This window comes from Dromiciops gliroides, chromosome X (genome assembly GCF_019393635.1).
Source record: "Dromiciops gliroides isolate mDroGli1 chromosome X, mDroGli1.pri, whole genome shotgun sequence".
NCBI lineage: Eukaryota > Metazoa > Chordata > Mammalia > Microbiotheria > Microbiotheriidae > Dromiciops > Dromiciops gliroides.
Genome location: NC_057867.1, coordinates 16,848,006 through 16,920,094, shown reverse-complemented (window position 1 = coordinate 16,920,094; position 72,089 = coordinate 16,848,006). Strand labels below are relative to the sequence as shown.

The 72,089-nt window shown below is 38.3% G+C and overlaps 1 protein-coding gene and 1 long non-coding RNA gene across 4 annotated transcripts; both read left to right on the top strand.

Annotated features, from left to right (window-relative positions):
* The first annotated feature begins 22,139 nt into the window (after positions 1 to 22,139).
* Positions 22,140 to 53,231, top strand: LOC122733765 (E3 ubiquitin-protein ligase DTX3L-like). 3 transcript variants are annotated; one of them, XM_043974463.1, is made up of 4 exons: positions 22,140 to 22,271; positions 23,222 to 23,270; positions 45,479 to 45,571; positions 48,938 to 53,231. In XM_043974463.1, the coding sequence occupies exon 4, from the start codon at positions 49,012 to 49,014 to the stop codon at positions 51,271 to 51,273; it is 2,262 nt and encodes a 753-aa protein (XP_043830398.1). In that variant the 5' UTR covers positions 22,140 to 22,271; positions 23,222 to 23,270; positions 45,479 to 45,571; positions 48,938 to 49,011; the 3' UTR covers positions 51,274 to 53,231. The 3 variants fall into 3 exon arrangements, with proteins under 3 accessions (XP_043830398.1, XP_043830396.1, XP_043830399.1); XM_043974461.1 differs by lacking the exon at positions 45,479 to 45,571; XM_043974464.1 differs by lacking the exons at positions 23,222 to 23,270; positions 45,479 to 45,571 and having other exon boundaries at positions 22,142 to 22,271.
* A 5,676-nt stretch (positions 53,232 to 58,907) lies between these two features.
* LOC122734042 lies at positions 58,908 to 67,080 on the top strand. The gene is made up of 6 exons (XR_006353983.1): positions 58,908 to 59,957; positions 60,528 to 60,606; positions 61,012 to 61,091; positions 64,171 to 64,225; positions 64,788 to 64,870; positions 66,871 to 67,080. It is a non-coding gene; the product is annotated as an uncharacterized LOC122734042 (long non-coding RNA).
* Positions 67,081 to 72,089: the final 5,009 nt, after the last annotated feature.

Sequence of the window (72,089 nt, the reverse complement as noted above, 5' to 3'; positions counted from 1 at the left end):
CCCAAGTCTCACTGACACTTACTATATGAGCCCAAATTGGCTTCCTTGCCTCAGGTTATTCTATTATCCCCATTTTGTGTATTTCTGAGTGGCCATATGTGCACTGGGTTGGATTGCTACCTTTCTATCTTTTTATTTATCAGTCTTCTGTGAATTACTACTACTCTGTTGAATTTAATCTTGTGATTTGAGACTGAATGTTGGGAGAAAATTTAGGCCAAGATATATAGATTTGAGAATCATCTGCATAGAGAGGATTATTGAACCCATGGGAGCTAAAAAATTCATGAAGAGAAAAAGGTCAAGTCTAGACCCTTGTGAAGACATCCAGGCTTATTGGGTATGACCTAAAAGAAAATCCAGCAAAGGAAACTCTCCTTTAAAAGATCAAAGTTGATTATCTTAACAATATTGCTCTTGCTTTGTAGATTCTTCTAATGGTTCTGCACACTTCACTTCGCATCAGTTAGTTCATACGTCTTCCCAGATTTCTCTGAAACCATCCCCTTCATCTTTTCTTATTCCATCACATACATTTACAACAATTTGTTCATCCATTCTCCAATTGATGGGCTTATTTTCCCACATCCCCCTTGCCATTTGTTATGTTCCATTTTTGTCAACTTATCCAGGCTGACAGGGGCAAGGTGTTTTAGGGTGGCTTTATAGTTGTTTTAATTTGCATTTCTCTAATTCTTAGTGTTTTAGAGCATGTTTTCATATAACTCCTGATAGCTTTATTTTTTTCCTCTGAAAACTGTCTATTCAGACCCTTTCACACCCATTACATCCCTTTCATACCCATCACACCCACAAATCAGAATTCTTCTTCTAAATTTAACTCAGTGCACCCTTGAGGATTTCAGAAAGAATTTCAGCTGAAGTCAAGTTGGAAGAACAGGAGCTCACAGTAAATGGCATCATTTTATTTCAAAAAGTATGAGGTGAAGTCCTCAGTTGAGAGATGGAAGAGACATGCTGTGGCAGAAATGGAGAGACTTTGGGGAGAAATGAGAAAAGAAAAAGGCCAAGAGTTAGAACACACACTTGGGAAAATGGGATGGATAATGAATCAAGGAAGAAAAATTGTTTTGCCATGAAACAGTGCAGACACAATGATGACTAAATAAGAATAATTTGTCACAGTCCCTGGAAGTGTGATTTCTTCTTGTATATATTTTGTATGAACTTGACAATCATGGCAACACCATCATCAGCTTTCTGCAGTTCCTTTCCTTCAGTGGCTATCAGGACTGTGGTGAGGAATCTCTATAGGTGAAACACTCCTTTTACCAATCTGTTCCATTTTGTCTTAGGGTGCTGAGAAACTTACACAGCCAGTATGGATCAGACATGGGACTTGAAACCAGGTCCTCCTACCTCTAAAACTAGCTTTCTATCCACTCTGCCATCTCATGATCTCATCTTCATTCCCCATGAAGACCATCTCCTATGTCATAGGAGAGTTGGAGGAAGCAGTCTACCCACAAAGTTTCAGTCAACTTTACGCTTTCTGGTCTGTAGACCTTTAACTGTTTAACCCATGTTTCCATGTATACTCACCACCTGTGGAGTTTTCTCTCATCCTTCATATGCTGAATCTAAGAAGGATTTACTGTCCTCATGTCTTGGTAGGATGTTAAAAAGGGATTGAGTGTCTGAGGCTTTGTGCTGTTGAAATATTTTTTGATGATCGGACTTGATTTGGGGACTGAAGCTGACTGGAGGACTAAACTGGGACTTATGACTATTTGGCTGACTTCGTTAATTTAATGTGGGCCGTTTATAAAGTTCCACCATACTGCTCCATTCCCAAGTTAATAAGCAAAACATTAAGAAGCCTCTTAACTAAATAATCAGAGTTTATTTATGAGATACTATTTAAAATTAAGAATACAGGGAAATAAGATGTACAACCTGACTGCTTTCCTGCGGTCTCTTTCCCACCTGCTGCGCTTTGAACTTCTTGAATACAATAAGGGCCTTAGCTGCCTCCGGCCTCAGGACACCTTACACTTTCCCTGGTTTGTATTAAGGCCTCTAACCTTCTGTCTGTCTGCTCTGTCAGTTTGCCCTTAGGCCTCTCTTTTGCCTGCTCCTAGTCCTTCTCGTCTTCTCCTTCGTCCTTGTAGCCCTGTCTCTAGTCTCCACTCTTTGCCGTCTCCTCAGCCGCCTCTTGACCTCTTCTTGTCCGTCCGAACCCCTGAGTCTTGTCTATCTAGTCCGTCTCCCCCCTCCTGTCTCACTCCCAGGTCTATATATACCTTTTCTTCTCTCCACTCAAATCTCGGGGCTTCCTTCGCCCCCACAGACCAAGCTAATCCGCCAGCCAGAGCTGCAGCTGGTGGGGGGAGGGGGGTGTGCGTTCTCGAGCCTCATGCCTCAGCACAGGCTATCCTTCAGATAGCTCCGCTCAGGTCAGAGGGAGCTGGGGGCTTTTATTCCCCCCAGCTGTCTGACCTGGTGTCTTGTATAGCCCACGGGGCTTTTTCGCTCAGCTGAAGCTGAGGAGGAGGGGGAGAGACCCTGAGGGCCTAAGGCTTTCTAATCTCAGCCTAAAGGTAGGGTCCCCAAATCAAAATAAATTTCCACAGTGCCTGAGGTTTTAGTTAGTATAGGGAAAGCAGGGGATTAAGGGAAAGGCAGCTGTTAATAGTGAGCCTGCAGAGGCACCTCTAGCTCATGTCTCACTTGTCTCCCAATTATAATGCAGAACTTGCAACACCACAACATGCATGGATCTCATTTGCCCAACTCACAGTGGCATTGGCAGTTTAGATGCCCAGGGTGGTTGCTAACATTTTCAGGAGTATATAAACAACTAACACTATCTCATTGACTCCAATCACTATGCTTCCCTTTAACAATCAATCAGTAGGGTTCTCGGGTTAAAGAGCAAGCAGCTCTGTGGTTACTTACAGACTAGAGCACAGGCCAGGAGAGTATAGAAATGGCCTCTCCTTAAATCGTACCACCTGGAACCCCCTGAATCTTGGGACAGTGAACCCTGGAAACAGTGCCCCCACTTTAAGAAGGAGTTAAAAGTCAAGAAATAGGGTGGCAAAATGAGCAGACAGAAAAAATGTGGACACTAGAAAGTTTCTTTGGTGACAAGGAAGATCAAAATACACCCTCAGAAGAAAATACATACAAAGCATCCAAGAAAAATAGGAATTGGTCTCAGGCCATGGAAGCATTCAAAAAGGACTTTGAAGATAAGGTAAGAGAGGTAGAGGAAAAAATGGAAAGAAAAATTAGAGTGATGCAAGAAGGTCATAAAAAAAGTCAACAGCTTGAAAAGCCAAATGGAAAAGGAGATACGAAAGCTCTCTGAAGAAAATAATTGCTTAAGAATTAGAATTGAGGGGCACCTAGGTGGCACAGTGGATAGAGCACCAGCCCTGGATTCAGAAGGACCTGAGTTCAAATCTGACCTCAGACCCTTGACACTTACTAGCTGTGTGACCCTGGGCAAGTCACTTAACCCTCATTGCCCCGCAAAAAAAAAAAAATTAGAATTGAGCAAATAGAAGCTAATGACTATGAGAAATCAAGACACAATAAAGCAAAACCAAAAGAACAAAAAAAAAAAGAAGGCAATTTGAAATATCTTCTTGGAAAAACAGCTGACCTGGAAAATAGATGAGGAGAGATAATTTGAAAATTATTGGACTACCTGAAAGCCATGATCAAAAAAGAGCTTAGACCTCATCTTCCAAGAAATTGTCAGGGAAAATTGCCCTGATATTCTAGAATCAGAAGGTAAAATAGAAATTGAAAGAATCCACTGATCGCTTCCTGAAAGATATCCCAAAATGAAAACCCCCAGGGATATTATAGCCAAATTTGAGAAACTCCCAGGTCCCTTGACCTTGGACATATTGCAAGCAGCCAGAAAGGGACAATTCAAGCATAGAGGAGTGCTAGTCAGGATAACACTAGATCTACAGCTTCTACATTAAAGGATAAGAAGGCTTGGAATATAATATTACAGAGGGCAAAAGAATTGGGATTACAACCAAGAATCACCTACCCAGCAAAACTGATTATAATCCTTCAGGGGAAAAATTGGAATTCAGTGAAAAAGAGGACATTTTAAAATTCTTGATTAAAAGACCTGAGCTGAATAGAAAATTTGACTTTCAAATACAAGACCCTAGAGAAGCATAAAAAGGTAAATAGGCAATTGGCTTATCAGAAATGGCTCAAGGAGGGAATAACATATACACTCAATTGGGTAATCTATCTAATTCTGCAGGAAAGTAGGAGGGGAAGAGGATAAGGGGGGGAGGGGCAAAATAAAGGAGGGCAGATTGGGGGAGGGGCATTCAGAAGCAAAACACTTGTGAGGATGGATAGGGTGAAAGAAGATAGAAAATACAGTAAATATCATGAGAAGGGAATAGGACGGAGGGAAACACAGCAATAGTAACCGAAAACTTTTGAAGTAGAGGCAAGAGCAATGTAAGATGATGATGATGATGGATGGATAGGTGGATTGATGATGCTTGGATGAAAATGAGGATTGATTGATAAGGACTGATTGATGATGAAGGTATAGTATTTACTTTGCTGGGCTATTGTGAAGAAAATTGTCAGGTATAAGGTGGTATAAGGTACTATATAAATGTTATCTATTACTTTTGCAATAATCAGCCTCATGGATTTATTGTAAGGAAATCTCTCTTTAAAGTACTATACTATAAAAAAATGATGAGCAGAATGCTATCAGAAAAACCTGGAACAACCTACATGAGCTGATGTAGAGTGAAATGTACTGTATAGAAATAACAGTAATATTGTAAAATGATCTGCTGTGAAGGACTTGTTTATTTTCAGCAGTGCAATGATCCAAGTCAACTCTGAAGGACTTATGAAAAATTCAATCCATCTACAAAGAAAGAACTAATTGTTTCTGAATGCAGATTAAAGCATGATTTTTTTGTTAGTTCCTTTATCTGAAGTTTTGTTTTTGACTGTTTTCTTTCACAACTTGACTAACATGGAAATGTTTTGCATGATTACTCATGTACAATTTATGTTGAATTGCTTGACTTCTTGGCGTGGGGAGTGAGGAAGAGAATTTGGAACACAAAATTTAAAAAACTGATGTCAAAATTTATTTTTACATGTAATTTGAGGAAAAAATTCTAAATTAAAAAAAGAAATCAGACTCATTGAAAAGAAATAAGAAAGCCTTCTGTTTATGGTAAAATGTCTTGAATATTTTTCTTCATTAAAAGACAAAAGTGTTAACCCTAAATACAAAACAAAACAAAATAAATCAGTAGACACAATTCTACAGCAAAGAAAGGCATAACAAGAACATTAATTTCAAAGCATTTTCCCTAACACCATGGAGAAAATATTTCACAGATACACACAGAATTTGGGAAGAGAAAATGTGACCACAAATACAAGTATATTGGTACTGAAGCATATATGTAAGGAAAACATGATAATGGCAACTCAATTCCAGAATTGCAGAGCCTCAATGTCCTTAATTTTCTTTCTCTAGAGGGTCCTGATAGCTAGCCATGTTGGGATATGGTATCTATGAAGAATAGATTATGTTGGTCTGACCATTAGGTGGTCACAGTGTTCTCTGGAATTTTTGTTAGTCATTGCATTATTTTGGTTTTCTTAAAATCCCAAGTTATTTTCCTTCAAATGTTTTCACTATATATTTTTTGTTCTCCTAGTCCTGCTTACTTTTCTCTAAATAAGTTCATATGAGTCTTTCATTTCTTACAGCACCATAACATTACATTACATTTACATCCCATAATATATTTAGGCATTCCCCAAATGATGGGTACCCACTTTGTTTCCAGGAACTTGCTATAACAAAAAGGTCTTTTTCTTTGGGCTTTGCTTTCTTTGGAGAATTTACTTAGTGTTCGTATTGTTGGGTCAAAGAATATGCAATTATGATTGGTGGCTATAGTTTCAAATGCTTTCCAGAAATGTTGGATCAATTCTCATTTCCACCAAGTGTTCCTGTCCTTCCCATAGTCACTTATACAATTGTTATTTTGTCTTTCTTTGTCCTCTTTACCAGTCTTTTGGTTATGAAGTCAGTCCTCAGAGATGTTTTAAATTACAATTCTTAGGGGCAGCTAGGTGGCACAGTGGATAGAACACCAGCTCTGGATCCAGGAGGACATGAGTTCAAATTCAGCCTCAGACACTTGACACTTACTAGCTGTGTGACCCTGGGCAAGCCACTTAACCCCACTTGCCTCACAAAAAAAAATTTTTTTAATTAAATAAAAAATAAATTACAATTCTTTCATTATTAGTGATTTGGAGCATGTTTTCATATAGTTATTGATTGTTTGCATTTTTTTCTCTTGAGAACTACCTATTCATTTCCTTTGACCATTTATCTATTGGGGAAGGGTTCTTGTTCTTATATATTTGTGTCAATTGCCTAAATATGTTGTTTACTTGACTTTTATCAGAAATTTACTACAGAGATTCTCTACTACATTTTATTTTTAATTCTAACCTCTTTAATCTTGTTTGTACAAATGTTTTGGGTTTTGTAAGCCTATTGCCTGTTTCTTAAAAAAAAAATCCTTCCCCAGCCATATTGGGAAAATATTTCTTTTGCTCCTGTAATTTCTTAATGATCTGACCTTTCAATGTGGGACACAACCATTTAAAGCTTATTGTTTTATATGGTGTGGGCTATTAGTCCAAGCTTAATTTCTTCCCTTTTTCCCAATTTTTCAAGCACCACTATATGTTGTTACATATCTAAACCTCATCTAAGTACTTCTGGTTCTTGGCTTTCTCAAATATAATGCTATTACATTATACTTCGCATGTTGCACCAATCACCTTTTCTATTCATATAAATTGCTACCAAATTATTTTTTCTTTTTTTTTTGCAGGGTAATGAGGGTAATGAGGTGCTACCTAGCTGCCCCCAAATTCTCTTGATAATTCTTACTTCAAAGTATAATATGACATCTGTTATTGCTACCCCACTTCCTTTCTAATTTTTTTTCATGTTTTCCCTTTGATAGTTTGATCATATGGTGCTAAATCTGCAACTTATTTAATGTAGTGACAAACACAATTTTTTGAGAACTTTTAGTGTCCTTTCTGTAGACCCATGAATTGCCTGGGGCTGACTTTTCTTTGTCAAATTCCAGCCTTTAATAATTTAGTAGATCTCTCAAAGATAATCTCATTACTTTTATTGTTAGAAATGCAGCTAACAGGGGGCAGCTAGGTGGCACAGTGGATAAAGCACTGGCCCTGGATTCAGGAGGGCCTGAGTTCAAATCCGGACTCGGATCCTTGACAATTACTAGCTGTGTGACCTTAGGCAAGTCACTTAACCCTCATTGCCCCCCCCCGAAGAAATGCAGCTAACAGCTCAAATAGTATTGCATAGCTCAAGTGTTACTAGCAGCTTGAAGCTCAAAGAATCCAAGCAGGCAGCAGAGTGCAGTTGAATGCTTCTTTATTCATATTTGCAAAGATGGGCAGTCTTCTGAATGCATTGAAGTGAGGTCCTGCACTGTGATTTATACCCACCATGGGTCCCTGTCAACCAATCACAATCCCATACAGCACTACAGAAACAACCAATCACAGCATATTTTACCAACCTTCCATACATGGTAACTGTAATGACCAATCAGATTGCCCCATTAATCAACCAATCAGATTGTGACATTAGGCCTTAACCATATTCTGGGCAAGAATGTCCACTCCTCATTAGAACAGTGCTGTGTGAATGTACATAAACATACATAACTTGTCAAGAAACAAAATTTAAATCAGGGTTTGAACATTGGGGTCATGTGGGAATAACCTCAGGCCCTTCAAGGTTAACTCCCCATTTAGCTCAGCTCCCATAAAATACAGGCCCTGTTCCAGGCCCTGCTGGGGCCTTGGCTCCTCAGAGCTTTGTGTGCCAGGCTATAAATATTTTTGTACATGTAGGTCCTTTTCCCTTTTTAATGATCTCTTTGGGATATAGACCTAGTATTGGTATTGCTGGGTCAAAGGTTATGCACAGTTTTATAGCCCTTTGGATATAGTTCCAAATTGCTTTCCATTATGGTTGGATCTACTACAATGCATTAGTGTTTCAATTCTCCCATGTCTTCTCCAAAATTTATCATTTTCCCTTTTGGTAATATTAGCCAATTGGATAGGTGTGAGGTGATACTTCAGAGTTGTTTTAAATTGAATTTCTCTAATCAGTAGTGATTGAGAACATTTTTTCGTATGACTGTAGATAGCTTTAATTTTGTCATCTGAAAACGGCCTGTTCATATCCTTTGACCATTTCTCAATTGAGGAATAGCTTGTATTCTTATAAATTTGATTCAGTTCTCTATATATTTGAGAAATGAGGTCTTTATCAGAAACACTTGCTATAAAAATGGTCTTCCAGCTTTCTGCTTTCCTTCTAATCTTAGTTGCATTGGTTTTGTTTGTACAAAAATGTTTTTAATTTAATGTAATCAAAATGATCCATTTCACATTTCATAATGTTCTTTATCCCATTTTTGGTCATAAATTCTTCCTCCCTCCATAGATCTGACAAACTATTCCTTCCTTTTCTAATTTTCCTCTGGTATTTCCCTTTATGTCTATATCATGTACCCATTTTGACTTTATTTTGGTATATGATGAAAGATATTGGTCTAAGCCTACTTTCTGCCATAGTATTTTCCAGTTTTCTCAACAGTTTTTGTCAAATAATGAGTACTTTTCCCAGAAGCTGGAGTCTCTGGGTTTATCAAATAAAAGATTGCTATATTCATTTACTACTGTATTTTGTGTACCTCATCTATTCCACTGATCGGCCTCTTTATTTCTTAGCCGATACCAAATAGTTTTGATTATTGCTGCTTTATAATATAGTTTTAGATCTGGTATGGTTAGGCCACCCTCCTTTGCATTTATTTTCATTAATTCCCTTGATATTTATGACCTTTTGTTCTTCCAAATGAATAATGTTATTATTTTTTCTAGCTCTATGAAATATGTTTTGTAGTTTTGTCATGGGGAAAATAGGGTAGGGGGTTTGGGTAGGTGTTAGGGGTTTGGGATAGGGGTAGGGGTTTGGGGTTCTTAGGAATTTCTCTTTAAAGAATTATACCCTCTTGCACACAAAAGTAGTTAGAGAATATGACAGTAGTTTATTTCAGGGCTGAGGAATGGAAGGGAAACCATGAAAGAAATCCTTGGACTTCTCATGGGGAGAAAGGCATGGCAGAGTGTGGCTCTGAGATACCAATCTCCTTGAGCAGGAGACAAGCAGGTACTTTTATAGAGGACTGATGGGGGTGACCATCTGACTGTGGAAAGTTCCCTTAGTGAGGGAGGATCATCCCCCACTAGTGGTGGCTGGGGGAATTGAGTGAGAGATGGCTGCAGATCTCTCTAGCCATCTCTCTCCTTCGGACACAAAGGCAGCAGCCACACCCAAATTTATCTCCCCAAGGTTGAGGGAGACTAGAATGAAGGGTGGAGGCTGGGAAGCTAGCTCAGTCTGATCTGGTTCCACTTATTTCTTAAGGTGTGTCTGTCCTTTGGATTAGTTTCTCAAGGAGAAGGTTCTTTGATGTTCCCCAGAGAACTTCTGGGGTGCTATGGGCCCATAACAGTTTGATTGGTATGGTGCTAAATAAGTAAATTAATTTAGGTAGAATTATCATTTTTATTATATTATCTCAGCCTGCCCATGAGTAATTGATGTTTTTCCATTTGTTTAGATCTGATTTTATTTGTGTGAAAAGTGTTTTGTAATTGTGTTCATATAATTCCTGGGTGTGACTTGGCAGATAGATTTCCAAATATTTTATATTGTCAACAGTTATTTTATTTTATTTTATTTTTTGGTGAGGCAATTGGGGTTAAGTGATTTGCCCAGGGTCACACAGCTAGTAAGTAACAAGTGTCTGAGGCCAGATTTGAACTCAGGTCCTCCTGAATCCAGGGCTGGTGCTCTATCCACTGAGCCACCTAGCTGCCCCGTCAACAGTTATTTTAAATGGAATTTCTCTTTCTATTTCTTGATGCTGGGCTTTGTTGGTCATATACAGAAATGCTGCTGATTTACATGGGTGCTAAAGTTGTTAATTGTTTCAAGTAGTTTTTAGTTGACTCTAGGATTTCCTCAGTACACCATCATAACATCTGCAAAGAGTTAAAGTTTTGTTTCCTCATTGCCTATTCTAATTCCTTCAATTTCTTTTCCTTCTCTTATTGCTAAGGCTAACATTTCTACTACTTTATTGAATAATAGTGGTGATAATCCACACCCTTGTTTCTGTATCTGTAATGAGGATAAGCTAGAAGCCTTCCCAATACAATCAAGGGTGAAGCACAGATGCCCATTCTCACCTCTATTATTTAATAATGTGTGTTTTAAAATTTATTATGGCTACTAGTGTATTTTAAAAAGTAATTGCTATTGCAACAGTTTTGGCAGCAAGCATTTTATTATTAATTAATATTATATGTACCAGTAAAGAATTGACTTCATGTCTCATGGTCTCAGGCCTTCAGACCTACCTTCCTAAGAGGAAGAGCAAGCACCCAGAGAGTGAAAAGCCAAGAGAGCAACCCTGGCATGGCCAAGGGTTTTATCCCCTTTTGATGAGGTAGTCATTATACATTTGTTATGGGGGAAAATGGGGTATGGGTTTGGGGTTCTTAGGAATTCCTCTTTAAAGAATTATACCCTCTTGCACACAAAAGCAGCTAGAATAAGATGGTAGTTTATTTAGGGGAAGGGGAAGGGAGAGGAATGGAAACCATGAAAGAAATCCTTGGACTTTTCATGGGGAGAGAGTTATGGAACAAAGCACCATGGCTCTGAGGTACCAATCTCCTTGAGCAGGAGACTGGCAGGTACTTTTATAGAGGACTGATGGGGGGGGTGACCATTTGACTGTGGAAAGTTCCTTTAGTGAGGGAGGACCATCCCCCACTGGTGGTGACTGTAGGAATTGGGTGAGGGGTGGCTACAGATCTCTCAAGCCATCTCTCTCTTCAGTACACAAAGGCCACACCCAAATTTATCTTGCTAGGGGTAAGGGAGACCAGAATGAAGGGTGGAGGTCCCAAAGCTATCTCAGTCCAATCTGGTTCTGCTTATCTCTCTAGGGGCATCTGTCCTCTGGTTTAGTTTCTCAAGGAGAAGATTCTTTGATGTTCCCCAGAGAACTTCTGGGGTACTCTGGACCCCATGACACATCGATCAAAGCTAATTGGTTAGCATCATTCAGTTCCTTTGATTGACATGACTTGAGGATGGTCTAAATTAAAATGAACTCTACAGATGGGATCAGGGAAGAGTATGCAAAAGACCCTCACTGAAGGGCAAAGGTGAAGTTCAGTTTTTAGGTGTGGTTCTTCACTAAGCTAGACAAAAGAGTCTATCTCAATTTCTTTTGCTCCCTTGGGCTTGTCCTAGACAAGAGCTGAATTTTCTGGAGTGGAGTGGGGGGTGGGGGGTGGAGAAAGGACTGAAATAGATCTCTGGCCCTCCCCCCAAGAAATCCATTATTAATAATTGTTTTCTCACATAGGCAACAAGGAAAGAAAACTATCACTCTTTGCAGATGATATGATGGCATACTTAGAGCATCCTAGAGAACCAACTAACAAACTACTTTAAATAATTAATAACTTTATCAGAGTTGCAGGATACAAAATAAACCTATGTAAATCATCAGTGTGGGCAAATGTTGACTCCTCTCAATGGGAGTAAAGTTGATTAGAACTGTCTGGGAAAACACCTACAGATGATTTAGCGCCTGGGAAGTGGATTCAGATTCAGTTTGAGATACTCAAATGCAAATATCCACAAATGAGGGTTATAAGAACTTCCCACAAGGAGTTCCCAAGAGAAAAATCAATGCAGAAGGGTGGGGATGCTGTGTTTAATTGATTAGCCAGTTCCTGCACAAAGATTGTAACCCTAGAGGGAGGGCCATTCTCAGTTAGGGATGGAAAGAGATGAAACAGGCCTGCAAGCCTTGCTCACTCTGCTAGGGGTTGGTCAGTTCTCCTGAGAATGACAATAAATGAGCCTTTGACACATCACCAATGCTGAGTTCGAGAAGTTATTGGAATTCTATTTCTCACAATCAATATTTCTTTTTTTTTAATTTTATTTTTTTTCCTTTTTTCTTTTTTTTTGCAATAAACATTCATTTTATTTTTTCCAGTTACATATAAGGGTAGTTTTCAACATTCATTTTCATAAGATTTAGAGCTCCACATTTTTCTCCCTCCCTCCCTTTGCTCCCCCCTCCAAAAGACAGCAACCGATCTGATATAGGGTTTTTTTTTTTTTACAATCCACAAGTGCTCTTTTTATCAGTTCTTTCTATGGGAGTGGATAGTATGCTTCATCATTAGTCCCTTGAATCATTGTATTGCTGAGAGTGGTTAAGTCATTCACAATTACTCATCAAATAATACCGCTATCGCTATGCACAATGCTCTTGCAGTTCTGCTCACTTCACTATACATCAGTTCATATGAGTCTTTCCAGGTTTTTCTGGGATCATCCTGTTTGTCCTTTCCCATAGCACAATACCATTCCACCACAATCTTCACAGCTTCTTCAGTCATTCCTCAATTGATGGACATTCCCTTGATTCTCAATTCTTGGCCACCACAAAGAGTTGCTATAAATATTTTTTGCACAATTTTCCTCCTTTTCTCTTTTTCATGATTACTATTGTTAACTGTTTCCCTCCATTCTATTCCCTTCCCCATGATATTTACTCTATTATCTATCTTCTTTCATCTTATCCCTCTTCAAAAGGGATTTGCTACTGTCTATCTCCTCCCCCAATCTTCCCTCCCTTCTTTTGACCCTCTGTCTTTATCCCCTTCCCCTCCTATTTTCCTGCAGGGTTAGACAGATTACTCCACCCAATTGAGTGTGTATGTCATTCCCTCCTTGATGAGATTGAGGTCTTTGAGCCAATTCTGATGAATGTTAGGTTTAATTACTTCCCAGATTAAATAAATTACTCCAATAAATTGTGTGTGTGTGTTAATCCCTCCTTGAGGCCACTCTGATGAGATTAAGGTCTTTGACCCTATTCTGATGTGTCAAATTCATTTACTGCCCTATTCCTCCCCCATCTCTTCCCTCATTCCATATGCCCTTTCCTGTTTCTTTCTTGTGGGATTTCTCCCCATGCTACCTGTGCCCTTCCCTCTCCTCCAGTGCATTCCTCTCACCCCTCAATTTTACCCTAAAGATGTCATCATGGGGCAGTTAGATGACACAGTGGACAAAGCATCCACCCTAGACCAGGGGGATCCCAGCCAAAAAACCTGGCCTCAGACACAAGACAGTCACCTACTGCATGACCCCAAGTATGTCTCCTAACTCCATTTTTTATGGTTCTCTAGAGTCTTGTATTTGAAAGTCAAATTTGCCATTCAGTTCAGGTCTTTTCATCATGAATATCTGAAAGTCCTCTTTTTCATTAAAGTCTCATTTTTTTCCTCTGAAAGATTATACTCAGTTTTGATGGGTAGTTGATTCTTGGTTGTAATCCCAATTACTTTGCCCTCTGGAATATCATATTCCATGCCCCCCGATCCTTTAATGTAGAAGCTGCTAGATCTTGTGCTATCCTGACTGGGGCTCCACAGTACTTGAATTCTTTCTTTTTGGCAGCTTGCAATATTTTCTCCTTGACCTGAGAGCTATGGAATTTGGCTATAATATTCCTGGGAGTTTTCCTTTTGCGATCTCTTTCAGTAGGTGGATTCTTTCCATTTCTATTTTACCTTCTGCTTCTAGAATATCAGGGCAATTTTCCCTGACAATTTCTTGGAAGATGATGTCTAAGCTATTTCCTTGATCATGGTTTTCAGGTAGACCAAAAATTTTCAAATTATCTCTCCAAGAAGATATTTCACATTGCCCTCTATTGTTTCATTCATTTGGATTTGTTTATTGTGTCTTGGTTTCTCATAAAATCACTAGCTTCCATTTATTTAATCCTAATTCTTAGGCAATTATTTTCTTCAGAGAGCTTTTGTACCTCCTTTTCCATTTTTCCAATTTGGCTTTTCAAGCTATTGACTTTTTTCTCATGTCTTTCTTGCATCACCCTCATTTCTCTTTCCATTTTTTCCTCTACCTTTCTAACTTTATCTTCAAAGTCCTCTATGGCCTGAGACCAATTCCTATTTTTCTTGGAAGCTTTAGATATAGGTGCCCTGATGTTGACATCTTCCTCTGAGGGTGCACCTTGATCTTTGTTGTCACTAAAGAAACTTTCCATGGTCCTCACCTTTCTCTGTCTGCTCATATTGCCTTTCTTTTACTTGACTTTTAGCTCCTTAAAGTAGGGCAATCTTTCCAGGCTGCACTATCCCAAGCTTCAGAAGGTCCCAGGTGGTATGATTTAAGGAGGATCAGGTTCTTCACTCACCTGGCCTGTACCCCAGACCAACTTGTTAATCAACCAGCTTTGTGTATTGTGGTTGTCAGCTCTGATGAGCCTGTGCCCCTCCCCCACCTGGGCCACTGCTACTCAAGCCTACCTCCTGGTTCCCAGCAGGGGTGAAAAACCCAAGTTCTGCCTCAGCACCAGCAGAGACCCCTATAATGTCCCCCATGCCAAGGGCTCAGCCCTCTCACCAGACTGTGAGCTTAGTTCCAGATGACACTGGCGCTGCAGCTGATTCAGAGGCTCTGGGGGCATCTCTTTCTCTGGAGAGGCCTTCCTGGGCCTGTATCTGTGTCAGGGAGACTGTTGGGTTGGGCTCTGCTCATGTCTCAGCACAGCAGCTCCTTCTTCTGACTTTTCAAGCCATGCTTGGTTGGAAGATGATTTCAGCACATTCTTCTGTGGGTTTTGCTGCTCCAGGAATTGTCCTATGGCATTATTTGGATCCACAATCAATATTTCTATATATGAACAACAAATTCCACCAGCAACTGTTAGAAAGAGAAATTCCGTTTAAAATAACTATAGACAATATAAAATAATTAAGTCTCTGCCTGCTCTGGCAAAGGAGGAACTATATGAACACAATTACAAAACATTCTTTACACAATTAAAGTCATATGTAAAAAAAATGGAGAAATATTAATTGCTCAAACATAGGCCAAGCCAATATGATAATAATCACTAGCCTATCTGAATTAATATACCTATTCAATGCTATACCAATCAAACTATGAAGAAATTATTTTATAGAGCTTAAAAATATAATAACAAAATTCATCTAGAAGATCAAAAGTTCAAGAATATCATGAAATTAATGAAAAAAATCCAAAGAAGGTGGTCTAGACATTTTAGATCTAAAACTATATTATAAAGTGGTGATGATCAAAACTATCGACAACTGGCTAAGAGAGTGGCGGATCAATGAAATAGATTAGGCACATATGACACAGTAGTAAATGAACATAGTATCTAGTACCCAGAGATCAAAGCTTCTCAGCTAATATTTCAGTATTTGATTAAATCTAATGGGCAATCTGCAAAACAATATTGCAGAAACTAGTTATAGACCAACATCTGACATCATATACTAAGATAAAGTTAAAATGGGTACATTATTTAGACATAAAACGTGATACCAAAAAAAATTAATAGGACAATGAATTGTTTACCTGTCAGATTTATGGAGAAGGGAAGAAATTCTGATTAAGCCAGAGATAGAGATGTAAAATGGATAATTTTGATTACATTAAATTTAAAAGTTTTGGTAGAAACAAAAACAATATAACCTACATTAGTAGGAAAGCAGAAAGCTGGGAAATAATTTTTCCAAAAAATATCTCAGATGAAGGCCTCATTCATGAAATATAGAGAGAACTGCATTAAATTTATAAGAATACAAGTCATTCCTCAATTGTTAAATAGTCAAAGGATATGAACAGGCTGTTTTCTTTTTTATGTTTAGAATTTTATTTTCCAAATTACATGTAAAAACAAATTTTGACATCAATTTTTTTTTTGCAGGGCAATGGGGGTTAAATGACTTGCCCAGGGTCACACAGCTAGTAAGTGTCAAGTGTCTGAGGCTGGATTTGAACTCAGGTACTCCTGAATCCAGGGCCAGTGCTTTATCCACTGTGCCACCTAGCTGCCCCTGACATCAATTTTTAAAACTTTGTGTTCCAACTTCTCTTCCTGCCTCTCTTGCCATCCCACACTCCAAGAACTCAAGCAATTCAAAATAAGTTATACATGAGTAGTCATGGAAAACATCTCCACATTAGCTAGATTGTGAGAGAAAAAAGATAAAAATAAAACTTCATATTAAGGAATTGTCAAAAAAAAGTGTTTCAATCTGTTTTCAGATACTATCAGTTCTTTCTCTGTAGATGGACTGCAATATTCATAAGTCTCTCAGAGTTACACTGGATCATTGCTTTGCTGAAAATAACCAAGTGCTTCCCAGAAGATCATCTTACACTATTGCTGATATTTTGTGTACAGTGTATTTCTCTCTACTTCAGTTCATGTGGGTATTTCCAGGTTTTTCTGATAGCATCCTGTTCATCATAACTTTTATATAGTACCTTAAAAGAACGTGACAAAGAATTTTCTTCACAATAGCCCAGAAGAGGGGCAGCTAGATGGCGCAGTGGATAGAGCACCGGCCCTGGAGTCAGGAGTACCTGAGTTCAAATCCGGCCTCAGACACTTAACACTTACTAGCTGTGTGACCCTGGGCAAGTCACTTAACCCCACTTGCCTCACTAAAAAACCCAAAAAAACAATAGCCCAGAAGAGTAGGTACCATATGTTTTGCCATTGTAGTCAATCATCATAACTATTTCCCTCCATCCTATTCCCTTCCCTTCATATTTACTTTATTTTCTATCTCATTTTACCCTATTCCTCCTCAAAAATGTTTTGCTCTGACTGCCCCCACCCCTACTTTACCCTCCCTTCATTCACCCTTCCCTCCTTATCCTCTTCCCCTCCCACTTTCCTGTAGGGTTAAATAGATTTCTCCTCCTAATTGTGTGTGAATGTTATTCCCTCCTTGAGCCCACTCTGATGAGAATAAGTTCTTTGAGCTAAATTTTTCTTCCTCTCTCCCTCCCTCCTCAACCATCCCTATGAAATCAAGCAATTCAATATATGTAATACTTGTGCAGGTATGCAGAACGTCTTTACCTTCCTCAAAAGTGTTTTGCTTTTTACTGCTCCCTCCCCCAAACTTCCCTTCCCTCCCTTCCATCTTCTGCCCTCCACCCTTATCTCTTTCCCCTCCCACTTTTTCTCAAAGCAAAAATATATTACTATACCCACTTGAGTATGTATGTTATTCCCTCTGAGCCAATTCTGATGATAGTAAGGTTCTGTAATGATTGGAATGACGCCAGCTACTGGAGACTTACTATAGGAAAGCTCCACCATGAGGAGAATGCCTCAGAGGGCAAGGCCATGTGGCTTTTCCTTGGTGTCAGGAAGTGACGTTTGCTCATGGGTGCTATCAAGGCTACCAGCTAATCAACTTGAGGAGCCTCCTATTTTCTGGGAAGAGACAGGAAGGACGAAAGAGGGCCTACGCGGAGAGCTCTTTCTCTTTTGGGTTCCTGACTTGATGGTGGTGGTGGCGGCAGGGGACTTCACAGGAAATTTGAGGAAAGATAGGAATGCCAGGCTGTTCTCAATTTTTCTCTTTCTATTTTTCAATAAACCCTTAAGAACCTAAATTCGTTTTATCAGTGATTTTAGTCAGTTTCCCCCAAAACTGGGGAAACAGATTAGAATCCACATTTAGAATCTTAAATTACACAGTTCGCTCACTCCTTCACTCCTTTCCTTTCTTCCCCTCTCTCCAATAAGCTTTTTTCTTGTTTCTTTCATGTGAGTTACCCTCCCCAGTCCACCTCTCCCCTTACCCCTGCCCCAGTGCATTCCTCCTACCCCTCAACCCTATTTTAAAGATGTCATCATTGGTTAGATAGGTGGCATAGTGGACAAAGCATCAGCCCTGGACCCAGGACATCCTGAGCCCAAATCTGGTCCCAGACATAAGACACCCCACCCTGCTTGCCCCACAAAGAACAAGGATAAACAAAAAATAAATGCTTTACAGATATCATCCCTTCATATTCAGTTCAGACCTGTGCCTTCTATCTAAGTTTACTATTCCTTTCAGCTACCTTAATATTGAAAGTTCTTATGAGTTTGAAGTATTATCTTCCCATGTAGGAATGTAAACAGTTTAATCTCTTAACATCCCGCATGAATTCTTTCTCCTGTTTACCTTTTTATGCTTCTGTAGTGTCTTATATTTGAAAGTCAAATTTTCTATTCAGTTCAGGTCTTTTCATCACAAATGCCTGAAAGTTCTATTTTTCATTGAAGTCCCATTTTTTCTTCTGAAAGATTATACTCAGTTTTGCTGGGTAAGTGATTCTTGGCTGTAGTCCCAGTTCCTTTGCCCTCTGGAATATCATATTCCATGCTCTCTGGTTCTTTAATGTAGATGCTTCTAGATCTTGTTTTATCCTTATTGGAGCTCCACAGTATTTTAATTCCTTTTTTTCCCTTTTTTTTTATTGAGGCAATTGGGGTTAAATGACTTGCCCAGGGTCACACAGCTAGTAAGTGTTAAGTGTCTGAGGCCGGATTTGAACTCAGATACTCCTGACTCCAGGGCCAGTGCTCTTTCCACTGCGCCATCTAGCTGCCCCGAATTCCTTTTTTCTAGGTGCTTGCAATATTCTCTCCTTGACCTGGGATCTTTGGAATTTGGCTATGATATTCCTGGAGGTTTTCCTTTTGGGATCTCCTTCACAAGGTGATTGGTGATTCTTTAAATTTCTATTTTACCTTCTGCATATAGAATATCAGGGCAATTTTCCCTTAGAATCTCTTGGAAGATACTTCCTAACCTTTTATTTTGGTCATTGTTTTCAGGTACTCCAATGATTTTCGAATGATCTCTCCTGGATTTATTTTCCAGGTCATCTGTTTTTCCAAGGAGATATTTCACATTGCCCTCTATTTTAAAATTTATTTGTATTTGCTTTACTCTGTCTTGGTTTCTCATAAAGTCACTAGCTTCCATTTGTTCAATCCTAATTCTTAGGCAATAATTTTCTTCAGACAGCTTTTTTATCTCCTGTTCCATTTGGCTTTTCAAGCTGTTGATTTTTTTCTCATGACTGCTGCTTTGCTCTTCATTTCTCTGTCCATTTTTTCTTCTACCTCTCTAAATCTTCCTTCTATTTTTCCTACTCTCTCTTCAAAGTCCCTTTTTTTGTTGGTGAGGCAATTGGGGTTAAGTGACTTGCTCAGGGTCACACAGCTAGTAAATGTTAAGTGTCTGAGGCCAGATTTGAACTCAGGTCCTCCTGACTCCAGGGTAGTGCTCTATCTACTGTGCCACTTAGCTGCCGCCTCAAAGTCCCTTTTGAGCACTCCCATGGCCTGAGACCAATTCATATTTTCTAGGAAGCTTTGGATGAAGGGGCCCTGAGGTTATTGTCTTCTTTTGAGGATGCACCACAATCTTCCTTGCCACCAAAGAAACTTTTGATAGTTCTCTACTTTCTTTGCTTGCTCATCTTGCTGTCTTTTACTTGACTTTTAACTCCCTCTTACAGTGGGGCCCTACTTCCAAGCTACACTGTCCCAAGCTTCAGAGGGTCCCTGGTGTTTTGGTTTGAGGGAGGGCAGGTTTTTCTCTCGCCTGGCCTGTTCTCTGGTTTCAAAGATAACCTCAAGCCAACTTGCTAATTAACCAGCCAGCAGAACTTTGTGTGCTGTGGTTCTTAGCTTCTTAAGCCTGAGTCCCTCCCCCACCTGGGCTTCCCGCTGCTCAGGATTTCATCCTGGTTCCCTGCTGGGGTGGGACAGCCAAATTCTTCCCTAGGTCCTGCTGATACCCCACCAGCTGTTCAGCCCCTCACCCAGTTCCAGAAGACGCTGGTGCTGTAGCTGATTTGGGGGCTCAGGGGTAAGTTCCTCTTGAGCAGTGTGCCTTGGGTCTTTGTCGGAGGTGTGATTGCGGGGTTGGATTTTGCTTGTAGTCCAGCACATCCCCCTTTATTTTGTCTATGGCTGGAAAATAATCTCAGCCTGTCTTTTTGTGGGTTTTTTCTGTTCCACGAGTTCTTTTATTGCTGTTTTTGGGTTAATCGTATCAGGAGCTCTGTGCATTTAATGTCTTTCTTCCGCCATCTTGGCTCTGCCCCCTGAACAGGCTGTTTTCAAGGTGATGAAATCAAAGCTATCTCTAATCATTTAAAAAGTTTTTCTAAATCACTATTGTTTTAGAGAAACACAATTTAAAACAACTCTGAGGTACTTCACAACTATCAAATTGGCTGATATGACAGAAAGGGAAAAGGACATATATGTTTGAAGAGATTCAGGAAAATTGGGACATTAATGAATTGTTGGAGTGAGGTACAGATGCAAACATTCCGGAGAGCAATTCGGAACTATGCCCAAAGGGCAATCACACTGTGCATACCCTTTGCTCTGACAGTACATCTGGGGCCATCGCCAGTACTCCTGATATATATCTTGCCACTGGACCTAGGTGGCTCCAAAGGAGAGAGTGAGGTTGGAGATTTTGCACAGCCCTTCTTCACTTAAGTCCAGGTCCTCTTCAAGATGGAAGGACAAGCAACATCAATATCTAGCCCTATCACTACTAGGTCTGTTTCCCTAAGAGATCATTAAAAAGGGGGAAAGGACCCCACATGTACAAAAATATTTATAGCAGCTCTTTTTATGATGGCATTGTGGGGATGCTGAACATGTTATGGAATATGAATGCAATGGTATACTATTGTGGTATAAGAAATTAAGAACAGGCAGAGTTCAGAAGAAGCTGGAAAGTCATGAATCAATACAAAGTGAAGTGAGCAGAACCAATAGAATGTTGTACACAGTAACAGCCACATTTTGTGATGAACAATTATGATTGACTTAACTCTTTTCAGCAGTATTCTGGTATTCAAGACAATTCCAACAGACTCATGATGAAAATTTTTCTTTACCTCCAGAGAAAGAAGTGATGGAGTCTGAATGCAGATTGAAGCATAGTAATTTCACTTTTTAAAAATGCTTTTTTTTCCTTCTGGTCTGTCTATTTTCCACAACATGCCTAATATGGGAATGTTTTACATGATTGCACATATATAACCTATTTCAAATTGCTTAATGTTTTAGAGACGGGGGTCCAGAGGGATGGAGAGAGGAAGAAAATTTGGAACTTATAATTTTATAAAAATGACTGAAAAATTTTCTTTACATGTAAAGGCAATTGGGGTTAAGTAAATTTCCCATAGTCACACAGACAGTAGAAGACTAAAAGACAAACAACAAAATCCTGTCTTCTGAATTCTATTGCATTCTCTCTGTTCATTATTTTCTATTTATGAAGTAAGTAGCTTTTTTGTACATATTTGTTTGCTGATTATCACCCCCATTAGATTATGAGCTCCTTGAGGGCAGGGACCTCTCTTTTTCTATCTTAGTGCTTAGCACACTTCGACACATAGTATGCACTTAGTAAATGTTAACTGATTAACTGATCTTCATACTCTTTTATCATTAAAAATAAATCCTGGCAATTTGGTTGTCCTTTAAAAAGCAATCAATTATTACTAGCTGTGTGACACTGGGCAAGTCACTTAACCCTAATTGCCTTGCCCCCCCCCAAAAAAAAACAAAACCGCAATCAATGAGCTTTGTTTTTTCCCCAAATTTTATTCTTTCATTTTCAGAAATTTACTTCATGTGCAGTTTTTTCCCCTATTTGTTTCTTTTCCAGGTTTCTCCTTTTGTTCTTTCCATTTTCTCTTTTATTCACGAATGTATTTGGAAAGATAAATTGTATCTAAGTTTTGCTTTGCCTGAATCCTGAAAATGTCATTTTATCTGTTTACTCTAAGAGATCTTCTCCTCTTTTTCGGATTTGTCCTATGTCCTTTCTGCTTTCCAGCTCTTGCCCAGGGCCTGACACGTAGTAGGAGTTCAGAAAATATTGATTGACTGCCTGATTGATTTGTTCTGTGGAGGCTGCACCCCTGATAGTGACACGGCCTGTGTTCTATTGGCTGAATCAACCCCCGCCTCTAAAGGTGACGTCACAGTTCTCCTCCTTTTTGCGGTTTTCACCTGGGCTGGGGTGTCCAGCATTCTGTGAAAAGCAGCTGCCAGCAGCTCAAGCGCCATCCACCTTCCGCCCCGCCCCACCCTCCGTCCCCCACCCTAGCGCCCGGGCCTGCTTGATCCCCGCTGGGAGTCTGCTGTGTGTGGGAGGTAAGTAATGACCCGCGAGGCGACCCTTGTACTCCCTCCCTCCCCTCTCCAGACCCCCTAGGGGAGGGTGGGTGTCCGCGCCCCCCGCCCCACCCCCACCCCCAGACTTCACCCATGGTTGGATCCACTGCTGGATGTGCCCAGGCCTCGGGCTGTCGGTTCTACGAGAAAGCCCTCCCCCCAACCCTTATTCTGCGGCCCCCTTTCCACCATTGCTCTACCGTACCCGCCTCCCATCCTCCCCGCCCTTCTTTGGAGCTCGGCCCAGAAGGTGGGACTGGGGGGGGGTGGGGTGGGGTGGGGTGGAGGAGCCAGTCTGCTAAATACCTTTTATTTTATGTCTTTTCATTTTATTCATTCATTCATTCATACATACATTTATTATTATTAGGGACTCCACAAACGCCAGGTGAAATAAACATTTCCATGTACATCATACAACAGAAAAACAGGATCGTCCATGCACCTGTTGATCTCTGTCATCTATAGCTTAGGGGTTTTAAAAAAAATCTAATAAATTCAGTTTGTATTTTTCAAAGCTGCCAGTGCTTCTTTCTGGCCTTCCTTCTGTTCTGTCTCTTTAGCTTTGTTTTGTTTTATTTTTAAGATGCCTTAGTGACCCTTTTTTTCCCTTTTCCTTTTTGTTTTTGTTTTTCCTTCCCTCCATCCCCATCTCTGCTTTCTATACATCCCACACTCAACCTCATAAAAAAAAAATACAGACAGGCAAACAGGAGAAAGATAGCTTTTGTAACAAATGTGCATAGTTAACCAAAACAAATCTCCACTTTGATTGTGTCTGAAAATGTGTCTTATTCTGCATCTGTATTTCCTAACCTATCAAGATTTGGGGTCCCATGCCTCACCATCAGTCTTCTAGGATCTTAATTGGTCTTTGCATTGATCAGAATTCTGAAGCCTTTCTGAAGTGAAAAATCCACCTCTTTTAGGCTCACTGAACTGGATGCAGAGCTAATAAAGCTTTATGAGGCCAGCCAGGTATGTACAACTTCCCATTTTAAATACTTAAAAATGCACAAAAGGAGGGTTTCTATATAAGACCTCTAACCAATTTAACTGGACTTGAAGGAGTAATTATTTTATTTTAAAGTTTGTTTTAAATTTATTTTGACAATCAGTTATCATCACTGCCTCCCCCTGGCATTCCCTTCCCCACAACAACAACGACAAAGACAAAACTCTCAAAATAAATATGTATACTCTAGCAAAACCAATTCCCATCTTTGCCATGTCCAAATAGGCAGGTGTCATTCTGGATTTTCAGTCCATCACCTCTCTGGCAGGATGTGGGTAGCCTATTCATTTACAATCCTCTGGACAGTATTAATAGGGGTTGTAAAAGCTTTTAAATTTTAAACTTGTTCTAATTCTGCTCACTTGAATCTGTATAGATCTTAAGAGTACTTCCCAGGTTCCTCTAAAACTGTCCATTTCTAATGGCACAATAAAATATTATCCTGCAATTAAACACATAGACCACGATTTATTTAATTATCTCACTAGAGGTGGACGCCCCCTTAGTTTCTAGATTTCGACTAATCTAAAAAGCACTCATCAATATTTTTGTATAGATGGGTCCTTTTCCTTTTTCTTTGCTCTCTATGTGGTGTAAGTCCATTGGTGATACATTTGGGCCACAATTTAGTAACCTTGGGGGCACAATTATAATTTGCTTCCCAGTATGGATGGACCAATTTGCATCTCTACTAACAGGGACTGTTTTGGCAACATTTGCCATTTTGCTCATTAATAGTCAATAAACATTTATTAAGCACCTACTAGCCATTGTGCTAAGCACTGGGGATACAAATACCAAAACGAAAGACAGTCCCTGTCTCAAGGAATTTACAATCTAATGGAGGAAGATAACACAGAGAAGAAAGCTGTTCCCAGCTCTGTGTGTGTGTGTGTGTGTGTGTGTGTGTGTGTGTGTGTGTGTGTTGGGGGGGGGGTTGTGTTATTTTTTCATCTTTACCAGCCAGTCTGAAGAGTGAGTAGAAACTCAATGTTGCTTTAATTTGCATTTCTCTAATTATTAGTAACTTGGACCATTTTCTCATATGGTTGTTAATGACTGGGATTTCTTTCTTTGAAGCCTACCTCTGAAGCCTTTGACATTTATCGATTGGTGACTGGATCTTAGTTTGATAAATTTACTCATTGAAAAGGCAAATGATATGATATCTATTATACATATTGCCATATTAGCCATGTTACAAAATTTAAAAAAAAAAGAAAAAGAACATTTTAAAATATGATTCAATCTGCACTCGGAGTTGATCAGTTCTCTTTCTGGAAGTGATCAAGAGTGACAGAACATTTTTATATGCCTATTGTTAGCTCTGATTTCTTTTCAATGCTATTTGTTCATGTCAGGGAATGATTTGTGTTTTTATCAGTGAGACTTAGTTTCCTTATCCATAGATCTGACAAGTTCCCCTAATTTATCTAAATCCTTTACCTGTTTTGATGTTATCTTGGAATACAATGTGAGTTTTTGTCCTCTGCCTAGTTTTTGCCAAGCTACTTTCCAGTTTCCCCAGCAATTTTTGTCAAATACTGAGTTTTTAGATATTTGGGTTTATCAAACACTAGATTACTATGGTCATTTACTACTGTATATTGTGTACCTAATCTATTCAGCTGATCCAACATTCCATTTCTTAGCAAGTACCAGATTTGCTCTGTAACACAGGTTTAAAATGTGGCACTGCTAGGCAGCCTTCTTTCACATTTTTTCATTGTTTTCCTTGATTTTTTTTACTTCTTTTTTTTTGCAGCTGAATTTTGTTAATATTTTTTCTATACCTATAAAATAATTCTTTGATAGTTTAATTGGTATGGCACTAGATAAGTAAATTAACTTAGGTAGAATTGTCATTTTTATTATATTGGTTTAGCCTGTCCATGAGCAATTAACATTTCTCCAATTATTTAGATTTGTCTTTAAGTGAAAAATGTTTTGTAATTGTGTTCATATAGTTCCTAGGTTTCTTTTACAGATAAACTCCCAGGTATTTTATATTGAGTTGTTACTTTAAATAGAACATTTCTTCCTATCTTTTCCTGCTGATTTTTTGGGGTGGAGTAATAAAACATAGAATAACTAGTGACTTATATTTTATATTTTGAAACCTTGCTAAAATAGTTCATTGTTTCAACTAGTTTTTGAGTTGGCTCTCTAGGGCAGGGCTTCTTAAACTTTTCCCACTCATGACCCCTTTTTGCCCAAGATATTTTTAAGCAACCCCAGGTATATGGGTATATAAAATAAGTATACAAATCCAACATTTACCACCAAATTTTTCATAACCCCCACATTCAGTTACATGACCCCATATGGGGTCACAACCCACAGTTTAAGAAGCTTTGCTCTAAAGTTCTCTAAGTATACTATCACATCTTTTATAAAGAATGATAGTTTGTTTTTCTCATTGCCTACTCCTTGTTTTATTGCTATAGCTAGCATTTTTAATACAATATGACAGTGGTGATAATGGATATCCTTGCTTCACCCCTGAATTATTGGAAAGGGTTCTACTTTTTGCCCATTAGCAAGCATGCTTGCTCTGAGTTTTAGATAAATAAATCATTCATTGTAAGGATGCACTTATTTCTATACATTCTAGTGTTTTTAATATGAATTGGTGTTGTATTTTATTAAAAGCTTTTTCTTTACCTGTTGATATACTCATATGACTTTTGTTTTTTTATTGATATGATATTTGATACTGATAATTATGCTTATACTTTTCCCATATTGAATCAGCCTTACATTCCTGGCATAAATAACATTTGCTTTAAGTGTATGATCTTTGTGATAATATATTGCTTTAATCTTCTTGCTAATATTTTGTTTATTTTTTTGCATCAGTATTCATTACGAAAATTGATCTGTAAGTTTTCTCTATTTTTTCTGTCCCTGACTTAGATAGCAAAACGATATTTGTGTCATAGAAGGAATTTTTTAGGAATCCTTTATTTTGTAAAATAGATAAATGTTTGGTAGAATTCACTTGTAAATCTATCTGGTGTTCAAGATTGTTCTTAGGGGGGCTAATTTGTTGCTTGTTCAATTTCTTTTTCTAAGATACGGCTAGCTATTCAGGGATTCTATTTTCTCTTCTGTTAATCTGGGCAATTTGCATTTTTGTAAATTTTCAACCATTTTACTTAGATTGTCAGTTTTATTGGCATGTAATCAGGTAAAATAGCTCCTTACATTTACTTTAATTTCATTTTCATTAGTGATGCATTTGCCTTTTTCATTTTTTATACTGATAATTTGATTTTCTTTTTTTATTTTTAATCAAATTAATGAATTATTTACTTATTTTATAGGGCTTTTAGGTTCTAGTTTTATTTATTAGTTAAATGGTTTTTTACTTTCAAGTTTATTAATCTCTCCTCTGATTTTTAGGGTTTTTATTTTGGTGTTTAATTTGATACATATATACATACATATGTGTGTGTGTTTGTGTTTTTGTGTGTAAAATTCTTGCATGCCTGGTTGCTCTATTTACTTTGTTGAAACTTTTGTGTATATTACTTTCTTGGCTCTCCTTCCTTGACTGCATCAGTTCATATAGATCTTTCCATAGTTCTTTGTATTCATGTTCATCCTTTCTTATATCTCAGTTGTATTTCATTATATCCATTACAAGCATCACAATTTGTTTAGTAATTCCCCAATTGATGGGGTTCTCTTTTGTTTCTATTTTCTTTCTAACTCCACAAATGGTACTATAAATATTTTTATGGACTTTTCTTCTTGTCAGTGACCTCCTTGGGGAATAAACCCAGTAATGGACTTTCTGGGTCAAAGGATATGGACATTTTAGTCACTTTCTTTGCATAATTCAAGATTCCTTTGCAAAAGTTTGTACCAATTCACAACTCCACCAGAAATTCATGTGTGCCTAACTTCCCACAACCCCTCCAACACTGATTTTGCCAATTTTCAAGGTGGTAAGTGGAGACTCAGGGTTGCTTTGATTTATATTTCTCCTAGTAGTGATTTAGAGCATTTCTTTCATGTAGTTGTAAATACTTTGCAGTTCTTTTGAAAATTTTTGTCTATATTATTTACTAATCTAATGGTGAATCTCTTTTTTCTTATGTATCTGTTAATTATTTATATATCTTGGATACTAACACCTTATAAGAGCAATTTGATACCAAAGTTTTTGTTTTTGTTTTTGTTTTCCCCTCATTGGACCACTTTGTTTATCCAAGGTACATTCATTTTGTCCGTGCAGAAGTTTCCCCATTTTATTCTAAGGTATTTATTTTACCTTTTGCAATTGCCTGTATCCCTTGTTTGGTTAAGAATACATCTTCTACCCATAACTGTGAGAGGTATATGATCTGATTCCCTTTTCATATTTTTATTGTATAATCTTTAACAGTAAGGTCATGTATCCCTTTAAAATGAATTCTGGAATATGGTACAAAATCAGCCTAATTTCTACAAGACTGCTTTCCAGTTTCCTAGTAGTTGTTTTTAATCAAATTGGGAGTTCTATCCTAAGAGTAACATATGTTTTCCACCTTATTGAACATCGGGTTATTAAATTCCATTGCCATTGATTTTTCCCTTGTCTAATCTTTTCCATCACTCTACTTCTGTCTACCTATAACCAATCTGAGATAGTTCTGTTGACTGCTGCTTTTTTTGGTTGTTTTTTTGTTTTTGTTTTTTGTGGGTCCATGGGTGTTAAGTGACTTGCCCAGGGTCACACAGTTAGTAAGTGTCAAGTGTCTGAGGTCAGATTTGAACTCAGATACTCCTGAATCTAGGGCCGGTGCTTTATCCACTGTGCAACCTAGCTGCCCCACTGCTGCTTTATAATATAGTTTGAAGTCTTGAGGTGTTCATTCTTCAGTCCTTTCTCATTTGATCATTTCACTTGATATTTTAGATCTGTGGTTTTCCAAATAAATTTTGTTATAATTTTATAAAATTTTACAACATATCCCTCAGAAAATTTGACTGGCATGAGATTAAAAGGCTGACTTAACTTTGGTAATCTTGTCATTTTTATTCTACTGGCAAAACCCAGGTACAAGTAAGGAGATTTCAATTGTCTTTTTGTTTCCTGAAGGGAAACTTTGTAATTGAATCTCTGTAAGTGTTTTATGTGCATTTATTGATTGATCCACAGATATTTTAAGCTTTTTCTATTTTTTGGAATGAAATTTTCATTTCTATTATTGCCTTTTATATTTTATTATTTAATAGAAATGCAGTTGATTTTTGAGGGTTTGTCTTAGTGTGAAATGAACCTATATGGAGCCAATCCTTGAAATGATAGTTTACTGAAAAGAGGAAAATAAGAGTATGCCGAGTGCATGTAGACAGCCAGGATAGCCTAAGAGAGAAACCCATAGGAGCAGTCTTCTTTATACAGACAACAGAGTAGGACCTTCTCTAGGTATCTAAAAATAACTTGTGCAGTACAAATATTTCTCAAAACTTATGTCAATACAACTATTTTTCAGAATTTTCATCCAGGTATATTTTCATTGCATGTTTATCATGACCTAAGTGGCTTGATAACGTTGGCATAACATTACCAGAACAATTTCTTTCAGTCTAGTTCCATTATGGGCACCTGGTCTTGGAAGGAGGTAAGAAAATATATAGGACTACTCCTTAAAAAACTTTGCTATGTTACAATTTAACCTCTCTATGTTAGAATTTTACCTTCATTTTCCCTTATAATCCTACTTTTGATGCTCTTTAATAGTATCGCACACTTAGCACATTCAGATCTTTTCAAGAACCATACTGACTTATGATTGTACAATTCTCAGGTCTTTATATAACTAATATGTGCAGAGCAGCGCTGAAACTAACAAAACTAATAATAAATATTATGATAAGATGAATCAGAAACTTTAACAATCTTTGCTTTTGGGAAATATCTCTCAAAGTAAACCTCTCACTAACTCCCCAGTGTATTTCAGATGTTGGATAATATTAAGGTTCTAGGCAAACACTTGTGTGCAACATTCAGTTAATGTCTAATTGATGCACAGATTTCTAATTCTATTGTATTGGGTTTAACTTTTTCCTTCATAATAGCTAATATAATACTAGCTAACATTTATATAGCATTTACTATATTCAAAGTACTAGGGATGGAGGGAAGGAGAGAAGCAAGAAGAGGGAGAAAAAGAGAGAGAGGAAGGAGGAAGGGAGAAGGAAAGGATGAGAAAAAGAGAGGGAAAAGACAGAAAAAGATTGAGGGAAATGCAGAAGAATAGAGAGGAAGGGGTGTGGACAGAAAGACAGGACAAAAGCATGAAAGAGAAAGATGGAGCTGAAGAGAGAAAGATAGACTTAAGGATAGAGAGAGAGGGAGAGAAAGACAGAGCTGAGAGAGACAGAAAAATGGAGAATGAGGCAGAGAGAGAGAGGAGAAAGGCAGAAAAAACACAGGTAGAGAAGGATGGGAGAGTAAGGTAGAGAGAGGAGGGAAGGAGGAGATGGAAAGAGAAAAGGATGGAGGGTGAGGGAAAGAGAGAGAATGGGGGAAAAGAGCAATAACAGGATAGGGAGAGGAAACAGTGAGAACACAATGGAGATGGAAGGAGAAAGGCAGACAGGACAGAGAAGTATGGAAAGGGAAGACAGGAAGGGAGGGTGGGAGAGAATTAAAGATGGGGGGGGAGATAGGGAAAAGTGACAGAGGAGTAGGGAAAAGAGAGGGAGGGAGGGAAGGACTGGAAAAGAGATTGAAGGGGACATGGGGGTTATTCAGAGAGACAAAAGAGAAAAACATGCAGAATGAGAGATCTAGAGAAGGATGGGAGGGGAGAGAATGACAAAGACAGAAAGATGCAGAAGGTATGAGAGACAAGGAGGTAGAGAGGGAGAGACAAAAAGGATAAAGGGGGGAAATGAAGGGAAGATAGAGAAGATGAGAAAGAGGGAGAAAAGATAGAGAAAAAGAAAAAGAGGGATATAGAGAGAATGATACAGGGAGGAAGAAAAGGGCAGAGGGGCAGTCGAGGGAGAGAAAAAGGAAAGGAAAAGAAGAATGGTGAGAAAGAGGTAGAAAAAATTAAAAATAGAACAAAGATGGATAAGGAAAGGAAAGAAAGAGAGAGAAGGAGACAGAGAGCAAGACAAAAAAAATAGAATGAGATGGGAAAGCTCAAGAGGTAAGGAGGAGAGAGGGATAAAAGAATAGGGAGATAAATTCAAAGAGAAAGATGGAGAGCTAGGAATAAAAAAGGAAGAGACAGACACAGGGAGACAGCCAGCCAAAAAAGCACGGAGAGAGGGACAGGGCAAATTAAAGGAAGAAATAGTGGATGGATTGAAAGACAGAGAAGAATGGAGATGGGTAGACATAGACCAGAGAGAGAAAGACAGAAAGGATGGATCGGGAGGGATATGGTGGAAGAAACAAGGGGAGATGAGGTGAAAAGGAAAGAGACAAAAGAGATGGATAGGGAGAGAGCTGGAGACAAAGAAAGAGAGAAGGATATAAGGGAAGAGAGTGACAGACATGGACAGAAATACAAAAAGAATGAGAGAGGGAGCTAGGGAAGGAGAGAGGGAAGGAAAAAGGAATGGAGAGGGGGAGAAAGAGAAAAAGCAAGAGAGACTCAGAGAGTGAAGGATGGAGAGAGAGACAGATATATAAGGTTATAGGGTGGGAGGGAAAGAGAAAGGCAAAAAGAAAGTCGGAGTGGGAGAGAATGGGAAAGAGAGAGACAGAAGAGAAGGAAGTAGTGGGATGAAGAGAAACAAAGCAAGGACTAGGACGGACAGGACAGCAAGAGAAAGAGAGTTTCCAGGTTTTAGCCCAGATACTGCCCCCTATTAGGTTATAAAACTAGGTCCCTGGACAAAATATTGAACCCATTAGCAGCCACACCTATGCTGGCTGAGTATGACACTGTGAACCCAATTGCAGAAAGCAAGGCTAAGTGTGGGGATTCTGTATCTTCCCAAGAGCTTTTGTGTTGTACCAAAAGCATTGACATAACCCACAGGGTATTCTTTAGCCATTCAGTGACACACAGTTCTGGTGGTAAAACCTGGCATCTAGTTTTTTGACATCTCAGTAAGAAAGGAATTCCTTCTAGGGACTCCTGAATCCTGATTAGATTCATAAACTGAGCACCAGACCTGTAGCAAGGCTGCTCAGCTAAGCTGTGTGCTCCTTCAGAAGGGTTTCCTGAAATGATTAAAACCTTAGGCAGGGCATTCTTTTTTTTAAAATAAAGTATTTTATTTTTTTCCAGTTACATGTAAAGATAGTTCTCAACTTTTGTTTATACAAGCTTTCCAATTTCAGATTTTTCTCCCTCTCTCCCCTCCCTCCCCCCTCCCCTCCACAGCACGTAATCTGATATAGGTGTGTTTATATATATATATAATATATATGTATATATATATAAACATTAAATATATTTCTGCATTAGTCATAAGAGAAAAATCAGAGCAATGAAGAAAAACCTCAAAATAGAAAAACAACAGCACCAAAAACAAAAGGAATAGTATGGTTCAATCAGCATCTATACTCCACAGTTCTTTTTTTTTTTTTTTTTGATTTGGAGATCCTCTTCTATCATGAGTCCCCTGGAACTCTTCTGTACTATTGCATTGGTGAGGAGAATATAGTCCATCACAGTAGATCAACACACAATGTTGATGATACTGTGTACAATGTTCTGGTTCTGCTCATCTCACTCATCATCAGCCCACACAAGACCCTCCAGGTTTCTCTGAACTCTTCCTGCTCATCCTTTCTTACAGCACAATAGAATTCCATTACATTCATATACCACAACTTGTCCAGTCATTCCCCAATTGATGGGCATCCCCTCAACTTCCAATTCCTTGCCACCACGTAAAGAGCAGCTATAAATATTTTTGTACATGTGGGTCCCTCTCCCCTTTCCATGATCTCTTTGGGAAAAAGACCCAAAAGTGGTATTGCTGGGTCAAAGGGTATGCACAGCTTTATCACCCTTTGGGCATAATTCCAAATTGCTCTCCAGAATGGTTGGATCAGTTCACAGTTCCACCAACAATGCATTAGTGTTCCAATTTTTCCACAGCTTCTCCAACATTTATTATTTTCCTTTTTTGTCACATTAGCCAATCTGACGGGTGTCAGGTGGTACCTCAGAGTTGTTTTAATTTGCATCTCTCTAATCATTAGTGATTTAGAGCATTTTTTCATATGGGAATAGATAGCTTTGATTTCTTCATCAGAAAACTTAGGCAGGGCATTCTTGAACATCATCTCCACAAATATCTCCTTTAGATGGCAAATTGGGCCAGTGAAACAATCTTTTTAACTTCTCCAACCAGAAGAAGGACTTTACCCTATAAACAGGTACTGGAAAGGTCTCACATTCATTATCTTTGTGTGTGTGTGTGTGAGAGAGAGAGAGAGAGAGAGAGAGAGAGAGAGAGAGAGAGAGAGAGAGAGAGTGTGTTTTGTGTGTGTCTCACAGATTTTTCATGGTCATATTTAAGAATTTTATATACATATATACACATGTGTTTTCATTTATATATATATAATACATATACATACATATATGTGTGTATGTATGGGAGAGAGAGAGAGAGAGAATGAGAATGAATAAGCAAAAATGTGCCAAAGGAAACTCCTTGGGGGGAAACTCCTTGAAGCACAAGGGAGAACTCCCAACTGAAAAAGAAACAATTAGGTTTTATACTATCTGGTTTAAAACAGGGACATTTTTAGCTGGTGAATTACTCTGGCTTCAGTTCAAAACTTTGGATTAGCATAAACCAAGTGATTTAAAATAGTTTTAGCAGATAAAAACAAAAACATACTATTGGCATTTATGGAATGAATTAACTGATCCTTTAAATGAATTTAAATCATCTGATTGCATGTTTCCCCTTCAAGAAGCCATTAGTCATGACTGAAGGGGTGATGTAGGGTTTTTAAAATATTTTAATTTTTTCTCAATTACAATAAAATAATTTTAAATTTCATACATTTACAAATTGTGAGTTCCAAATTCTCTTCCACTTCCTTCCCCTGTCACATTTTTGAGAAGGCATGCAATTTGATAAAGGTTATACACATGTAGTCATGCAAAACATATTTCCATATTAGTCATGTTGTGAAAGAAAACATCCTCCCACAAAAAAACCATTGAAAAATAAGGTAGCGCCCCCTCCCTCAGTATTTTGTGTACTGCATTAAGATTCCATCAGTTCTTTCCCTGGAGGTGGATAGCATTTTTCATCATAGGTCCTTCAGAATTGTCATGGATTTTTCTATTGCTGGGAATAGCTAAGTCTTTCACAATTGATCACTGTACAATATTACTCTTTTTTTTTTTTTGGGTGGGGCAATGGGGGTTAAGTGACTTGCCCAGGGTCACACAGCTAATAAGTGTCAAGTGTCTGAGGCCGGATTTGAACTCAGGTCCTCCTGAATCCAGGGCCGGTGCTTTATCCACTGCGCCACCTAGCTTCTCCCACAATATTACTCTTAACGTGTATGTTCTTCTGATTCTGCTTACTTTACTTCAGTTTTTCTGAAAGCATCCTGCTCACCATTTCTTATAGCACAAGACATACATCACAATAATACACGAAAATTTGTTCAGCCATTCCCCCAAGTGATGGGCATCTCCCCAATTTCCAGTTTTTTGGCACCACAAAAAGAGCTACTATAAATATTTTGTACATTTAAGTCCTTTTCCTTTTTTCTCCTTTTGGAATCCAAACCTAGTAGTGGTATCGCTAGGTCAGAGGGTATGCACCTTTTTATAGCTCTTTGAGCATACTTGTAGATTGCTCTCCAGAGTGTTTGGATCAGTTCCCAATTCCCACAACAGTACATTAAAATGTCCCAATTTTCTCACATCACCTCCAACATATATAATTTCCCTCTTCTGTCACATTAGTCAATCAGGTGTGAGGTGGTACCTCAGGTTTGTTTTAATTTGCATTTCTTTAGTCAGTAGTGATTTAGAAAATTTTTTCATATAACTAGAAATATCTTTGATTTCTTCATCTAAAAACTGCTTGGTCATATGCTTTGATCATTTATCATTTGGGGAATGCCTTATATTACTATTAATTTGTTTCAATTCTTCTATATTTGAGAGAGAGGCTTTTATTAGGGAAATTTGACATGAAAAATTTCTCCCAGTTTTCTGCTTTCCTCTAATCTTGGCATCATTGTGGGATTTTTTTTTTGCCAAAACTTTTTAATTTAATGTAATCAGAAGTACCCATCCTATGTCCTATAATGTTTTCTATCTCTTGTTTGGTAACAAATTCTTCTCTTATCTATAGATATGAAAGCTAAACTATTTCAAACTCCCTTAATTTGCTTATGGTATCACCCTTTATGTCTAAATACCCCAATAAATGGTGAATTTTTGTAGGTTCCATGTATTATTGAGAAAAAAGTATATCCTTTCTTATTCCCATTCAATTTTCACCAGAGGCCTATCATATTTAACTTTTCTAAAATTCTATTCATCTTCTTACCATCTTTTTTCCTTAGATTTTTCTAGTTCAGAAAAGGGAAAGTGTATATCCCTCACTTGTTTTATAGTCTGTTTCCTCCTGTAATCCATTTAACTTGTCTTTTAAAAAATTTGGATGCTATATCATTTGGTGCATATATTTAGTATTGATAATCACTTTATTTTATATGATACCTTTTAGCAAGATGTAGTGTCCTTGCTTATTTCTTTTTATTAGATCTACTTTTTCTTTTGCTTTGTCTGAAATTATGATTGCTACCTCTGCTTTTTTTTTTTTACTTCAGCTAAAACATGATTCTACCTCAGCTCCTTATGTTTATTCTGTGTGTATCTCTGTGCTTCAATTGTGTTTCTTTTAAACCACATATAGGATTTCGGTTTTTATTCCACTCTGCTATCTATGTCTGTTTTATGGACAAGTTAATCCCATTCACATCCACAGTTATGTGTATTTCCTTCCACCCTGTTTTTCTTTTCTTTCTCTTTCTCTCTTTTTACCCTATCCCCACCTCAAAAGTGTTTTGGTTCTGACCACCACTTCCCCCAATCAGCCCTCCCTTCTATCACACTCCCCTTCTATCATTTTCCCCTTCTTTTATTTCACTCCCTTTCTACTTCCCATTCTATATAACAAGTTAGGTGTGTAGGTTATTCCCTCTTTGAGCCAATCCTGATCAGAATAAAGTTTAAGCATTGCCTTCCACACCGCCATGTTCCCTTGCATTGTAAAAGTTCTTTCACATCAATTTTATATGAAATAATTTGCCCCGTTATACCTCTACCTTCCCCCTTCTTCAAGTGCATCCCTTTTTCTTATCCCTTATATTTTTTCCTATCATGTCATCATAGTCAACTATCACCTTTCCTGCCTGTCTTCTAATTGCCCTGATAATGATGATAATGTTCTTAGAATTTACAAGTATCATCTTCCTATGTAGGGACATAAAAAAAATTATTGGATCCCTTATATTTCTTCTTTCCTGTTTACCTTTTTATACTTCTCTTGAGTCTTATATTTGGAAATCAGATTTATTATGCACTTATGTTATTTTAATCAGCAATGCTTGAAAATCATGCATTTCAAGAAATGTCCTCTGAAGGATGATAATTACTTTTGCCAGGTAGGTGATTCTTGGTTTTCATTTTAGCTCCTTTGCCCTCCAGAATATGATATTGCAGGACCTCTGATTCTTTAATGTAGAAGCTGCTAAAGCTTATTTTATCTTGACTCTGGCTCCACTATATTTGAATTGTTTCTTTGTGGCTGCTTGTAGCATTTTCTCCTTGAGTCTGGAGCTCTGAAATTTGACTATAATATTCCTGGGAGTTTTCATTCTGATGAATTCTTTTGATTTCTATTTTACCCTCCAGTTCTTGGATATCATGGATTTCAGGTAGTGCAGTAATTCTTAAAGTATCTCGCCTTGATGTATTTTCCAGGTTAGTTGTTTATTCCAAAGAGATATTTAACATTTTCTTCTATGTTTTCATTCTTCTGATTTTACTTTATTGTTCCTTGGTGTCTCATGAAGTCATTAAATTCCACTTACCCAATTTTGATTTTTAAGGAATTCTTTTCTTCAGGGAGCTATTGCACTTCCTTTTCCATTTGACAAATACTACTTTTTAAGGAGTTGACCTCTTCAGTGAATTTTGTACATCTTTTCCCATTTTACTAACACTCTTTAGGTCATTTTTGTGCCTCTTTTGTCATTTGACCTAGTGATGTAATTCCTATTAAATAACATCAGCCTTTTAGTCCCTTGGACTTATCCTCTTGGAGAAGTAACAATCTTTGATTGATGAGGAATCTGGAGCAGTGATAGATCACTTTCAAGACATATTTAATGGTTATTATCCTACTTGGGAATGATGACTCTACTCTCCATAGAAGTGATACAAGTCATCATAGAAGAAACAAATAATTTGGCTTATCTTTGTATACAGTGTGAGAGTTTGCTCTATGCCTAGTTTATGCCAGGCATTTGCTTTCCCAGAAGTTTTGATCAAATGGTAAGTTCTTGTCCCAACAGCTAGGATCTTTGGGTTGGTCAAACACTAGGTTACTGTAGAACAGGATTTATTAGCAAGAACGAACTTAAAAACACAAGTAAGATTAGTAGAATTAAGGGAAAGGAAAAAAAAGAATGGGGGAAGGAAAACAATACGACCTGAATCACACCACCGCCCAGGGCTCAGCAGAACACACAGCTGTGTGCTATCTCTTTCCGGCTCCAAGGCCAGAATGGTGAAACTCCTCCCTTCTCCTTACCAGCAACCCCCAGGGCTCCCAGGAAATAGGGTAGACAGACACACAGCCCCAAACTAATTGGCTGGCAGCCCTGATTGACAGAATTAACAGGCTACTCTACAACTGCCAGCTCCCCATCAGCTGGAGGTCACCTGACTGCCCTCACCCAGCTTCCAGTCATGGCAGGACTGCCCTCATTATAATTTGGCCAGGCCCATGCAGGTACATTGGGTGCGCTCCAGAGCGAGGTCAGGGCGCGTGGGGTTTCTAATTTTAGGCAAAGATGGGGTCATAGAAACCTCAAATCACAATTAATTCTTTACATTAGTATGTAACAGAGGTATTTTTTCGATGTACATATTTCAGAACAACTTAGACTCTAGCCCCCAAAACAAGAGTTGAAAACACGACTGTGAAGTCAGTCTTTGGCAATAGATTTACTGTAGGTAGTTGGATTTATATTCTGACAAAAAAAATTACCTTTTTGAAATTTGAGAATTCTAGGATTCTGTTTATAACAATAACTCCAGGTTGGATTTTACTGAATTAGTCCTAAACAGAACTATAATATAGTCTTCTTTAAAGTGAGATATATTTTTTTTCACTTTGGACAATTGTGATATTTGACCCTCTATAATTAAAATGGATCTTGATGCAAAACAATACTTAAAATTTGGTATTATGGAACCATGATTCTAGACTGCAAAAATTAAAAAATGTAAATGAAAGTTTTCTCTCAAAATTAAGTCATATTGAAATCTCTGGAAATGGCTGGCATACTGAATACCTTCAAATTAAAATAAAGATTAAAAAAAATTCTACTGATTTTGATTATGAATTATCTAAATTATCTAAATTCACAGCATGGGTGATTTGTGCCTTGAATGGTAATGTTTTTGGCCTTTATAGCTCTAAAAGGGGCAGCAGGTTGTGCAATGTATAGAGTGGCCTGCCTGGAGTTAGGAAGACTTACTATGTATATCACTGGGCAAGTCACTTAACCCTCATGGTTCTTTAAAGTTAGAGAAGGAAATGGCAATACCAATTGTAGTCATAAAAAGTCAGACACAACTGAAAAATGACCAAACAGCTGAATAGCTCTTAATAGTAATTGGATCAAAGCTATTCAATGCAACTAGCATAGAATGTCTGAATTAATAGATGAATGAAATAAAATTATTTGTAAAGTAATGAAGAGCAACATTCTCATTGAATAATATCATTTGACTGACAAATTTTATTTGGGTTCTATGTTTTAAATCCAGATATTGTTTTTGGTATTATGCTTAATATATTTTTTGTATTGTGACCTTGGGAAACCATTGTATTATTAGGAATCCTGTGAATTTGAAATATGATATAGATGCTCTCAGTTTTATAACTTTTAACTATTCCTAATTAGAAACTTTTGTTTGAAGATTATTTTTAATATTTAAATGGATATATTCTGATTTGTCAAAATTACCTAGTTTACTAGAAATCTTATTGTTTGTATTTTCTACCCTTGTTTGGATCATAAATCATTTTCAACTCTGTGAAAGAAGGAGCCACAGGACTTAATATGACATTGGAATTTGGGATATTATCTCAGAACGACACCGCCCTTTCTGCAACAGCCCACTTACAATCAACAGACTCCGGTTTCAAAGCATTTTTTCCCTTTCCAATATAGGGGTTACTGTAAAAGACTTCAAGACACCCAGGATAATAATTGCGATTGTATTTACGTTTTGTTTGTGAGGTATGAATGAACTATTATGTATTCACTTTATGTATAAAACTCAATAGTGGGTTTTTATTTCTTGTTAATTGATTTTTACATTGGGATGTTTAAACTAGAAAAGTAAAATAATGAAGAAATGCTTTTGGATATATCTTACATGAATTTTTTTTGGTGGAGCAATGAGGGTTAAGTGACTTGCCCAGGGTCACACAGCTAGTAAATGTCAAGTATCTGAGGTCAGATTTGAACTCAGGTCCTCCCGAATCCAGGGTCAGTGCTTTATCCACTGGGCCACCTAGCTGCCCTCCTATCTTACATGAATTTAATAAATAATGAACATACATGTTTTATTCTTATTTATGGTAAACTAACTGTTATTGCAACAGGAAAAACAGCAACTGTACCCTGCTCTAAATTATAAGCAGTGAATCAAGAAGACTGGGTAGTTTGAAAAGACAGTCTTAGGAAGGTAATAGCAAAAACCTTTTAATTTAGTTTCCCTGTTATTATTTCCTTTTTGTTTGTTGGGGTCTTTTTCTTTTTGGTGGGGCATCGGGGGTTAAGTGACTTTCCCAGGGTCACACAGCTAGTAAGTGTCAAGTGTCTGAGGCTGGATTTGAACTCGGGTCCTCCTGACTCCAGGGCTGGTGCTTTATCCACTGCAGCACCACCTAGCTGCCCCTATTATTTCCTTTTTAAAGGGGAATATTTTTCACCTTGTTGGTTCTGGACTTAGTGATGATACCTTTTGAATAATGTGGAATTCATTTGCTCAATTGGCTATTCCAAACAGCATCTATGACTTTTATCTGTAATCAAACAGCTAAGGGAGGTTTCTCCTGTCATATCTATGATAGTTGGGTATGCTATTCCCTTGTTGAGGTATTAGGACTATATTTATCTCCTAAGATGATTTTGTCTTTTTTCCCTCAATTTTTGACAATGATTTGTGAGTATGGATTGTTCTTTGAAAATTTGGCAGAAATCTCCTGTGAATCACCAAGACCAGGAGTTCTCAGTTTTGGTAGCATAAAACTGTTGGTAGGGGTCCCCTGAACTTGTCTGTTTGAGTTGCCATGTTTTCCAGAAACACAGGACCTGGATTATGCAAGAGACCCTGAACATGTCAAGGATGAAGCCCCACTGAGTTGACATCATTTGTTGTTTGCACCCTAAACTAGACTCCCTGTGTGTCCTTTGGAGTCTGCACCAGACTGAGAAACTGTTTCTGCAGCTCAGACCTTTATTGATAAGCAGATCATCATCATACCATCTCGGTCTAGCAGTTCCCAAGGGAAAAGAATGCTGCTTTTTGCCATCTTACTTATTCTTGATTTCTCCTCCCCCTTGGAGGTGATTGGTGCTTTTCCCCGCCTCTATGACTTCCCCTTTTCCCGCTAACAAATACCAAGGCTTTCCCTGAACTTCTGGGCTCCTTGGCACATGCCTTTTCTCTTCTAATAAATCCAGTTGCAGTGCATGTCTCATGGACTTGTGATATTGTTTATGGTTAACAGTAAATAGGGGGCAGCTAGGTGGTGCAGTGGATAAAGCACCAGCCCTGGATTCAGGAGGACCTGAGTTCAAATCCTGCCTCTGACATTTAATAGCTGTGTGACCCTGGGCAAGTCACTTAACCCTCATTGCCCCACCCCCCCCCAAAAAAAACCCAGTAAATTGTGCAGCGATGGGATATGATAAAAGAATGTGAGTCATATTGGCCAGAGGCTTCAGGTGCAGGGCTAGGTACCAGCATGGGGCCCCTTTGTGCCCCACCTGTATCAGATATCTGGTTGGGGAGCTTCTTTTCCATTCATATCTTGCGCACACATCTCTTTTTTGGTTGAGTTCCCTGTTACAAGAGAAATCAAGTTGTCCTTGGTTAAGGGGTGATAGGTAAGGCCTTTTATTTTTTGAAGGCTATTCCAAATGAAGTTGATTTGAAAATCTAATCTGGATAATTTGGCTGGATGATGATCATGGTTATTCTAGGTAGGACAGGATTAGGTTACTCCACTCCAGATTTTGGTTGTTGCTAGCTCAAAGACTTGGCCAAAGAGAGAGCTCTGGCTCTGTTTCCAGGTATTGTAGCCCTAGGGATAGCTGAAGAGGGCTGGGGTGAGCCCTGTATCTGGTTGGTTCAGTGAAGATGCAGGCAAAGAGTATTCAGGTGAGCCCTAGTATTCTTGATTAACATACTAAAAATAATAATAAATAGAAAAATGGGTATGAATTGAGAATATAAAGTTTTTTGTTTGTGTGTGTGTATTTTCCCCATAGGTAATAAAGTGTTCAAAGCTGGCTTTATTCCCTCCCACCTAGGGGACTGCCATGGACTAAATGTTACAGCTACATGTCCCTGAGAACTTTCAGGTAATTGGCAAGAAGGTTAAAGCAGTCAGAATTTTACTCAGATGCACATAATAAAGTTAATTTGCAGATTTATAGCCTAGGGAAAGATGAGAAATTTCAGCACTGTTAGGAGAGACCTCAGAATGGCAATTACCTCTGTATCATAAGATGAAGAACAGAAACAATCTCTCTCCCTCTTTCCCTCTCTCCCTCTCTCCCTCTCCCCCCCCCCTCTCTCTCTCCCTCTCTCTCCCTCTCCCCCCCTCCCTCTCTCCCTCCCCCCCCCCTCTCTCTCCCTCTCTCTCCCTCCCTTCCTCTCCCTCCCTTCTCCCTCTCCCCTCCTTTTCTGGCTGTACATATCAGGGGTCAGGAGAGAGGCAGAGGAGGAAAAACTTGGTGAAGTGAAGATTATTTGGACTATAATTGATAAAAGAAGTGTCAAGTCAGAATATTCAAGAAGTAAGACAGGTGCAATTTTAAAAGAGTAATGCATGTATTTGTCTTCCTGGAGCTTAGAAGCTTAGAAGGAAAAACTTTGCAGTAAAGCTATCTCTCTGTGTCTTGTTAGCTAATCTAGGTTTTTAGAAATATTCTGTCATCTTCCTTTGCATTTCTGAACTGTGCTCTAGTTCCTTCCACCCCCTTATATAGATATACAGCTGGGAAAGTAAACTTTGGGTTTAACAACAATAAAATTATAAAATATTAAGTGGATTGACTATAGTTTGGAGTACGGTTGAAATGTAAGATTTGAGTGAAGGAAAATTGCATAGTCTGAGTACTTGATTTGGAAGATTTGGCAACAGACATAAAGGCTGGAGGGAAAATATTGAAGGGGGAAAATAAGGAGGCCTGGGGACAAATATTTTCCCTGGACAGTTGCTCTGGGTGTCATTGTACCAGCTTCAGAAGCTTTAAGCATGTTGAAAAAGTTTGAGCATGTTGATTGAAAAGGGTTGAAGTTTTGGCTTTGTTTAACTGGGAATGTATAAAATTTCATGTGATTATCTTATTGGGAACTACAGTAATAAAAAGTTGATGTTTGATTTGGAAGTATATATAGAAAAAGTTATAGAGGAATAGGAGTGAATTGATTAGCAATGGGTTCTTTCTGAGATTGTAGAGCCTAGATTTGAACAAGATTAAATTGTTCCCTTAAGTGCGATAATTGGGGTAGGTTTGCAAACTAATATCAGACTGCCACTGTCTTTGGCAGTGGATTGACTGGAAATAATAGAACCCATAATATGAAATGATTGGAATAAATTGCCCTTATATAATAAACAATACTGCATAATTAAAATTATGAATTGAGATTCATTATCATTTTGGAAATACTTCCATGTATATTTGAATTTATTCTGATCTTATTTTAGGTGAAATGTGATTCTCCTAATAAGATGTTTATGATACATCAGAATTTATTATACTATTTGGCATTCAGATAATTGGAGGAAATGCATGTATCTTAAATTTTGTTAACTGGGTGACCTTAAGTAAGTTACTTCATATCTATCTACCATGCTTTACTAACCTGTAAGGGGATAATAATAGTACCCACCTCTCAGGGGTGACCTGGCATAGAGCAAGCACTATATGAATGTTAACTTATTGTTTCCTTAATTAGATATAATTGCTTTATATATGATTACTTTTTTTCCTGGGTCAATGGGGGTTAAGTGACTTTCCCAGGGTCACACAGCTAGTAAGTGTCAAGTGTCTGAGGTCGGATTTGAACTCAGGTCCTCCTAAATCCAGGGCCAGTGCTTTATCCATTGCACCACCTACCTGTCCCATATACATGTTTACTTTTTACAGGTTTCATATGATATCAGAATACAATGCCAATGGTGAGTAAATAATTTCCTGTGTAAGGTAATTTGGAAATTGTGGTAAGATTATTGGAATTTGGCTGACTCATTGGGAGAGGCCACACCTGGCCTGCCCTGAAGTGACGCATGCTGCTAATGTCAGAAGGAGAAACCACTCTCCACAGGCAGTTTTGAAGGACCTCCCTTTTGGGGGAGGGAGAGTAAACACTCGCTGATGGGAGCTCGAACTCTTCTGTAGTCACTTTCCTCCTGGTGGCGTCAGCAGCAGCAGCAAACGAGTCCTTCGGGCCCTGGCTGTAAGCTGTTGGGTTTTTTTGTTTTTTTTTTTCCATTGAAGCTATGAGCCCCAGGTGGTGAGTTAACATACGAGCCCTGCTCTTTTGAATTAGCTGAACTGGAAGCGAGTTTGGGGATTGTATAGACTTAGGTTAGAGTTAGGGCGATTATCCATATTTCTTTTTCCCTATTCCTTTGTCTTTGATTTTATTAATTTCATATTTGCTGTTTATTTTATTCCCATTAATAAAACTTGATTCATTTGTAGAAAAGAGGCTATTAGGCTCCTTTTGTATTGGCCTGGGAGAAATATCTAAAAAATGTAAAGAATTAATTGTTATTTGAGGTTTTTATGACCCCACCTTTTGGCTAGAATTTAAAAAAAAACCTCGGCACATGCACTGGCCTGGGGCTCCGCAAATGGCACCATGTTCCACCCACTGGTGCTGGCACCTCACATCATCACCACTTGTCTACGCCTACATGGGCCTGGCAAAATTATAATGATTGGAAGCCCATTGAGGGCAGTCATGTGACTGTCAGAGCAGCCAGCCAGTTGGCTGGGGGCTGTGTGCGGTCAGCCTGGGGTCTGCTGGGAAGAAGGGAGGTTTTTTTGCCATTCTAGCTTGAAGCTGGAAGGTGACAGGATGCTGCTGTGTGTTCTCAGCTGATTTGTGGGTGGTGGTGTTATTCAGGTTGTATTACTTCCCTTTCCCCATTTTATTTCCTTTCCCTTAATCCTACTGATCCTGTTAGTATTTTTTTAAGTTCGTTCTTGTTAAATAAATCCTTCTCTGTTTTGAGGGAGGCTGCCGGTCTCCTTCCTTGTCCCAATATTGTGGTGAGCTGCCTAGCTAACATTCCCCAATTAAAAATTGGTCCCTACAAAAGGCAGTTCGGAGGGGAGGGAGCTTTGAACCTAGAGGTCCCTCATTATTTCCGGGACCCCAATATTACAGTGATCCACTCAATTGACTCTCCATATATTAAATTTAGCCCCCTCAAAATGAATTCAACTAAACTGAAGGTACCCAAATTATTAACGGGCTTGTTTCAAATGTCAAATACATATTATTCTTTATGATGTTATTTTTCTCAGTTTTCTTATATTTTGAAATTGGTAACCTGTTGTATCAATTATGTCACTAGAAGAACAACTTGTTATAACTTGGATGTAATTAGAGTATGAACTGGACAACCAAAAGAAGGTAGAAAAATTGTTTGAAAACTGTTATTTTATTAGCCCTGCTAATTTTATAATGTTTTATATTTTATAATGGTTTGTAACAGAAATTTAGGAAACTGGAAATTTCCATCTTTATGCATGGTTAAGAGGAAGTGAGGAAGTTAAAACAAAAACTATTTGACTATCACTTCTGAAAGTTGTAAGAACCTTAAGTTATTTTGGATTATTGTCATAAAATTAAAACCTATCAAGTATTTCCATACACACACACACACACACACACATATATACACACACACACACACACATATATACACACACACACACACACACACACACACACACACACACACACACACACACACACTTTTTTTTGCGGGGCAATGGGGGTTAAGTGACTTGCCCAGGGTCACACAGCTAGTAAGTGTCAAGTATCTGAGGCTGGATTTGAACTCAGGTACTTCTGAATCCAGGGCCAGTGCTTTATCCACTGCGCCACCTAGCTGCCCCCTCATAGATACTTTAAAGGAAAAAATTGGCAATTTAATATCACAAAGAAATTACAAAGTACAAAGACATTGTAATCTCCCCTTATTTTGCAAACTTGCCAAGTCCCTAAAAAGCATCTGTGTGAACAAGGTCATCAGTCCTGGGGGTAAAAAGCTTATTTTGGGTTATGGAGTTCCTAAACAATAAAATTGGCTTACTGAAAATTTACAAGTTTGTGTATAATATAGAAGTGATTTCTAATGATTGATTCTTACACCAGGATGATTCTCAGCTCAAGGTGAAGCAGAAAAGAAAACGAAGTGAAGAATATTAAGTGAAATCTCTTATGTATGTGTGAATCCTTGTAAACATTTATTGCTTATTGCAACTCCATGAGAGTAAAAATAACCGTATTTGCCCATAACCTGTGATTAGAGAAACTTGCCATTTGAAGTGAAAGCTTTTAGGACTGTAACTGATATTGTTTTGAGTTTTGAATTCAGGTATAATTAATTGTCTGATGGATCATTAAGTCAGTAATCTACTATTTGAAAACCTTGTTACAAGCTACTCAGAGGGAATGTGATCCTGAACTCTAACAGCAGGAGATCTGTATCTGGGAAAAAGCCTGTATCTGGGATGAGCTTGACATAGCCTAAGGTAGGATCATTCTGGCTCAGTTTCCCCATTGTGTTATATCCTTTTGAACCTGAATATTTGCCACCTGGCTATTCCAGAGTCTGGCTATCAGGTGAAATTGTTACTGCATGATTGGCTGTCAATTCTTGTCTAAAGTCAAACAGAGTTAAGGATGCTTTATTCTGCCATATGTGTGTTGAGTTTGGATCTTGTCCCTGGTTTTTCCTTTTATAGCAAATTTAGATAATCGGAGCAAGTGGTCAGTAGAACATAGGAGCACAATGTAAGTATTTATGATTTTACTGTTTTCAGTCTAAATGTGTAATTATTCCATAACCCAAATAACTAAGTAACTTAGTTTTGGGCTTGTCATCTGCCTGCTGATTTTGACATAGTCATGTGTAAGATTAAGTCCCTGGAATAGACCATTCTTTCTGAATGCTGTGGGAATAATTAGACAAAGGTAAAAGAAGTTTGTGAAGCAAAGATACAAACACAATGTTAAATAATTATCCCATAGACTAAAGCTAGAACGCATGTGAGCTACTATAAGAAAAGCTATTGAGCCTAGAATTATAGTCCTTTCTATATGCTAAACAACTAAGTAAATGAGCATTTGGCCTAGTCATCTGCCTATTACTAGGTATATATTTCTGTATTAATAAAAGTCCTTAAGTGTTTCAAAATGATGTAAGAGTAATTGGTTGTTGATATAAAGGTTTATAAGACTAAGCTGTTATTCTAAAATAATTAAGATGAAATCAGAAACATCTTCCATTTGGTTTGAAGAAATGAATGTTAGTGCAATCACTTCTCTTGGAGGAGTGTAATTTATGGAACAATTTGTGTTTACACAAATGGAAAAGTCAATTTTATTTAATATTCATATTTAATGTGAAAAAAATACCTGATGTTTCCTGTGGTACAAACCTGTTTTATTATAAACAACTTAATTTGATATGCACTGTTTGAAAGTGATTACATATGAGTATCTATACAACCTATCCCAAGTCTTTTGATACAATTGAATTTAACTTGATAACTTTTATGAAAAGTCATTTATATATTATAGGTCATCTTCTTATAAAAACTTTTCTGTAATATATGTTTTTAAAATGTTTGAATTAGATCCTTATCTGTCCCTGCTCCTTTTAGGGGGGAATTGAAAAATTGAATTGAATTGGAACTAAATTAAATTAATTGGAGTTCTATAATAATTAACAGTTAAAATAAAAATTGTAAAGTAAAACAATGGAGTAAAAATGTTGAGAAAACAACAAGATCAAATGAACATATATGCACATACTTGTGTGTATGTTTTGGAGTTCTGCCCTCTGGTATTTAAAATATTTCATTTTTATTTGAATGTCATATTTATTTTATTTGAATGTCTCAATGTAACAGCAATCCTTTAGATCATTGTTAACAATGTTTATGTCAGGTACAGAGTTAGATGAAGATAGAAACAGTATGGAATATTTATAACCTAAATTCTCTGAAATTTCAAGTGTACTATGGACCCCTAATTTGATGTTCCCCTTATAACTGTTATTGATTAGATCAGAACCACAAGGATCCAGCTGGATTCCACCACATGTACTAGTTGTTAAAGAAGTAAATCTAGTGACTTGTATGGAAATCTTGTATTGAGATCTGTTTTGTAGAAGATTTTAGCAGAAATATCTAAGGGGTCTTTACAAATAACTGGCAATGAGAAAGGAAGTCCACTGAAGTGGTGCTCCTGAGGACATTTTCCAGACTGACCCAAGAAGAGATGTACCAGGGACCAGATGACTGAATTGGATATGAGGAAGGGTTATTAAATTGCATGGAGACTTAGTGTTTGTTAATTATTATACCCCTTTGGCTTTTTTTCTGTATTTGTATACTAAGTTCTCTTAGTTTTCTTGATGTATGATTTTGATTTTGAACATTCTTACTATGGCTTATACTATGATTCATTTATGATTCTGATTCTGATCTCACTTTGTAATTGGAACTATCCTGTATCAGCCCTGAGATGGAAAAGTGCCCAAGGTCTCTTATTAGCTTTCTCTCTGTTGACCTTTATCCTTGTGAAATATTAGTTTCTCTTGCCTTCAGAGACCCTTCCCAGGTAGTATTCACAAGAATGTTTTGCCAAGTGCACACTCTGTGGTCATTGACATATCCAGAGGTCACATTTGACCAATGGTGTTGGAGTGAGGGTGACTGCTGCAGATGTTGAAGGGTCCCCTGAACTTGTCTTTTTGATTTGCCATATTTTCCAGAAACACTGGACCTGGAGTATGCAAAAGGACCTGGATGTGTCAAGGACAAAGTTCACCCTTAGCTAACATTATTTGTTGTTTCTACCCTGTGCTGGAGTCCCTGTGTGTCCTTCTTTCCAGTCAGTCGGAAGAAGACTGAGAAACTGTTTCTGCAGCTAGGACCCTTGTATAGGACCCTTGTAGGACCTTCATATATGTTTATGGTCTAGCGGTTCCCAAGAGAAAATAATGCTGCTTTTGCAATTTTACTTATTCATGATTTCTCTTCTCATTTGGGAGGGGATTAGTCCTTTTCCCATGCCCCATGACTTCCCCTTTTCCATATAACTTAACTACTGAGGCTTTCCCTATACTTTTGGGCTCCTTAGTATATTGAGTTTCAACATAAATGTGCCTTTCTCTTGTAATAACTCCAGTTGCAACATATGTCTTATGAACCTGTGATATTGTTTTTGGTTAACACTGTGCATAATATGCTGATTATTTTTTTCTACTGCTTCTATTGATATTTGACTTTGCTCATTTAGTATTTTATTAATTTGCTTTTCTCCTCTATTCTTTTTAACCCAATCAGCTTAAGGTTAATCAAATTCATGATTATTTTCAAAGAACCAACCTTTATTTTTTAGATATCATTCCTTTGGAGAATTTTTTGTTTTCAATTTATCTGTTTCTACTCTTTTTAAAACATCTTTGTGCTTATTTTAAGCTTTTTTAATTTATATTTTTCAATGAATATTCAGTTCATTATTCCTCTTATCTTCTATGTTGTTAGTGTATGTTTAGAAGGATATATACTTTTTTGCTCCCTAGTAATACTTTATCTGCACCCTGGAAATTGTTGTATATTTTTTCACCATCACCATCACCATCATCACCACCACCACCATCATCATTATTTTTCTCCACCTCATTTTTTGAAATAATTACTTGTATTTTCAAAAATTTATTCTTTGAACTTATCATTTAAGATTTCATTGTTAAATTACCATGAAGTTTGCTGTCTTATGTTTGTGCTGTCTGAACCAATTATTCTTCTTCTTAAGTGATGGTCTGGGTAGAGAAATAAGGGTAGGTAGTTGACAGTACCTTTTTGTCTTTCCTCTCTGCTCCCCAGTTTCTTCCTACAGAGCCCAGTGAACCAACATTGAAGTCCCACCTTTTCAACTCACGAAATCCTACACTGCCAAGATGGCCACTGCCAACCTTGCCCACAACCCACTGTATCGGGTCCTTGTCAGGGTGTCTGAGAGCTTCTCTGGAGTGGAGAGAAAGCTGCAAAAGTATTTCCAGAACCCATGGAGGTCCGGGGGAGGCAAGTGCAGGGTCAAAGCTGGTCCCCGAGAAGGTACTTTCTGGGTAGAGTTTTATAAAAGACAAGCCAAGGAAGGTGTGATGGCAAAGAAAGATCACTCTGTGGCAGTTGGCGATACATCATATGTGAACATTTTCCTAGAAACAGATGAAGACTCAGAGGAGAACAGCATTTTGGAAGGAAGCCAAATTTCCTCTCAGACTCAGTCACTCCCAAAGGAGTTTTTAGATGACAAGCACCCAGATGAAGGAATTGCTCCTAGATCCTCTCGTACTTTTGTTAAAAAGATATTTCTCCAAGTAAGGGCCCAGCTGAAATTCAGCCTTTCCAAAGAGCAGAGGGAGAAAATTATTGACCTCTGCCCAAATGTCAGAATAGAGGTATACCGTGATAAACCTGAAAAATTGATTGGTGAATACCAAGATATTGTAAAAATTTATCACTTGTTAAGTGATAGGGTGCTGGGAAACAACCAAAAAGATCATTTTCCCCACTCAGCCTCAGCAAGAAAAATTGAGCACAGTAAACCAAATGACTGTGACAGTCCTGTTCTTCGCTCCAAACCCAAACACAGAACAGAAGAAGAATCAGACCTTATCTCAGTTCCTTCACATTTGTATGAATACTTCAAATATTTCTTTGCTGAAACTCTGTCTAGAATAGAAAGTGAGCATCAAGTGCATATCAAAAGTACTTTGGCATATCCTATTGGCAATGTGTGTTTAGACTTCGAGACACGTAAGTCAGGGGACAGAAAAGCAGCTCAAGAAGCTTTTACCAGAGCATTTCAGAAGGAAATACAGAATGTGAACCGTCAGGATGTTCATTTCTCAGATAGGAAACTGGCACTTGAAGTCCAAAAAACACTGACAGGCATGTTTAAAAACCTCCGTATTAAAGCTGAAGGAAAAGCCTTAATCCTATGGGGAAACCAAGAGGATATTTCAGGAGCTCAACGTTTCCTTGAATCAAACCTCTCCCACAAAAAACCTCTGGAAGTGATGATTTCCCAAAACCCGAAGAAGAATGAAATTGAAGTTGATACAGCTTACTTGCATCTTCTGGACCAAGAAATCAGAGAAATCGAGAAAACATATGACACTGTAATGGAAATGATAAACAAACCCAAAACCCGAAAAACCCTCATTGTATTTAAACCAAAACACAAAGACATAGACCTCTCTGCACATGCTTATGAAGATTTCATTGAGGTTTTTCAGATGCTCTTACATGAGATCGTCAAAGAGGTAGTGATCCTGAAACCATTAGATGAAGAGAGAAAGCGTTGGCCTGAAAAGACATTCTTTGAAGAATTTGAAAGAAAGCACCCATATGTAAACTTGGAGTGGTTTGAACAGCAACTGACATTGACTGGTTTACCCAAGTACGTTGGAAAAGCAATGAAGTATATTAAGAAACATTTTACTATTGAAGGTCCTCCTCAGCAGAGACAAGGGCTAGTTCTCTCCCTTGGAGAAATTTGGTTCAGAATCCCCAGATCCACCTTGCACAAAAATGGTGATGATTTAAAGATGGCTTTCCCTAACTTCAAGGGATTGCCTGGCTTAGGAATGGAGGATGAAGAGGATGATGAATGTGCTATCTGTCTAGATGTCATTCACCACAAGGAAGTCCTCTCAAAGTGCAAGCATGAGTTCTGTGGCCCTTGTATCAGAGAGGCCATGAAGCATAGGCCAGTGTGCCCTGTATGCCAGACTTCCTATCACGTCGTGAAAGGGAACCAGCCAGATGGAACAATGACAACCTCTTACAGAACCTCTTCGCTTCCAGGTTATAATTCATGTGGCACCATTGTGATTCAGTATGACATGCGGGGAGGCATACAGACAGAAGATCATCCCAACCCAGGAAAACGCTATGAAGGAACAAGACGGGTGGCATATTTGCCAAATAATGAAGAAGGACGGCACGTTTTGAATCTCCTCAGAAGAGCTTTTGACCAAAGGTTGATTTTCACAGTAGGACAGTCTCAGACATCAGGAGTCAATGATGTGATCACTTGGAATGATATTCACCACAAAACTCTGCAGTTCGGCGGGCCAGAAAACTTTGGTTACCCTGATCCCAATTATCTGCAACGAGTCAAGATGGAGCTGAAGGCAAAAGGAATTGAGTAAGAGTGCTGACTTCAAGGGTGCCTTGAGAGCTGGGCTTGCAAGAGCTGCAGCAGTGGAAAGGATTCAAAGCAACCCTTAAAATATTTATGTGTATAGGCATCATTTAGAGAAAATAAAAGAATTTGAGAAGAAATTAGTTTGTTTAGGGCTGAGTGGGATAAACTGCTACCTGCTAACCTGTCTAATTTCTTGTAGGTTTTTACTTTTTATTAGACAAACTGAGCACCTGGTAGGAATGCAAAAGTTGCTTTAATGAGAACCCAAAGTGTATCTTTCAGTCCTTTGTTGCCTGTCTCAATTTTCCTGCCACCAGGGATGCTGTAGTTAAGGATTCTTCCATTGTACCACTTGCTTATATAAGGTGATGATTGAGCTTCGGGCCCCTTCACATTATTTGTGGTCAGCTATTGTTAGTCTCGGAACTCACTAAAGCTAGCTCCCTTTTAACTGGAATGGTAGCCAGGAACATTAAAAAGGTTGGAAGACATCTTGAAGAAAATTATACTCTCCAAAATACTTACATGAGTCTTTCACATCAGAAAGAAACTATCCATTGTTGGGGCTCTGGAAAATTTAATCTAAGTTGAGGAGCTGGAAAGATATTTCTGTCTTCAATCAAGTCCAGTGACTTTCAATCACTTTCAGGAACAAAGAGAAAAGCCTTTGATTGGCATTCAAATCCCTTCATAATCTTGCTTTTTCCTTTTACTCCCCCACTATGGATTCTGTGATTCAGTGATTGTGGCTTCGATGTTCCTTGTACAAGAAACTCCATCTCACCAGACTGCATTTACACTGGATATTCCCCATGACTGGAATTCTTTCCCTCCTCATTTCCACCAACTGCCTTCCCTGACTTCTTTCAAGTCTTACCTAAAATCCCACCTTCTACATGAAGCTTTCCCAAATGCCCTTATTACTAGTGCTTTTCTTGTGTGGGTTATCCATGATTTGTCCTGTATGTAGCTTGTTTGTACATAGTTGTTTGAATTTTGTCTTGCCAATTAGACAATGAGATATTTGAGAGTAGAGACTGTCTTTTGCCCTCTTTTGTATCCCCAGCACAGTGCCTAGTGTAAGGTAGGCACTTAATAAATGCTTGTTGACTAAATGAATCACTATGGGCAAACTCATTGACTTGGAAATCAGTCTTTCCAGATTAATAGACAATTGACATTGGCTTGTGTACTTCCCTGCTTCTCTGCAATCTTAGCTCACCTTTTGGGGTGTACCTTGTGGCAATTGCTCTGTTTTTCCTGAGACCACATTCATACTTAAATATTTTCTGACTTTTAACCTTCACAAAGTGGTCTGCTCAATTTGCCATTATTTTAGGTGTCCTCTCAAATGGGCAACAGATGGAATGCCCATTCATCTCTGAATGAGTTCATTTTTTGTTTTTGCTACAAAAAGTAAGCCTAATTCACAGGAGCTTAAATACTGGATCTTGTGGCATCACTTGGAGAGTAAAAGAGAACCCCTAATACAGAGAGGTTCCTTTCATAGTTACAAACAGATTATTGGTAATAATGCAACACCCTATTGCCACAGTGTAGAAGGTCAAGGATTATAACTCAATACCTGTTTGGTTCTTCTATAAATAATTAAATCGTCTGGATCTGTCTTTATGATTATGTTAGGGGAGACATGATTTAATGGCTGTGTCCAATGCTTCTAATAAAGTCAAAACTGTGTCATGATCATAAAAAAATGTTATGTTCTATAAAGGATTTATTAACTATTTCTGTGTTTTGACATTTGTTTGCAAAATCTCTGTGCCCTAAATTGACATGGTCAATTTTTGTAAAAGTTCCATGTGCTACTGTGAAATGTGTATATTCTTTTGCAATCCTATTTAGAAGATGCCAGAAGTCTTTCTGGTCTAGTTTCTCTAGCTATTTTTTCAGTTCCTTATTTTCCTTTTGTTTATATTTCTATTAAAATCACTCTAAACTAAAAGAAATAAATTGATGATTTAGTATGTGTATAAATTCATCTTTACTCTTATCTTTTCATAAGGTACAAATTGGCAATTCCCTCATGTGAGCCAGGAGGATGCTTGAGTCTCAAGTGCGGAGAATGCAGGAGCCAAAATTATTGGGTAACCCAGCACAGGCTGGGAAGGCATAATGAATTAAGGTGGACCCTTTGGTGGAATAAACAAATTTTTATTTCTTTCAAATGTCTAGAAATGATAGTAGGTGAATCACAGGAATGCTTAAATTTGGATAAGCCTGATACACTTAACTTTATCTGATTTTCCTTCTTTTCTTATCAGTTAAATTGGGTACTTCACCACCTTTTTTATTTGGTCAATCCTTATTTCTCTAAATCTTCAATTATTAATTTTAGTCTTTCAATTAGAACTTTAGACAGAGGATATTGGTAAATGCATTGTTATGCATTGACGTAACTTCTTATCATGGGTTCAATTCCTTTTATCAATTCAGAATAATTCCTAGACTGGACCAATGATACAGACTAAACTTCCTTCATTTCAGAATGTTTTTTCAGCATGGGGTAAAACTGCCACTTTCCCTCTTCCTGAAATTGAAGCCACATAGTACCTAAATCAGCCTTTTCTTACTGAAGTTCCAACAAACACCCCCACTGGGGTACAGAATATATATCATAATTTGCACAGATTATCTCTTCCCAATAGATCAACAGGCAAATCAAGTTATAGTAAAAATGTGTAGTTATAGGTCCTACTTGAACAGAGGGTTTGGAAAGAGTAAGAGAGCTTTTACCTACTCTACCCCATCTTTATTTTCTTCCATTTTTCTTCTTTCTATCTAAATCATTTTAAAGTTTGTTGTGTTAAGGGCTAAAATTCTAGCTATTCTGTCTAAAATCTCTAATGAGTGGTCGCTAATAAATTATAAGCTTTAGCAAGAGTTAGACTTTTAAGCATTTATTATGGAGGATAAGAATTTGGTAAACAGAGAAGAAAAGGCCTAGATTCCTATCTATTAAAGGGAAAGCGCATTTCTAGCTCCACTCTTCGCCAGCATCCTCAGGAAAGAGCCCCAGTCAGAGCACCAGGCTCCTCCCTTCTTCCTCCTACAAGCAGACGTCACTTCCTGACGCCAAAGAAAAGACTCCTGGTCTTGCCCTCAAAGACCTTCACTTCATGGGGAGCATGGCAGCAGGTGGCGTCATTTCAATCGTTACAGTTGGAGGCATAATATCCACCCCAAGACACCATTAATCCATTTGTTTGGATAGAGTGTTTCCCAAAATCATTGAGTATGCTAGTTACCTACTTCAAATTAACTTTCATTGTAAATCTGACTTCGTAAATTTAAACTTTCCACATGAGATAGAGACCTGGCAGCAAGGAACAAAACCACCATTTTAGGAAGGGGAGATCCAGACAGGATCTTTTCATAGCATTTGCTACCCATTTTTCTTATTTACAATACCTAGTCTCCAATTTCTTCACAGCTCTTTACTTCCTAAGACATTGCTTGGTGGAGTCCTGGAATGAAGACTTATTAGAAAGTTGAGGGTCACTTAGTTGCTAGAAAATGGCCATGAATAACCACAAGGGAGTTCACTCGCCACTCCTTCAATGTCTGAGAATCCTGCCCAGTCAGTCAAATTTTCAGGTTGGCATGAACTTATGAAGAGACAATTCTTGAAAGAAAACAAAATATCTGAAAAGAGGAAAATAGTAGCATCCAGATCCATATATAGGCAGTCTGCTATCAGTTAATCAACATCATGCACCTCCTATGTGCCAAGCACTGTGCTAAGCACTGGGAATACACCAAGAGGCAAAAGACAAGCCTTGCTCTCAAGGAGCTTACAATCTAATGGGAAGACAACATGCAAGGCAAATATAAACAAACTATATACAGAAGAAATAGTAACTATTTAAGACTGAAAGCACTAGGATTAAGAGGGGATTGGAAAGTTTTCCTGTGAAAGATGGGATTTAGTTCAGACCAAAAGGCAGCTGGGAAGTCAGTAGGTGGAGCTGAGGAAGTCCCAGCATGAGGGGCAACCAAAGAAAATACCCACAGATGACTTGTCCTATTTATGGAACATTTAGGAGTCTAATGTAACTGGATCAAATAGTACATGATGGGGAGTAAGGTATAAGAAGTCTGGAAAGGTGGCTGGGATATGAAGGGATTTGGATGCCAAACAGAACATTTTGTATTTGCTCATGTAAGAATAAGAAGCCACTGGGAGTTATTGGATGAGTTGGGGCTCAGTCAGTGGCATGATAGTACATGCCCTTGAGGAAAATCATTTAAGTGAATGAATGGAGGATGAATTGGTGTGGGAAGAGATTTTAATAGGCAGATTCACCCACAGGCTACTGCAGCAGATCAGGCATGGCATGATGAGGACCTGCACCAGAGTGATGGCAGTGTCAGAGAAGAAAATGAGGTATATTTAAGAGATATTACAGAGGTGACATTGACATGCCTTGGAAACAGATTGGATATGAGGGGTGAGAAATAGTGTGGGATTAGGGATGTCTCCTAAATGGGGAGCCTAAGGGAATGGGAGAATGTTGTTGCCTCCTACAATGATAGGTAGGAGTGAAGGGGACAGTTTCAGGGGAGAGTAAATGAATTCCATTTTAGACGTGTTAAATTCCAAATATCTACAGGACATCCAAATGCAAGATTGGGTGTCAGAAGAGTTTTGGGTAGGAAAGGTATATTTTAGAATCATCAGCATAGAGATGGTAATTAAATCCATGGGAGCTGATGAGATCATAATACAGAGGGAAAAAAGAAGCGGGTCCATCCTAGAACCCTGAAGAACCCCTATGGTTAGAGGTTGTGATCTGGAGGAGGATCCAGGAAAGGATACTAAGAAGGAGTGGTGAACCAGGAGAAAATAGTGTCTGAAAAACCTAGGGAGAAGAGGAGAGGAAGATCACCAGTATTAAAGGCTGCAGAGAAATGAAGGAGGGTAAGAATTGAGAACAGGCCACTGAATTTTGCAATTAAGAGATCATTGGTAACTGGAGAGAGCAGTTTCAGTGGAATGATAAGCTTGGAAACCAGAATGTAAGGGGTTAATAAAAAAGAGGAGAGAAAGCAGACACTTATTGTAGAGGACCTTTTCAAGCATTTAGCTACAAAATCCAGGAGAGTTAGTGGACATTGAAGGGTCAAGTGAGAGATTTTTTTAGGATGGGGAGATATGGGCCTATTTGTGGGCAGTAAAACAGAGAAAAGTTAAAAATAGGTGATAAAAGTAAGTATGGCAGGGCAGTATGTTGGAGGACATGGGTTGGAATAGGATTGCTAGAAGAGGTAAAAGGGTAGTTAACCTTGGTAAGGAATAAAGTCACCCAATCATGGGAGAAGAGTGGCAGAAGGAGATAATGGCAGAAGGAATCTGAGTGATCACAGATGAGGAAGAGGGAATTCAGCTGAGAAAGTGGTGGAAGGTTATGCCATGAGAGGTTTGAGGACAGATGAAAAGGTTTGGAAGACCTGCCATGGAGGGTGGGATAGTGAATTGATAGGATTGCCTAGCATCAGAGAAGATCCCATTGAGGCTGTGTAACTTTATGACCAAGTCAGGACAGTTGTATAATTTCCACTACCTTCATTCAGCAGCACATGTGAAGGAGGTAAGGCAATCCTATGTGTGAGTATTCCAAGACTGAGACTTAGGTAGGACATAATTGGTGATATAAGATGTCTAAAAGACAAGAGTAGAGGACAGTGAAGTGGTTCAACAAGGGGTCAAGAGTGGGGAAAGACAGTAGGTACTTTAGGCCTGGTAGCCAGAAAGAGAATTGGGGAGGTCAAGGGATTGGAGAGAATGGTATGAACAAAGAGTAGGATTTGATAAGCTAGGGCAGAGGGAGAGGTGAAAAGCTAATATGTTATGGTTGGATAAGGGGATTTGGGGCATTCTTAAACTTGGAAGTGATATATTTGTGATGGCTGGCAAGATCAAGAGTATGACCGTGTTTGTATGTGGCTGAGGTGTGGTGGAGTGGAAAGTGAGTAGTAGGTTGAGGAACTGAGTGGTTAAGGTGATAGAGGGAGAATCACTATGTGTACTGAGATCCCTCAGTATGAGAAATGGATTTGATAAGGAAAGAATAATTGTGAGCCATGTACCAACCTGATTGAAGATGGAAGGGGAGTGACCTGGAAGTCTGGAGACAACAGTTACCAGGATATTGATTGGGTGGTATATATGAATAGCATGAACCCCAAGAGATGACAGGTTGCTGAGTGATGGAGGTAGGGGAAGAATCTGGAAGTGGCAAGAGTGAGCAAATAGTCTTTTAACCCTACCTTGACCAATGAACTGAGGGTAATGGGAGAAGGTGCAGCCAGTACTGGAAGGGGTGACAAGGAAGGGTGTCATCAAGGGGTAGCCAGGCTTCAGTAATGCCAGAGTGGGAGAGGAAATGATTTAGGATGAAAGGAAATTTGTTACCTATGGAATATGAATTCCACAAGGCACAGTGGAGCGGGGTTTGTGTTGTGTGAGAGTTACTTAGGGGTGAGAGTGTTGAGCAACATAAGTAACTGGGAGGTGGGGGGTATGGAATGTGGTTATTTTGGGGGGGATTGGTGGGTCAATGAGGGTTAAGTGACTTGCCCAAGTCACACAGCCAGTGTCAAGTGTCTGAGGCTGGATTTGAACTCAGGTCCTCCTGAATCCAGGGGACTGCTCTATCCACTATGCCACCTAGCTGCCCCTGGAATGTGGTTTTGATGATGATCTTGAGGGGTTTAAAATCACTGGAATAAGAAGGGTATTGACCAGGTGTGAGAATATTCATCTTTAAGTGGAGGGCACTACTTCTCTTCCCAGGGGGAGCTGAAGAAAGTGAAATATGAGATGGGAGGCATCCACTCAGGTGGTCAAATGGAAAACCCTGCTTCACAAGTCCTCTTCCCTCAGAAGGGTGGAGATTAGGCAGTAAAAGGGTACAGAAAGGTGAAAGTCAAATCTGTGCAAAAAGAGTCAGAAGTCCCATTAGCCACCAACTTTCCTCATCCTTCAAGAGATAGTCACAGCTATGTTAGGCCTGAGGTGAAAAAGTAGGCTGCTCCTCTGCACCAGAGAGTCTCCACATCTTAGTGTAAATAGTGATCTGGTAGCTGGAGGTAGAAGTTGCCTTGTCCAAGTACAGATAGAAGTTGTTGGTTTGGGGCATGTGGAAAATTCCTGGCCTCTTGCCACCTTCTTGCAGGGGACATGCTGAGCCCAGCAGGAGATGGAAGACATAAGGCATGTGGTTAGAGAAACATTAGACTCCTCAACTGAAGAAGCTGGTAAAGAGTGTTGTCAACAGGCAATCACAATGTCATGAAATTTATGTGAAAATTTTCATTAATACAAGAGAAATGAACATGCATGTGGAACCCAAACACTTAACAATCCATACAGAAGTTTACATTTTTATAACAGCCTGACAAAGGAAGGAGATACCAGAAATGTCTCCCTAAAGGAGAGAGGCATGGGAGAGGAAAAGGTGCAGTAAAGGTGGGAAAAGGACAAAGTCCCTCCCAAAGGGGAGGAGCAAGGCGATGGCAAAAAACCACATTCTTTTCCCTTAGGAACTTCTAGACTATGCAGATAGGATGGTCTGCATATCTACAGGGTCCTAGCTGCAAAAGCTTGTGCCTCTCTTCTCTCCCAAGGACACACAGGGAGTTCAATTTGGAATGCAAAGAACAAATTATGTCAGCTGGGGGGGCAGCGTTCATCCTTAACACATTCAGAACCTGCTATGTGTTCTGTGTCCAATGTTTCTGAAAAATATGGCAATTCAAAAAGGCAAATTCAAGGGACCCTTGGTTAATAAAAAGTGATATACTCCCCAGGGAAGAGAGAGTCCTCTGGGGCAGATGGAAGATACCTGGTCTCTTGCCACCTTCCCTCAAAGGACACTATGAGCACTATATTTAATTTTCCTCCCTCTTGTTTTTCTTTTTTTGTCTTTTCATTTCTCTCATTCCTGCACATATTGAATGTAAGGAAGAAAAATAGACATTGAAAGTGGCAAAGGATGTTCTAGGTCTGTGTTTGAGTCAAGGTTTAGCCAGAGAATACATTTCTCTATCTCTTCCTGTGAATCCCTTAAGGTTAACATTATGCCTGCACTTCTTCATCCTTAGGAGTGCTTCCAGGAAGAGCTTAGCTTTCTACCTCTCCTGCACAAATGTCCTACCACAGCTGGTACTGTTACCTTTGAAAAGTGAGTTTACTTCAGGTTCTCCACCTTTGTGCCTGTGAATCCCTTAAAGTTAATGTGATTTCTCCATTTAAGGGTCCTAAGATTATTCCAGTGAAAAGCTTCACAATCTCCCTCTTCTGGACAAATTTCATTTTGAAAAATTCACTGTTAGTTCAGATAGGTGAGTATAAAGAATTGAATTTGCTTAAGAATTTTATAGAGTTTGGGGGTGGGGCCATCAGTGAAGACAGCCCCAGGCTGGGGCCTCCTGATGGGCCAATTAAATAGTTCCACTGCACCCCTGACCCATCTTTCTCTGTAAGTGCTCCTATACATCTCTAACAGTAAAAAGAAAATAATATATACTCTATAAAGAAAGTTGCACATTTTGTGTCACTTTTGAGACTCTGAGCAAACTGAAATTAGTAATTTTCTTATCCTATTGTTGCAGGGGAGAGATCAGAGGAGAACACAGGATAAGTAACTTGGTTACTTGACAGGTCTGGTAAGTAGATGAGTTGGGAGGTAAAGTCCAGGCTTCCTGACCCTACAGGTCAGGTTGTGACTTGGAACTCTGCCTGTCAGCTGTTCTTTTTCCTCCCCTTCACATATGTATTCATTCATAGCATCCTTGTCTTCCCAAAAAATTCATACTCCGACATAGCTAGAATTATGGGCATTTTTAAAGGCTCTTTATTTGGAAGGCCCTTATCAGACAACTGGGAAAAGGGAGGCCCTCAAGGTTTTCCAAGGCCTAATAGATAGAATGTGTCTGACATATGCATTAGGTCCCCTGCTTGGCTGACTCCACATGCTGGCCACTGGCCACTAGCCACTGCCATAAGTGTGTCTCTACCTCACTCACATTTTATTCGTTCCCAAACTAGGTGTGTCAAGTCTTTTCCTTTCTTTTCAGGATTAATCACAGTAACAAGAACAACAACAAAAATAGCTTTAATAATAATTTCCTACCAAATCAACAACAAGCACAGAAAATATCACTGAAGGAGTACAATGTGTGTTTGTTATCTCCTTTGACCCAGCAGCAGACCTCTGATTCTGATACTCTTTGTAGTCCAATTGACAGGAATTAAATGATGCCAAGACATGTGAAGTTATTCAAGCCAGGAGCACATACTGCCTGCATCACTGAGGTAGGATTGTTGTTTGGGCCTTCATATTTCCAAGTCCAAAGCTCTAAGATATTTGGCCATCTGCCTGCATTCCCTACTACCACCACCATTTTTCCCATACTTCATTTCCTTTCAACATGTCATGATCTTTTGCTTGGGTATTCATCATGTCTTGATCTGTTGACACCAAAGTGATAGACAGGGGCATCTATTTTTTGCTGTCCATTTTGTATTTCCCTTGATGCTATTTAATTATCCATCATCCTACATGTATTAAATGTTTCCAAAATTAGCAGACATTTCCAGGGGCAAAAGTTTTTAAAAGCCGTGATCAGATTCTGTGGCCTTTCCAATGTATCAGTTTTTCCAACTTTTGGCCTCTCAGTGCCTTAAGGATAAACTTATTTCTCTGTTGATTGGTTCTAGGATCATTCCCAGGAAGAGCTAAGCAGTATTCCCCTTATGGACAAATTTCATTTTGAGAAACATATTGTTTCTTTTCAAAGGTGAGTTTCCAGATTTGCTTTCGTTTCAGAAATTTAAGTAGCTTAGGTCTGGGGGCCCTGAGTCTGGGAAAGCCAGAAAGTTTACTTCCAGATGGCCCTTTAAAATAGTTCCCCTTCACTCCTCACATATATCAGTAATAAGAAAAAGAAGCCCTCCTTTGTGTGCAGCAAGCTCTACATTCTGTGTGCCTTTTGAGCCTCAGAGTCAACTATAACATTGATGGCTTGCTTGCTCTGATTTTGCAGGTCAGAAAGCTGAGAAGGAATGAGGTCACCATGTTGGCCATCTTGACATGTCTGTTAAGTGGCTGAATTGAGATGGGAAATCCAGACTACCTGCCCATGCAGGTCAGGATGGGACCTCTTAGCGATTTGAGCCTCTGTTGGTCAGCCATTCATTTCTTCCCTCCCCTACCACATCCATTCTTGCCATTTTTCACTTCCCTAAAAAGCCAGGGTTCACACTGGCAGACCTATATTCATGGGCCATTTGTGTGAGAATTCTTGATTAGACAAGTGAGAGAAGTGAGGTCCTCAAGGTTTTGAAAAGACTAATTGATAGAATGTCTGTGATGCTGACCACAGGACACTGCCCTGGGTGTGCCTTTACCTCAGTCATATCTTATTATTTCTTATCTTTCCCATTCTCCTGCCTCCATTGAATGGGGTCAGGAGGACAATAAATTGTAAGTAGTTTGGATCCTAAACAGGTAGGATGATATGCAAGGCCACACACATAGTCAGTCTTGCCATCTCTTTTCCTCTAAGTCCCTGAGGGTTCACATCATGATTGTACTTCTTCTTCCTAGACAGAGATACCATGGAAGACTTGAGAAATATCTCTCTTATTCACAAATGTCCTTAGACAACCATCCTTCTTCCCTTCTAAATATAAGTCTTTTCAGGGCAGCTAGGTGACTCAGTGGATAAAGCATTGGCCCTGGATTCAGGAGGACCTGAGTTCAAATCTGGCCTCAGACACTTGACACTTACTAGCTGTGTGACCCTGGGCAAGTCACTTAACCTTTATTGCCCTGCCCAAAAAAAACCCCCAAAAACCAAACAAAAAAATAAGTCTCTTCAATTCTTCTTTCACTTGAGAAAATTGGATGATGGTTGCCTTTAGGGTTAGCATTTGGCCTTGCCTAATGGGTCTGCGATAATGTCATGGATAGATTCCATTATTTCACTGAAGCCTGGCCAGATAATTTCCTTTCTGTTCAGGACTAATCACAATAAGAACAGCAACAAAAACAGCCATAATAATAATTTCAACTACCAGATCAGAAACAAACATAGCAAATATCATTGAAGGGGTACAGTGTGTTTACATTATCTCCTTTGATCCAGCAGCAGACCTCTGATTCCAATGCTCTGTAGTCTAATCAATAGAGGAATTAAATAAAGCTAAAACTTGGGAAGTTACTCCAGCCAGAAGCACACATCTTCTTTGGGGGTGATGTGAGATTGCTAGTCAGGCCTTCCTGGCTCCACATACAAGGCTTTGAGAGGTTTGGCCATCTGCCTTTCACTATGCTATCATTCTTGGTTTGATTAGGTGTTCTTCCCCAAGACCCCAGTTCTTAATCTGTTGACACCAAAGTGATGGATATGGGCATATGTTTTCCCCTCCTTTTTGTATTTCCCTGATGCCATTTCATTTTCCTTTATCCTACATGTATTCAAGGGTGGCAATATAAGTGTACATTTCCAGGGGTAAAAGCTCTTATAAGCTGGGATCAGATTCTGGGGCCTCCTGAAAATGTCAGTTTCTCCTTTTGGCCTCTCAATCTCTTTTTTAAAAAGTATTTTATTATTTTCCAATTACATGTAAGGCTAGTTTTCAACATTTGTTTTCAGAGGATTTTTAGTTCCAAATTTCTTCTTCCATCCTCCCTTCTCTCCCTCCTCCCCAAGGCAGAAAGCAATCTGATATAGTTTATATATGTACAATCACATCAAACATATTTCTGCATTAGTCATATTGTGAAAGAAGAATCAGAGCACAAGGGAAAAATCTCAAAGAAGAAGGAAAAAAGCAATGGCCCAAAAGTAGAAACAATATGGTTCAATCTGCATTCATAATCTACAGTTCTTTTTTCTGGATTTTGAGAACATTTTCTATTATGAGTTCTTTGAAGCTGTTTTGGATCATTGCACTGCTGAGAAGTACCAAGTCTATCACCATTGTTCATCACACAGTGTTGCTGTTACTGTGTACAATGTTCTCCTGGTTCTGGTTCTGCTCCTCTCAGTCAGCATCGGTTCATGTAAGCCCTTACAGGTTTCTCTGAACTCATTTCAGTTTTTTTGCAGGGCAATGGAGGTTAAGTGACTTGCCTATGGTCACACAGCTAGTAATTGTCAAGTGTCTGAGGCTGGATTTGAACTCAGGTCCTCCTGAATCCAGTGCCAGTGCTTTATCCACTGTACCACCTAGCTGCCCCTGCTCATCATTTCTTATAGCACAATAGTATTCCATTACATTCATATACCACAACTTGTTTAGCCATTACCCAATTGATAGGAGTTACTTTGGAAAAAGAAGCACAAAAATTGACTGAAGAAATCAATTCCTTAAAAAATACAATTGGCCAAATGGGAGAAAAAAAATGGCCAAATGGAAAAGGAGGTGCAAAAGCTTACTGAAGAAATAATGCCTTAAAAATTAAAACTGGCCAGATGGAAGCTAATGACTCCATGAGACACCAAGAATCTGTCAAGCAGAATCAAAAGACTGAAAAAATAGAAGAAAATGTGAAATACCTCATTGGAAAGACAACTGACCTGGAAAATAGATCCAGGAGAGATAATTTGAGAATTATTGGCCTATCTGAAAGCCAGGATTAGAAAAAGAGTCTAGACACCATATTCCAGGAAATTATCAAGGAGAACTTCCCTGATATTGTAGAATCAGAGGATAAAATCATCATTGAAAGAATCCACTAATCACCTCCTAAAAGAGATCCCAAAAGGAAAACTCCAGGGAATATTGTAGCCAAATTCCAGATTTGAACTCAGGTCCTCCTGAATCCAGGGACAGTGCTTTATCCACTGTGCTGTTGCTCTGAAATTGCAGGTCAGAGAGCTGAGGAGGAGTGAGGTCACCTGACTTGGCCTTCTTGATATGTCTGGTAAGTGGATAAGTTGATATAGGAGTTCCACACTACTTGCCGATTCAAGTCAGGATGGGGCCTCTTAGGGATTGGGGCCCCTGCTGGTCAGCCATTAATTTCTCCCTTCCCCCATCACATATGTATTCATTTTTGCCATCCTTTACTTCCATAAAATTTCAGTGTCCACACAGCTAGAACTACAGAATTTTTCAGTGACCCTTTACTCGACAGCCCCTTATCAGACAAGCAAGGAGAGAGAGGTTCTTTGGCTTTTCCAAGGCCTAGTTAGATAAAGGAAGTGATGTATGCATTAGACCCTCTGCTTGGCCAAGCCCAGATGGAGGCCACTGGAAAGAACATTCCTCCACATTGGTCACATTTTCTAATTCCTTTCTTTTTTCCTTTCCTCAGCAGAAAAATAAATTGTAAGTAGTTGGGAAGTCAGACAGCTCTAAGTTGTGCAGGGCCACAGATGAAGTCATTCTTTCCCATTCTTTTCCTCTTAGTCCCAGTCAATCTTGCCATATCTTTTCCTCTATCTCCCAGCGACATCACATCCTTCTGCACTTCTTATTCCTAGGATGGTAATATCCTGGAAGATTTGAGAAGTCACTGTCGTGTTGACAGATTTTCTCAGGTAACCATCCCTCTTCCTTTTGAAAGGTGAGTCTCTCCAATTCCTTTTTCTTTTGGGAGAAATGGATGAAGGTCACCATTGGGGGTGGGCTTTGCCTTTGCTTAAATGTTCTGCCATAATGTAATGGACAGATGATTCCATTCTTGTGCTGCTGGTATGCTGGGACTTTTCCTTTCTGTTCAGGTTTAATCACAAGAATAATAGCAACAGAAACCACAATAACATTTTCAAGTAAAAAATAGAAAGAACTTCAAGAAATACCATTTATGGAGTTAAGTGTATTTATATTATATCCTTTGACCCAGCAGCAGACTTCTGATTTTGATTATTGACAAGAGAATTAATTAATGGTAAGAAATGAAATGGGATTTTGCCAGGATGACATATCTCATAAGTCACTTAGGTAAGATTCCTGGTTCAGCTTTTCTTTTTCCACGTCCAAGAAAAGCAGATATAAATATTTTTGTACAAATAGTTCCTTTTTCCCTTTAAAAAAATCCCTTTGGGATATAGAACTAGTAGAGATATTCCTATGTCAAAGGGTATACACACTTTTATATCCCTTTTAACATAGGGTATACACAGCTTTATAGCTCTTTGGTTCCAAATTGCTCTCCAGAATGGTTGAATCAGTCCACAACTCCACCAACAGTTCTTTAATGTCCCTATTTTCCTACATCCCTTCCTATATTTCTCATTTTTCTTTTCTGTCATATTTGTCAATCTGATAGGTGTGAGGTGGTACCTCAGAGTTGTTTTAATTTACACTTCTCTAATAAATAGTAATTTAGAACATTTTTCATGTGGTAAAAATTATTGGAGTTTAGCTGACTCGTTTGGGAGGGGCCATACTTGGCCCATCCTGAGGGGAGTCCTGAATGCTGGTTCCTCTCTCCCTCCTCGGCCTTTCCAGTGGCACGAGCAACTAGCAGATGTCCCAGGTGTGGTGAGTGAACACAAAAGCCCTGCATTCCTTTGAATTAGCTTAATTGGAAGCGAGCTGGGAATTGTATAGACTTACATTAGAGCTAGGACAATTTATCTGTTTTCCCTTTTCCCTATTTCCTTATCTTTGATTTTTATTAATTTCACCTTTGTTGTTTAATTAATTCCCAAGTAATAAAATCTGATTCTTTTGTGGAAAAGAAGCTGTAAGGCTCCTTTCTTATTGGCCTGGGAGAAATATCTAAAAAGGCAGTTCAGAGGGGAAGGAGCTTTGAACCTAGAGGTCCCTCATTATTTCCAGGACCCCAATATTTTGGCGAGTCAGCCAATTAACTCTTCATATATTAAATTTGGCCCTCACATTCATATGACTCTAGTCCTGAATGTCAATCATTGCTGGGGAGGATCTTTTAATGAAGCCTCTGATAGGGGATGCTTCACCCACAAACAAATATGTTTGTTTGTTTTTTAAAGGGAAAAGCTTGGTAAAACTTATTTTCAAATCTTGAAGACTTTTTTTTAAGAACTTTAAATTTATTGTAATTGGTTTTTTCCCAGTATAATCATGTTAAACATATCACCACATTATTCATATTGTGAAAGAAGAATCAGAACAAAAGGGAAAAACCACAAGAACGAAGAAACAAACAAACAAGAAAACAACATGAAAAGTGAAAATAGTATACTTTGTTCTGTATTCAGACTCCATAGTTCTTTTTCTGAATGTGGAGAACATTTTCCATCATGAGTCATTTTGAATTGTCTTGGATCATTGTACTGCTGAGAAGAGCTAAGTCTATCCCAGTTGATCATCACACAATGTTGCTGTTACTGTGCACAATGTTCTCCTGGTTCTGCTCACTTCACTCAGCATCAGTCTACTTAAGTCTTTCCAGGTTTCTTTGGAAATCTGCCTGTTCATCATTTTTATAGCACAATAATATTCCATTACATTCATATACCACAACTTGTTCAGCCATTCCTCATGTGATGGACAACTTCTAAATTTCCAATAGAACTTTCAAGGCTTTTAAACAGAAACATAAAAAATACAATCTCTCTCTCCCTTTCTTGACTGCAGCCGAATTGGAGGGGAAGACAAGAGAAAGAAAAGAAGAAACAATTCAGCAAAGTGAAGATTATTTCTGAAAACATCTGAGATATGATTGGCAAAGAAGTATCTGGTCAAAATATGAAAGAAACAAGACAGGTGCAGTTGTGTCAAGGGCTTTAATCTAAACTTTAAAAAAAGGAGATAAAGTTTGACCAAATTATGGAAATATGCCCAAAGGGCTATAAAACTTTGCATACCCTTTGATCCAGCAATACCACTGCTAGGTTTATATCCCAAAGACATCTCAAAAAGAGAAAAAGACGTGTATAAAAATATTTATATTAGCTCTTTTTTTCATGGTTAATAATTGGAAATCAAAGGAATTCTGACAATTGGGGAATGGCTGAACATGCTGTGGTATATAATTGTAATGGAATACTACTGTGCCTAGAAAGACTTATATGAACTGATGTATAGTGAAGTGAGCAGAACCAGGAGAATCTTTTACACAATAGCAGCAATATTGTTCAATGAAGAATTTAGAATGAACTTAACTATTGTCAGCAATGCAATGATCCAAGATAATCCCAAAGAAAGAACTGATATTGATCACATAGTATGCTATTTTTCACTTTCATTTTTTTCTTTTATTCAAGTTTTCTTTCAAAAATAACTAATATGTAATGTTTTAAATAATTTCACGTGTATATCCTATAGCTTATAGCTTATTGCTTTGGGGGGAAGGAGGGATAGAATTTAGAACTCAAAACTTTAAATAAAAATATTTATTGTCAAAAAAAGTTTAACCAAATTAGGAAGAAGAGGAAGTGGGGAGAAAACTAAGAAAAGGTTTAATCTTGTTTGCACTGTGTAGAAAAAAATAGGGATACCCTATTTTGCTTAAGCCCCTCAGTTGTTCAGTTAACCAGAGGACTGTATGAGGACTTAGCTGACATACCAACAATCCATTGTGGTGGCCAGTATTGAATTATTTGGGCATAGAAAACCATTAGTACTGTCTATTTTAGTCCTCATGTGAGAAATATGCATTGATAATTTTGTAAACCAAGGCAACCACTCTCTTAATAGAATTTAGATCTCTCTTTCCCCAAAGGAGGAGACTAGAAAATGCAAAGGCCACTTCTCAAGATCTAAATCTCCCTTTGTTCCTAAAGGTAAGGAAAATCAGAAAAAGACAATGCCTGCAAAATTAAAGAAAGGTTTTATTAAGCAGGGAGGAAAATGAAATATAGTCATAGGTACTATCCAGCTTATTGCTGAATAGGATACCATGTAATAGATTTCCAGAATTTATTTACAGTTTAAACAAAGGCAGTTAAGACATTTGGAGGGAAAAGTGGACTTAAAAAGGTCCACTCCTCAGAGGTAAGGTTTGATGAATTTCATGGGTCAAGGATGTGGCCTTTGATAAACAAATCAGAATGTATCCTTGGTGATAAGCAGTTCAGTTCAAGGCTTGATTAGGAAATGTCTTGATAAGGAGATCTCTCAAAAAAGGAATTACTGAAGATAAAGTTGTTTCCCCCCCAAAAAAAAAGACCATAAACAAGATACATCCATAGTCACATATCCTAGAGCCAGATAAGTCTTTCAAGATAGGGATGTCTTCAAAGACAGGGTTCCCAGGAATATCCATAAACCAATAAATGGTTTAGCATCTGCTTCAAAGATGATATGAGCTTAATTGGCTTCAGGGTGACCAATTCTCTGTACATTCTGCTAGGTTCACTCTTAGTCATGCAAAGGATTGTTGGTATGTTAAATAGTTATGTTCCTTAGTCAATACAGCCAGTCCTCCTACAGTCCTTGGTTACCTGGATAATTATAGAGATTAATAAAGTCAAAATAGTGTATTCATTTACAAAAGCACTCATATAATTTCTTTACTGCAGTTTAAGTTTAAAATTTCTGTTTTGGGGCAGCTAGATGGCACAGTGGATAGAGCACTGGCCTTGGAGTCAGGAGGACCTGAGTTCAAATCTGGTCTCAGACACTTAACACTTACTAGCTGTGTGACCCTGGGCAAGTCACTTAACCCCAATTGCCTTGCCAAAAAAAAAAAAAGAAAGAAAGAAAAGAAATTTCTATGTTTTAGCAAAGTTTCATGGATCCTAAAAGAAGGGCAGAAATACAAGACTGTCACTTTAAATCTTTGGCAGTAGACTAACTGAAAGTAGCTGACCCTTTAATTTGAAGATCTAGCAGCCGCTGGCTTTTATCGGATGAAATGAGACTTAGACATTACCATTAGTAAATATAAATCCAAATCATCACAATGTGGTCTCATTTATACTTAAATGTGTTCTCCTATTAGGATAACTGTGATAAATCAGAACTTAATGAAAATTCATTTGTTATTTGGCATTAAGGAAGAAGGAAAAATGCTTGAAAATGCATGGATCAGGAAAACCTGAGTCAAAAAAATCTGGTCTTGGGGCAGCTAGGTGGTGCAGTGGATAGAGCACTGGCCCTGGAGTCAGGAGGACCTGAGTTCAAATCCTGCCTCAGACACTTAACATTTACTAGCTGTTTGACCCTGGGCAAGTCACTTAACCCCAATTGCCTCACCAAAAAAACCCCAAATCTGGTCTTAGGAATTTATTGACTATGTGATTTCACCTCGGTTTACCTCAGTTTCTCTGTGCATAAAAGGGGAAATGAAATAGTAGCAACCACCTCCCAGGACTGTTGTAAGGGTTGCATAATTATAAAGTGTTTAACACAGTGCCTGGAAAGAACTACATGAATGTTAACTATGTTAATATTATAATTTCTTTAATTAGATGTAATTGTTCCACACATAATAACTTTATCAACTTTATACAAGGTTTAGATATGACCAGTGTAAAATGCCATAAAATTAAGATATTTCTATGTAAAAGGATTCAGAGATGCATTCAAATAAATTGATGTTATTAAGCATTCAAGTTAAATGTATCTCCAGATTCTGCTTTGTTTTCAAAATCCATAGTAGTGTTTATGTCATCACTGTGTTTCTTTTCTTTTTTTTGTCACTGTGTTTCTAAATTTCCTTGTATTATGGATGCTGAGAAAACCATTGTATGAGACATGCCAAAAATTTCTTTTGATCTGGTTACTGTGAAATTATTAATTAATGCATTAATGGTTATTTTCATAATATGAAAACCTATCAAGTATTTAATTGGGTATATTTTGAAAATTGATGATTACTTACTGTGTAGAAAAAGGTACAAAGAAGAGAACTGTAAGACCTAATTATTTATAAACTTCCAAGGTTTCTTGAGACCATTTGCTTAGGCAAGCTTATAAGATCTTAATCCTGTAAAAGAGCTTGCTAGTGTTGTGAAATTCCTAAACAATGAACTGTTTTTCTGAGAAAATGGGATCTTCTCTTCCATTCCTTGGAAAATGGAGGAGAAATGTTCAATCCTGCTTATAACAAAGAGTGAGTTTCATCTAAATTTATTTGCCTATCACTTGTGAAGGTTATGGAATTATACCAGAGTAGTACATATTGAAATTACATCTTTAGCCAAACTCCAATTTTAAGACTTTATTATTGCCTTAAGGGGTGAATATAAAATACCTTAAGAAACAGATATCTGTTAGTCTAGGTTTTTTAGTAAACTCATATATTCTCTGTCTCTGTGAAATTCCAGAATGTAATTATGTTATTGATTCCTAAGGATTGATTTTGACACCAAGATGAATTTAAACTCAAGGAAAAGAAGAAAGGGGGGGGGCGAGGAAAGAATGTTGAGTAAATTTCAAGGTCTGGTAAATGTTTTATTATTGTAACAACATGAAAGAAATAAGAACATCTGTGATTAATGAAACTTGGTATTTGAGGCGAAATCTAATGGAACTGTAATCTGACATTATCCTAAATTTGTATTTCAGGTATGAAAGTTTATATTGTCATGAGGCCAATAGTTTAAGGAGGATTCCATATACTGCTCAAAGGGAGTGCAATCTGGGAACTACTGCAGGTGGATATAGGGACCTAGGAAAGGTTGAGGAAATGACCTTAGCATGGCCTAAGGGAGGAGTCTCTTTACTTACTTTTCCCCATGGTTCTATTCCTTTTTTGAATAGGTATGTTTCCAACCTGAGACTAGCTGCTTATGATACCCTCTGAATTAGGTGAAACATGGCTGCATATTTAAGTTCTTAAAACTTAACTATGACTTACATGAAATCAAACAGAACTGAGGATGCTTTATTTTTCTATGCTTTTCTTGAGTCATTCTGTGCTTTTAGGCTCAGGTCTGAAGGACCAGCTTTGATGCTGTTATACTCCATCTTCCTCTCATAACAAATATCTCTTATCAGGGTAGGCAAACAGTATAAGGTTGTCAAAATACTAAACAAGTATCTTTTAAGCAAATTCATTTGTGTAGCTGTTGAATTTAGGCATAAAATTCATCTATTTACACTGTGTTGGTAGCTATGTATTCATGTATAAGATAAGATAGTTAAAGTATTGGAGTGTTGGAGACAACAGCGGAATTACCAGACATGAAAACTTTTGAGAAAGCAACAAGATCAAATGATTATATATACAGAACTTAAACATGGTATAATTTTTTTTAAAAGTTCTATAAATTGGGTTCAGGACTTTCCATATAAAATTGCATTGATAATTGTAAAGAAGAAAGATAGAATCAGCAAATAGTATGTAATAACTGAAATTTTCTGAAGTTTCAGGTGAATTATGAATTCCTAATTTGATGTTCTCATAGTTCTGTTATTAATAAAACTACAATCATAAGATTTGCCCAGGTTTTTCACTACATGAATTAGTTATTGGGGAAAAAGGCACATTTAAGAGGTTATACTAAATTGCATTGAGCTTGGTTACTTTCTGATTTTAGTAAAATTACCTAGGAATCTCTGCAAGTACCTTGGATCCAGAGAAACAAATCCATTGGAAAATGGCCACTTCAGAGATGTCCTGGGAATGAGGCCTATTCTGGAATGTCTAAGGGAAGACATTTCCAGGGATCAGACAAATACAGAGGACACCTGGGACTCAATGTGACATGTGCTGATTAACTGAACGTTGGGGATGGGTTACAAGGAAAATTGATGTTATTTAACTCTGATGATCATTATTGTATTGCTTTGTTCTTTTGTTTCATGGTATTTATGTTTACTGAGTCTTCTTGGTGACCTTCCTGATATGTAAATTTCCCCTCTAAAATTAGCACATGGTGAGCCCTCTAAATGGCTTGATTTATAAC

Coding starts and splice junctions, on each gene's coding strand:
- LOC122733765 (XM_043974461.1), top strand. CDS start 49,012: ATGGCCACTGCCAACCTTGCCCACAACCCACTGTATCGGGTCCTTGTC.